At 44.1% G+C, this 70,865-nt stretch overlaps 4 protein-coding genes, 1 long non-coding RNA gene and 1 pseudogene across 6 annotated transcripts; 5 read left to right on the top strand and 1 right to left on the bottom strand.

Annotated features, from left to right (window-relative positions):
* Positions 1–23,824: 23,824 nt before the first annotated feature.
* Positions 23,825–27,074, top strand: LOC136537295 (uncharacterized; annotated as a pseudogene).
* Positions 27,075–32,058: 4,984 nt separating this feature from the next.
* On the top strand, positions 32,059–44,874 carry LOC136534020 (uncharacterized). Its single transcript, XM_066526519.1, has 25 exons — positions 32,059–32,453; positions 32,542–32,601; positions 32,703–32,795; positions 33,094–33,322; positions 33,834–33,940; positions 34,082–34,144; positions 34,422–34,522; positions 34,885–34,979; positions 35,265–35,285; positions 37,788–37,883; positions 37,990–38,110; positions 38,776–38,934; positions 39,037–39,209; positions 39,366–39,637; positions 40,268–40,369; positions 40,581–40,757; positions 40,847–41,035; positions 41,186–41,427; positions 41,522–41,668; positions 42,467–42,692; positions 42,919–43,050; positions 43,142–43,285; positions 43,474–43,653; positions 44,123–44,182; positions 44,270–44,874. Exons 1-25 carry the CDS (start codon positions 32,190–32,192, stop codon positions 44,339–44,341), a joined length of 3,525 nt encoding a protein of 1,174 aa, XP_066382616.1. The 5' UTR covers positions 32,059–32,189; the 3' UTR covers positions 44,342–44,874.
* A 1,276-nt stretch (positions 44,875–46,150) lies between these two features.
* LOC136537294 (uncharacterized) lies at positions 46,151–50,174 on the top strand. Its single transcript, XM_066529319.1, has 3 exons — positions 46,151–46,423; positions 46,945–47,038; positions 49,787–50,174. The coding sequence occupies exons 1-3, from the start codon at positions 46,177–46,179 to the stop codon at positions 49,941–49,943; spliced, it is 498 nt and encodes a 165-aa protein (XP_066385416.1). The 5' UTR covers positions 46,151–46,176; the 3' UTR covers positions 49,944–50,174.
* LOC136540196 (uncharacterized) lies at positions 47,691–49,550 on the top strand. Its single transcript, XR_010779900.1, has 3 exons — positions 47,691–47,759; positions 48,318–48,455; positions 49,439–49,550. It is a non-coding gene; the product is annotated as an uncharacterized lncRNA (long non-coding RNA).
* Positions 50,175–50,245: 71 nt separating the features above from the next.
* On the bottom strand, positions 50,246–51,449 carry LOC136540195 (uncharacterized). 2 transcript variants are annotated; one of them, XM_066532203.1, is made up of 4 exons: positions 51,097–51,449; positions 50,918–51,022; positions 50,644–50,781; positions 50,246–50,513 (listed from the first exon to the last, which is right to left on the bottom strand). In XM_066532203.1, exons 1-4 carry the CDS (start codon positions 51,316–51,318, stop codon positions 50,472–50,474), a joined length of 507 nt encoding a protein of 168 aa, XP_066388300.1. In that variant the 5' UTR covers positions 51,319–51,449; the 3' UTR covers positions 50,246–50,471. The 2 variants fall into 2 exon arrangements, with proteins under 2 accessions (XP_066388300.1, XP_066388301.1); XM_066532204.1 differs by having other exon boundaries at positions 50,918–51,010.
* Positions 51,450–51,637: 188 nt separating this feature from the next.
* LOC136540194 (OVARIAN TUMOR DOMAIN-containing deubiquitinating enzyme 3-like) lies at positions 51,638–55,821 on the top strand. Its single transcript, XM_066532201.1, has 8 exons — positions 51,638–52,497; positions 52,616–52,739; positions 52,848–52,938; positions 53,129–53,192; positions 54,044–54,149; positions 54,230–54,284; positions 54,587–54,640; positions 55,490–55,821. The coding sequence occupies exons 1-8, from the start codon at positions 52,242–52,244 to the stop codon at positions 55,625–55,627; spliced, it is 888 nt and encodes a 295-aa protein (XP_066388298.1). The 5' UTR covers positions 51,638–52,241; the 3' UTR covers positions 55,628–55,821.
* The last annotated feature ends 15,044 nt before the right edge of the window (positions 55,822–70,865 follow it).

The following is a 70,865-nucleotide window of genomic DNA, read 5'->3' as shown; positions in this document are numbered from 1 at the left end:
ACCAATGAACTTAGTCTTCACACCGTTGGCACCCTTATAAAGCATGTAACAAGAATCAAATTTAATTAAGGATACATTAGGTAGCTTGTTCTTGTTAGTCTTGCAATTTTGCTCTATATGCCCAACTTGCTTGCATCTATTGCAAAACCGACCATTGCCCTTCACAAAACTAGCTTTGGGAGTGACAAAGGCCGCCTTGCCTTTCTTGGGGTATAGCCTAATCCTTCTTTATTGAGAGAAAACCTTTGGCTACCCAAGCACTTTAGCAAGCGGGCATCTCCACCATAGGCATTGCCTAAGGCACGAGTGAGCTCATTCACCTCCTTCTTGAGGGTCTCATTTTCCACTTTTAGTGAGTTTTCACAAGTGAGACCATCACTCAAGGGTGAAGTGTAAGTGGTAGTGCTACAAGAAGTGTTAGTGGGAGCAACAAAAATAGATTCATCAATAAGATCACATGTTAGTCCCACATCACATGATATGATCACTTGCTTCTTCTTGGCTTCCTCCACTTTGACTTGCTCAATGAGAGAGGAGTGAGCCTTTTCAAGCTTAGAGTGAGCTTTACCAAGCTTCTCATGGGCTTCCATTAGCCTCTCATGAGTAGCATTGAGCTCATCAAAGGATTGCTCAAGAAATTTTACTTTCTTGCGTAATTCTTTGTACTCCTTTCTCTTCATCTCATTGCAAGCGTGCACTTGCTCACACATGTCCAAGAGCTCCTCCTTGGTGTACTCCTCATCCTTATCATCATCATCATTATCATTCCTACAAGAGTCACTTTCACATTCATCATCATCACTCATCATATTTTACCTTGGTAGGCTTTGCCATGAGATATGTCGATTGAGTGTCGAAGATGGAGAGCTTCTTGTTGATGGCGATGCTTGCTAGTGCTCTCTTGATAGATTTCTTGTCATCATCACTAGAGCTATCACCATCCGAGGAACCATCACTATCCCAAGTGACTACATAGCCTCCACCCTTCTTCTTTTAGAAGGTCATTCTCTTCTCCTTCTTCTCCTTCTTTTCTTTCTTATCCTCCTTATGCTTCTTCTTCTCATCCTCATCAATGTCACTATTATATGGACAATTTGCTACTACATGATCGGGGCTCTTGTAATTGTAGCATCTTCTTACATACTCTTTCTTCTTGGTGTGATCTCTTCTCTTTCTTGCACCATAGCCCTTCTTCTTCATGAATTTGCTCATCTTACGCACAAATAGAGCCATGGCTTCATCATCAATGTCACTAAGATCATCATCATCACTTGATTCTTTCTTTGACTTGCCCTTGTTCTTGTATGATGATGAGCTAGCCTTAAATGCTACACTCTTCTTCTTCGTGTCTTCTTCTTCCTTCTTGTCATCCTTGTCATCCCCCTCTCTTTCCACACGGTATGTCTCTTGGGTCATAACATCACCTAGTACTTGGTTGGGGATAATCTCCTTCAATCCTCCTCTTATGATGAGCAATCTCAATATCTCAAATCTTGGAGGTAGGCACATCAAGAATCGATGAGAGACATCATCATCCTTGATCTTCTCTCTCAATGCCTTCAAATCATTGACAATCACTTGCAATTGATGGAACATCTCCAGAATGCTCTCATCTTTCTTCATCTTGAAGCTTGTCAATTTATCCTTGAGGATATATAACTTGGCACTCTTCATCGCCGGTGTGCCCTCATAAGTTTCTTTCAATCTTTTCCACACTTTATTTGCTCTTTCACAATCCTTGATTTGCTCAAACACCTTGGAATCAATGGCATTGTATATGGTGTTGAGAGCCATTGTATTGCATTGCTTGTTGATCTTATCTTGGTTGGTGGGATCATTGGGACCGATGATAGCATAGTCATTCTCGGTCACTTCCCACACTTGATCATTGATTGAACCAAGATACATCCTCATCTTTATCTTCCAATAATCATAGCATGTGCCATCAAAGAATGGTGGTTTACCCCCCATATGGTTGAACACAACTTGAGCCATAATTTGACACCGAGGTTGTTAAGCCTTCAATCAAACGGTGACCATGGCTCTGATACCACTTGAAAGGTCCTAATATGGCTAGAGGGGGGTGAATAGCCTATTTAAAATTCTACAAAACAACTAGAGCAATTTGATTAGTAAGACAAATAGCGTAATGCAAACTTGCTCTAGCTCTACGAGGGTTGCAAGCCACTTATCCAACAATTCTAGTTGCAATGATTACTAAACACACAACTTGCTAAGTTACTACTCACTAAGAGCTCTACTAGATGAACTTAAAATAACAAAGCAAGCTCTCAATTCTAATTACACTAAAGAGCTTGCCACAACTAGTTTGTAAGAATATAAATAAGTGAGTAGGGTGATTATACCGCCGTGTAGAGGGATGAACCAATCACAAGATGAAGATGAAATCAATCACTGGGAGAATACCAAAGGGCAAGAGACAACCGATTTTCTCCCGAGGTTCACGTGCTTGCCAACACGCTACGTCCCTGTTGTGTCGACCAACACTTGGTGGTTTGGTGGCTAAGAGGTGTTTCACAAACCTCGTCCACACGATTGGACACCGCAAGAACCTACCCACAAGTAAGGTAACTCAATGACATGAGCAATTTACTAGAGTTACCTTTCGGCACTCCGCCGGGGAAGGTACAACTCCCCTCACAATCACCGGAGACGGCCACGAACAATCATCAACTCATGCCGATCCTCCACCGCTGCACCGAGCCATCTAGGTGGTGGCAACCACCAAGAGTAACAAGCGAAATCCGCAGCGCAACACGAACACCAAGTGCCTCTAGATGCAATCACTCAAGCAATGCACTTGGATTCTCTCCCAATCTCACAATGATGGAGATGAGTGGGAGGGCTTTGGCTAAGCTCACAAGGTTGCTATGTCAATGAAAATGTGTAAGAGAGTGAGCTAGAACCGGCCATGGGACTTAAATAGAAGCCCCCACGAAATAGAGTCGTTGTACCCCTTCACTGGGTATTGATCGGGGTGACCGGACGCTCCGGTCCAGTTGACCGGACGCTGGATCTAGCGTCCGGTCGCCCGATGTAAGCCACATGTCATTCTGAGTTAAACCTGAGCCGCCAGATCTCAACGGCTATTAACTGACCGGACGCTCCGGCACAAGTGACCGGACGCTCAGACCCCAGTGTCCGGTCGTTTCCAGTAAGCTCCCAAAACCGTCTTTTACCGACCGGACGCGTCCGGTCATGCTTGACCAGACACAGACCAGCGTCCGATGCTTAACCCTAGTCACTGTGCCATCCGATAACTCGACCGGACGCAGCCCTTCAGCGTCCGGTCGCTGGGTGATCCAGCGTCCGGTCAGTTGACCGACGCCAGCATCTTTGCGACCAACTCCATTTCACTTCAAACTTCTTCACCCTTGCTCATGTGTGCCAAGCACCAAGTGTATCACCTTGTGCACATGTGTTAGTATATTTTCACAAATATTTTCAAGGGTGTTAGCACTCCACTAGATCCTAAATGCATATGCAATGAATTAGAGCATCTAGTGGCACTTTGATAACCGCATTTCGATTCGAGTTTCATTCCTCTTAATAGTACGGCTATCTATCCTAAATGTGATCACACTCACTAAGTGTCTTGATCACTAAAACAAAAAATGGCTCCTACATTTTATACCTTTGCCTTGAGCCTTTTGTTTTTCTCTTTCTTCTTTTCAAAGTTCAAGCATTTGATCATCACCAATGTCATGATCTTCGTCATTGCTTCATCACTTGGAGTAGTGCTACCTATCTCATGATCATCTTGATAAACTAGGTTAGCACTTAGGGTTTCATCAATTAACCAAAATCAAACTAGAGCTTTTAGAGGGGAGGGGAGCATTCCCACACATCTAACATGTATGAGCGGCTGAATGCTTAGGCGCTCAACAGTAGACAGAGAGCTCAACCGGACTCACTATTTTCACCAGAGACTTGAGACCTTCTTCCTCTCTCGCCTGTTTGTAACCCCTACTACAAACCAAGTGTCGGTAACACGAGCAGCAGTAGACTGGACGTAGGGATGTTCTGCCCGAACCAGTATAAATCCTTGTGTCCTCCGAGCACAGCCATCCAGGTCAGACACGCAAACTAGAAATTTACTAGCCGGTGATTCGAAACACCAACACCAGGATTAAGTTGTTGGTTAGTTGACCATGCTGGTGGAGAAGAGGCCAGTGAGGAGCAATAGACCGCGTGAAGCCGTGTTTGTGGTTGCCGCATTGGATGAGCTGCAAAAAAAGTATTAAAAATATTTAGACAAGACTTTTGGAAACTTCGGAATCCCTACATCCAGGCCACAAATCATTGTAAGGACACATTTCTATGCGTTCAAATTTAAATCTCATCCAATTCATGATAATAGTAGAAAGACTAAAGCAAAATATCTAATTCACTGAGTTGCTAGAGCCGGTGTCCTTCAAGCAAAGAGCCAAATCAGGTACCGAAATATCTAATGCAGTAATCCCTATACAACGCCATAATTGTAGGTATATACATTAAGCCCCAAGAGAGTAGCCACACGGTTCTTTCTCGCAGCACAGATATGTTCATGTAATAAGAACAGCCTTCACCATGAATTAGAACGGATTGGAAATGGAAAAATAGCCTAGTGAGATTAGAAAGACGGCGTGTTCGCTGGTTGGTTTCTAGGCTGGTTTGAGCTGGCTGGTGCTGGTTTGTTGTGAGAGGAAAACACTGTTGGCTGGTTGAATAAGCCTGGCTGAAACCAACAAGCGAACATGGTGAGAATAAGTAACTCATGCACCGCTGCCAACAAGACGCAGCCCCAGCGCACTGCTGCAGATGAGATGTAATAACTAAGCTAAACTATGTAGCGTGTAGCGCTGGCCTCCACATAGCTTCGCCCCACATGCATGTATACTTTGCATTGAGGAACTAATAAATATTAGACATACCTGACGTTGCACGGTTAAATGTTCTATTATTGTCACGTGAAAAAAATGACAGTCATAAAAAAAGCAAGGTACTTGTTAAATCTCTCTTAGCCTTTCTTAGCTGTACAACAATTTCATTGATGGTGAAGTATGCAGCACACAACTCTATCTGAAATAATACTCTGAATTTAATTAAAGAAGGCTAACAACTAACTGTGTTAGATCATATCTGAAGGGTATCTACCTTTTGCAGGTTCTGCAAACAGGATTGTGAGCACCACCTCCTATCCAAGCTCAGGCATGGCCAATTGGTAGAAAGGGTAACGATATAGCAGCCATGGCAAAAGCAGGTTCATTTAAAACACTGGGCTATCTCCTCCCAGGGTTTATTCTTCTTGAGCAGCTGCAGCATAATTCAAGCGAAGGTCCAACAATATTAGTTTTGTGTCCAATCAGGGAATTGGCAACATAAATTCAAGATGAATCAATCAAGTTGGGCACATCTTCAAGAATATCTTCTACTGTGTGTTGATATATTTTCTTATATAGGAACAGGCGTCGCTCATGTACATGAAGAACATTAGAATTTGCATTCGCAGCTATTGAAAGGGAATAAAGAACTAAAAATCCAGATTACCTTGGTCCGAAGGGTATCTACCTTCTGCAAGTTCTAGAAGCAGGATTGTCTGCACCAACTCGTATCCAAGCTCAGCCATGGCCAATTAAGGTTACTAGGTGAATTCCCCGTGCGTTGCTCCGGAAATTTCAAGAACGATGAAAGTATTAGCAAATTCTTGTGTAAATTAGGAGAGTCTCAGAGATTAAGGTATGATGGAAAAAGGTAGCACTACCAACTTGATGGACATACGCAGCACTGCAGCAGAATATACAAATATTCAGTCAAAATCTCAAAGAATGAGCTTGAGGCATCAATGAGAGTAAGTAGAGCAAGAGACTATATATTGTTATTTCAAGCATGATGATATGCCATTCATCTTTTTCAGAAACAATATTAGCCTTTATTAACTGAGAACATGGAATAACAAAGAAAACAAAAAGAAGAGCTGAGAGACTGATCAAATGAAACATGCTTTCATATCCAAATCAATTGAGCCTCTATTATCTCTGCAGTTTTATTTCCGCTAGAAAAAGTTACCTAGCATTGCCAAATCAAGGAAAAATATAAGTTTATATGGAACTCATGTATTCATCAGATAGCAAAGGACGGAGGTAGTGATGGGTGAATACCTTCTGATTGTTGGATGCCGGACACGTTTAAGTCAAACATTACAGAAATACTCCCTCCGTTCTAAATTATAAGTCGCTTTGATTTTTTTTATATATCCATTTTGCTATGTATCTAGATATATAATATGTCTAGATACATAGAAAAGTGGATGAACCAAAAAAGCCAAAGTGATTTATAATTTAGAATGGAGGGAGTACAAAGCATACATCAGAAGTACAATGCTACGACCTAACCTAATGACTAATCAGTTAGAATGCTAGGCACGTAATGATAGAAGAAATATGCAGCAGAAAGGGAAAAAAAAGAACAGGAGGCAAGGAGGGATGACAAAGTGAGCAGCGACAGTGCCAACAAATAAAATGGTAAACACATAGAGGACAGTGTGGTAATCGATGCCTGCGTAGTAATGGATTGCCTCCTTGCAGATGAAAGATGAAACAGAGACATCCTTCCTGTAGAAAACACAGAGCAAGCTGATAGCACTAGCAACGGGAGCGAGGGCGGGCGGAGGACGGACGTGTCTTGCAGGTAGCGAGGCCAAAGTGCCAAAATGGTTTCTCCAAACCAGATGGGATCTGAGTCTGTGAACAATCAAACACCACATATGGTGATTTATATGAACAATCAGAATAGGGAACCGTCAGACAATGAATAGAGTAGATTGAGGAGTCGGTTTTTTTTTTTAGAAAACAAAAGCTTATATTAATCAAATGTCACCGTTACAGTCATGCTGGATACTTGGGAGAATACATTCAGGGGTTTCATACAACCAAGTACGCTCTAAACATGAAATTGAGGCATACTTAGCAAGATCATGGGCTACAGAATTTGCCTCTCTTTTGACATGAGATAATTCAAAAACCATGCATCTCCCCATAAGCTCTTGAACTTCATTTAGAACAGGCAGGATAGCCGACATGTTATTATCTTTACTTCTTCATAAGGATTGCAACTCTAAACTATCAGTTTCCAACATCACCTTTGGTCGATCCAGCAAATTCATCAATTTAGCCCCATCACGTGCAGCATAGGCTTCAACAGTGAGAATGTTTGGAATCGAATCATACCATTTGCATTTAGCCGAATTACCACCCCAGTAGCACCTTGTTGACTTTTCGCCTTGAAAGCAGCATCCACATTGATCTTGACAAAGCCAGCAGGAGGTGTCTTCCATTTCATAATTTGTGTATTGTCCTTCTTCGAGCGGTAGAGTCTTACCGCCTGTGACCGGAAGGTCCCGGGTTCGAGTCGCGGTCTTGTTGCATTGCACATGCAAGGGTAAGGCTTGCCACTGACACCCTTCTCCAGACCCCGCACAGAGCAGGAGCTCTCTGCACTAGGTACGCCCTTCTTTCCCGTCAGAGATTCCCCGGAGACAATTAGATCAGAAGATAATTCTCTCGCCCACCTGCAAGCCTGTATCAGGTTCATTTTTGTTTCCCCATGGCGCCTTCCGTTGTACGCTGTCTAAACAGCCCACATTCCACATAAAATGGGGCCACAGTTTGCATCAGGGCAAAATGAATTATCCAGTAAATCAAAGCACCATGTAGTAGGATGCAATCTAGGCAATTTAATATTAAGCATTTCATAGAAAGACCGCCAAAACATGGTAGCAAAAGTACATGTAATTAAAGCATGATAAACAGTTTCATCTTGAGCACCACAATCAGGACATGTACCTTGATTTTCTATATGCCTTTCCATGAGATTTGCTTTGATCGGCACAAAGTTATGCATCACCCGCCACCAAAAAACTTTCACTTTGAGAGGAATTGCTAGTTTCCATATCCTTCTCCAAAAAGGATTATCCTCGCTTACTGAAGAATTTGCAGCATTTGTTTTGTTCTGTTCCAACATACGCATTGAGAGGGATATTAATCGATATGCAGATTTGACAGAGTATATGCCATTTTTTTCTGCACTCCATGCCCACATATCCTCCTTCAATCTTCCAAGTGGAATTTTCCAGATTTCCTTTACATCAACTTCTAGGAAATTTTCTTGTAAAACCTGTTCATTCCAAGCAGAGCCTTCTGGAGTGAGGAGTTCATGAACTCTCTCAACTGTATCTTCTGGTTTCTTGTACAAAGGTTTAAACCCTGGTATTCCTGGAATCCATTGGTCTGTCCATACTTGTGCAGAAGTGCCATCACCAATTAATTTGATTAAGCCCTTCTCCAATACTTGTCTACCCTTAAGGATTGCTTGCCATGTATGAGAACTGTTACGTTTCCTTTTTGCAGACAAGAAAGATGAATTGTGGTAATATTTGCCCTTAAGAGTACGAGCACAGAGAATCGGGTCTGGTTAAAAGTCTCCAGCCTTGCTTTCCTAACATTGCTAAATTAAAAAGGTGCAAGTCTCTAAAACCCATACCACCTCCTTTTTTCATATGGGTTATTTCAGACCATTTCCTCCAGTGCATCCTCCTTCTATCACCATCGCCTCCCCACCAATACCGAGCTACTGATGAAGTAATTCTTTTACATATAGTTTTGGATAATTCAAAGCAGCTAATAGAATATGTAGGCACTGATTGTGCCACAGCCTTGATAAGCATTTCTCTTCCAGCGGAGCTCAACTTTTTCTCGCCCCAACCATTCACCAGATTCTGAATTCTTGTGGTAAGTTTCTCAAAGGCCTCTGTTGTGGATCGACCTATTGCTGTAGGTAGACCCAAATATTTTTCCTCGAGTGCTTCTCTTTGAATATTTAAGATTTGATAACTTCTCTTTTAGCATCTTCTGAGCAGTTCTTACTGAAAAAAATTGCAGACTTCAATCTATTAACTGATTGCCCTGAACCTCTGTTATAGGCTTCAAGGATGTCATTTAGTCTATTTGCCCCCCTTCCTGAAGCCTGGGTAAAAATAATACAATCATCAGCAAAAAAACAGGTGAGAAATCCATGTTGTATGTATTCCAATCCTTACACCTTTTGAAAAAAAGAGGCCCTGAAAATTTTAATAAACATGACAAACCCTCTGCACATAGAAGAAAGAGGAAGGGAGATAAAGGATCTCCCTGCCTGATACCTCTTGAGGGTGTGAAATAATCTGAAAGATGACCATTTACCCGAATCGAGAAGCTTTCCGTTTCGACACATTTCATAACAATTGAAATCCAAGATTCCGCGAAGCCTAACTTCACCATAGTGCTTCTCAGATAAGCCCATTCTACTCTGTCATAGGCCTTTGCCATGTCTAACTTTATAGCACAAAAACCCGTCTTACCCTTTTTCCTTTTTAAACAGTGAATGCATTCGTATGCCATCAATACATTGTCAGTGATCAGCCTTCCAGGAACAAAAGCACTTTGTTCTTCAGATATTATGTCATTCAAAACCTCTCTCAATCTATTCGCTAAAACCTTTGAGCAAATTTTATAAAGCACATTACATAGCGAGATAGGTCTAAACTGTGTCATTTCCTGAGGCTCTTTAACTTTAGGTACTAGCACTAGAATTGTTTTGTTAACCTCTGTTGGTAGGTCACCTCCTCCCAGAAAATTCAGAACTGCATGACAAATGCCATCCTTCAACAGGGACCAGTGATTTTGGTAGAATCCAGCTGTAAAACCATCAGGTCCAGGGGATTTGTTTGGCTTCATCATAAATAACGTCTTTTCTACCTCGTCTACAGAAAAAGGTTTACAAAGCTTTTGATTCATATCATCGGTTACTTTATGCGGCACAAACTGGATCACTTCATTTGGGTTTACGTCCTCCTGTGCAGAGAAAAGTTTGATGTAAAAGTCAATGGCCGCATTTTCTAAATCCTTTTGCTTATGGCAAACAGTTCCGTCTTCCTTTTTCAGAGTTATGATCTTATTTTGTCTAGCCCGATCACGACATCTAGCATGGAAGAAAGATGTATTCCTATCCCCTTCTATTAACCACTGTACCCGGGATCTTTGTCTCATCATTATTTCCTCCCGAGCCAATAATTCTGAAATCTTCTTCAGTAAATCATTTTCTTCTCTTGAAATCCCTCCATGCCAAGATTTCTTACGAACCTCTTCAAGCTCTTTCCTAAGTTTTTTAAGTTTTCCACGGACAGAGCCAAAAACATCATAGCTCCATTGCTGAAGAGACCTTTGCATGTTTAAAAGAGAGGATCTAACCCCCTCTAAACTTTTTGTACCACACCTCCAGCTACTCTTGACTAGGTCGTTATAGCTTGGATCTCTAGTCCACATATTGTCATATCTAAACATGCGACAATTTCTTCTCTGATCGATTTGTACTTGTTTTGCAATCTCAATCATCAAAGCATAATGGTCAGATTCGGAGGTCTGGATATGAGTTACTTCTGTGAAAGGAAAGCGGCCCAGAAATTTGTCATTTGCCAAACCCCTATCTAGTCTGACTTTGACATTTCTATCTCCTTTCTGTTTACTATCCCATGTATATGGCAATCCACGGAAGCCCAAATAAAAAAACCACAATAATCCACCGCTTCCCCGAACCCCATCATTGTCCATTCCCCACGCACTCTTCTACCAAAGTGTTCCTGCTCTGTTAGCACCTCATTAAAATCTCCTGCACATAGCCAAGGGAGGGTGCTAGTGCTAAGGAGAAACCTTAAGAGGTGCCAAGACTCTTCCCTATGTTAGTCGCTGAATTCTCATTTTTGGAAGTAGCAGAATTCTTACTCTCATCGAGAGAGGATGACACTAAGAGTTGGGACAATTTTCTGGTTTTACTTCTCAATGCCATGCCAACCCAAGAGGTTGAGGATACATATTTATAGGCTGCTAGCCAGCCAAGCATATGCCAAGATGCTAGTCTAAGATGTTGTCCTAGATGCTAAGATGCTGTCCTCTAGATGCTAGTCTAAGATGCTGTCCTAGATGCTATTCTCTAGTCTAAGATGTTGTCCTATGCTGTCCTAAAAACACAAAGACCACAACAGTCCCACAAAGACCACAACAGCCCCACAAAGACCATAGCATCCAGACTTATCCATCATTCTCCCCCTAAGTCTTGTGCGTCGTCTTGTGTAAAAGTTGAACCATCCCGGTCCTGGAGCAGAGCTCAAGAAACTTGATCCTCCCAAGGGGCTTGGTGAGCAGGTCCGTAAGCTGGTCCTTGGTGTTGATGTAGTTTGCCTTGATGCTCCCTTCCTCAAGACAGCCTCGGATGAAGTGGTACCTCACCCGGATGTGCTTGCTGCGTTCATGAAAGACGGGGTTCTTTGCCAGGGCCAGAGCGGACTTGCTGTCCACCCTGAGCTCCACCGCTCTAGTGTCTCTGTCAAGAAGATCACCAAGCAGTCGAGTGAGCCAGAGCGCCTGAGTCGAAGCGGTGGAGGCCGCTATGTACTCGGCCTCACAGCTGGACAGGGCCACCACCTGCTGCTTGACCGACTGCCAGCTAACGAGGCACTTGCCGAGGAAGAAGAGGATCCCGCTCGTGCTCTTGCTGATGTCGATGTCGCCGGCGTGGTCACTGTCGCTGTACCCGATGAAGTGTGCCGCCCCAGGGCACCTAGGGTAGTAGAGGCCGTGGTCGAGAGTCCCCGCAACGTAGTGGATGATCCTCTTCACAGCCTACTGGTGCTCCATTGTCGGTCGCTGCATGAACCGACTAACGTAGCCGACGGAGAATGCCAGGTCCGGCCGTATGTGGGCGAGGTAGCGAAGGCTCCCCACAAGACGCTGGTACTGCGTAGCGTCCACTTCCTCCGTCATGCTGTCGCGGCTCAGCTTCAGCCTCTCCTCCATCGGAGTGAGAGCTGGGTTGCAGTCGGTGAGCCCAGCTAGCTCAACGACGCGCTTGACGTAGGCGGTCTGTCGAAGCATGATCCCGGAGTCATCCTGGCGCTCCTCGATTCCCAGGTAGAAAGAGAGAGGCCACAGGTCACTCATCTGGAAGGTGGCCTTCATCTCTTCCTTGAATGCCGTCACCTCCGCATCTTTGGTGCTGGTGATCACCAAGTCGTCGACGTAGACACCCACCAGCAGAGCATTACCTCCACTGCCCCATCGGTAGATGGTCGCCTCATGCGGGCTTTGCTCGAAGCCCATCCCCTTTAGCGTGGAATCCAGCTTGGCATTCCACGCCCTCGATGCCTGCCGCAAGCCATAGAGGGCCTTGCGCAGGCGGAGCACCTTGCCCTCCTTGCCGGGGATCGCAAATCCCGGCGGCTGGTGCACGTAGACCTCCTCCTTCAAGTCGCTGTTAAGGAACATCGACTTGACGTCCATGTGATGAACACGCCAGCCCTCCTGGGCAGCTAGCGCAAGGAGGAGTCGCACGGACTCCATCCGTGCCACGGGAGCAAAGGCGTCGTCGAAGTCGACCCCCTCCTGCTGCACGAAACCTCGTGCCACCAAGCGAGCCTTGTGCTTGACGATGGCACTGGCTTCATCCCTCTTCAGCTTGTACACCCACTTAAGGGTGATCACGCGATGACCACGAGGAAGGTCAGCAAGCTCCCAGGTACGGTTCTTCTCAACCGCATCCATCTCTAACTGCATCGCGGCGCACCATGCCGCGTGTCTCTCGGCCTCTGCAAATGACCGAGGCTCGCCGTCGTCACACGCAAGGTGCAACTGCGCCTCCAGGTCGTGAGGCACCGGTCCCGGCTGGTCGCCGAGAAGGTTCTCCATCGTACGGTACCGCAACGGCTCGCCGTCGTGGTACGCGTCGACGCGCTCCTCGTCATGAGAGAGCGGAGTAGCGAGCTCAATCGGGCCGTGCTCGACACGAGCTAGTGGTGGAGTAGACGTGCTCGGAGTGGTGCCTGTTGGTGCTGGAGTGCGTGGTGTTGCCGGCTGTGGTGGAGCCGATGAAGGACTCATCGCAGTCGAGGTCCTGGCTGGAGAGCGTGGTGCTATCAGAGTAGCATGCGCCGGGGTCGGTGGAGGCTCGGGGGACTGGGGTAGACGCGCTCGACGAAGAAGAGCCGCCTACTCCCCCAGCTCCCTCGAAGTGGACGTACTCAACAGAGAAGTCGCCGTACGTCGGAGCCGAGCCGTCGTCCACCGCCTTGTCCCACGCCCATCCTCGCCCTTCGTCGAACACAACGTCGCGCGCCGTGCGCACACGCTGTGTCTTCGGGTCGAGGATGCGGTAGGCCTTCGAGCCCTCCGCGTAGCCGATGAACACTCCCGGAGTGCTCCTATCGTTGAGCTTGCTGATGTGGCCAAGCTCCTTGGCGAACGCGAGGCAGCCGAAGACCCGCAAGTGGGAGACCGCCGGCTTGCGCCCATGACAAGCCTCGTACGACGTCCTACCGTCGAGCACCTTGGTAGGCGAGCGGTTGAGGATGTAGACGGCCGTCACCACCGCCTCTCCCCAGAAGACAGCCGGCATCCCCCTCTGCTTGAGGAGGGCCCGAGCCATCCCCACAACCGTCTGGTTGCGCCGCTCGACGACGCCGTTCTGCTGCGGGCTGTACAGCGCGGAGTAGTGGCGCTGAATGCCCTCGTCAGCGCAGTATGACGCGAATTCAGCCGCCGTGAATTCGCCGCTATTGTTGGTGCGCAGCACGCGCAGCTTGCGGTCGCACTCCGCCTCCGCGGCAGCCTACGCGCGCCTGATGGCATCCGCAGCCTCTCCCTTGCTGCCGAGGACCATCACCCACATGTAGCGGGAGAGGTTGTCGATGAGCAGCAGAAAGTAGCGTCGTCCTCCTAGTGTGGCCGGTGTCACCGGGCCACACAAGTCCCCGTGCACAAGCTCGAGCCTCTCCTTGGCTCGAAAGCTAGCCCGTTGTGGAAAGGGGAGTCGCCTCTGCTTCATCAACACGCAGACGTCGCAGAGCTGCTCCACATGGTCGAGGCACGGCAGGCCTCACACCATCTCCGTGGCACTGAGCCGCTTTAGGGCCTCGAAGTGAAGGTGCTCGAAGCGCTCGTGCCACTGCCACGCCTCGTCGTCCCAACGAGCAGCGAGATAGAGGGGTTGTGCCACCTGCATGTTAAGGACGTAGAGTTGATTTGCGCTTCTGGATACCTTGGCAAGAAGACGACGACGACGATCCCAAATCTTCATGACTCCGTCCTCAACCACCACGCGCGAACCGTTCTCATCCAGCTGTCCCAAGCTGATGATGGAGTTCCTCAACGCGGGGATGTAGTAGACTCCGGTGAGCAGCCTATGCTCACCAGACACGGCAGTGAAGATGACGGAGCCGACGCCCTTGATCTCCACGCCGGAGGCATCCCCAAACTTGATGGAGCCTCAGACGCTAGAGTCAAGCTCGGTGAAGAACTCCCGTCGACCGGTCATGTGATGGGTGGCACCGGTGTCGAGGCACCACCCGTCAGTCTTGTCGTTACCGGAGCTGTTGCCGAGGAGGGCGTGTGCTTTTGGCTCGTCAAGGTGGAGGAGAGCCGCTGCGGTCGGTGCCCCTACAGGTAGGTCGATGCTTGCATGTGCCATGAACAGAGCCGACTCCTCCTCCGCCTGTGTGACGTGGGCCTGGCCACGTCGTGGCTGTCGTCAGTCCTTGGCCAATGGCCAAGCTGGCCGCAGTTGCGGCAGGCGTCGTCTCGTGCCGGCTTGTGCCTGCCGGCGGTGCCACCCTGGGCGCCTCCATGGGCATCACCCTCGGCACGTCCTCGCACCCTGGCCTAGGCGTCTCTGCGCGCCTTGCGTGGCTTGCCACGCTTGCGACCGCCTATCATGGAAGAAGGCTCCCCCTTCTTCTGGTCACCTTGGTTGGCAAGCCACTGCTCCCGAGTGAGAAGGAGCTTCCCGCCAGTGGTGATGGACCCCGAGAGAGACTGTGGCTCATCGCTGTCGATGACCTTGAGGCGACCTATTGCCTCCTCGATCGACATCGTGGAGAGATCCAACAGGGACTCGATCGAGCGAGCCATCTGCTTGTACTTCTCGGGGACGCAGCGAAAAAGCTTTTCGACAGCTCTCTCCTCGCCGTAGGTGTCATCGCCGAACTGCACCATCTTCTGCAACAGAGTGTTGAGACAGAGAGCAAAGTCATCAACGTCCTCACCTGGCTTGAAGGCTAGGTTCTCCCACTCCTTGCGAAGTGCCTGCAGTGTGGACTTGCGGGCGCGGTCGTTGCCGATGCGTGCCGCAGCGATGGCGTCCCAAGCCTCCTTGGCAGTCCGCTTGTTGGTAAGCAAGAACTGCACTCGGGCAGGACTGCAGCGATGAGGGCATCCAGCGCCCGTCGATCTAGGTCGTAGTCGGCGTCACCGTATCGGACTGCCTCCCACATGTGCCGCACCTAGAGCTTCACCCTCATCACTGTAGCCCACTCGACGTAGTTGGTCTTGGTGAGGGTAGGCCACCCACCACCGGGACCGACATCCCTGACAACAGCCTGGAGCCCATGGTAACCACGGTATCGATCTGGGGAGAGAGAGCCACGCTGCCTATGAAGGTCGCGCTCTCCATCGACCCGTCGGTACCGATCCAGGGAGAGAGAGCCACGCTGCCTGTGAAGGCCGCGCTCTCCATCGACCCATCCGCCACCGTTGCCGTGCGCGCCTCCTCCAGGAGCGCCGCCGGCGCGTCCGCGCCTGTCTAGGCTGCCGCCGCGCTCATGGGCGTGCACGGCTGCCCCAGGAGCGCCACCGCCGTGCGCGCCTCCTCCAGGAGCGCCGCCAGCACGTCCGCGCCTGTCTGGGCTGCCGCCACGCTCGTGGGCGTGCGCGGCTGCCCACTGCGCCGCCCACGCTCGCGCGGCCTCCCTCTCTAGCAGCTTGAGGTCCGCGTCGGCGGTGTCGTCAGCAGAAATGGAGCTGCCGATGTTGCCGCGTAGAGCCTCGACCTTCGCTGCCACCGCACGCGCTGCATTCGCCGCCGCCGCTGCTTCCGCCTCCGCTCTAGCTGTTGCTAGCTCCGCCGCTGCCAGCCTCGACACCCTTGCTGCCGCCGCAGCTATCTCTGCCGCCGCTCGCTCGCGTTCCTCTGCCGCGGCAAGTTCGGCCTCCTGCCGACGCCGTGTGCTCGAGGAGACCGAGCGCTGAGACTGCCCTGCGGACATGACGCGCTACCGAGGGGCTGCTGCGTGGGGAGAGGACTGTAACACCCCGGTGTTATGCCTACATTTAGGCACTGCAAATCACGCATATCATGCATCATCAAGCATCCAAATCATACATGCTTAATCATGTGCATACCAATTGAAACATTGTTTTGAAACATCTGAAACATGCGAGAAACCTGAATGTTGCATACACCTGTTTAAGAATTGTTTTGCCCTGAATTTGTCTTGCTAGGTTAGTAAAACATGTTTGGCTACTATTGTAAATCATCTAGCAATGTTTAGTTCAATTTTTGGAGCAATGTTTATATTCAAATTAATTCAAAATTTGGCTTCAAAAATAAATTCCAAAAATTAGGGTTTTGAGCTAAACGTGGACTTTGATGTTACAATTCAAAATCTAGAAAGAATTTGGCTTTGGTCATAAAAGCAAAGTTGTAGAGAATTAAATTCTAAACAACTTTCATTTTTGGTACATTTTCAAAAGAGGTCATTTTCTTGTTCAAAATAATATTTGAAAGAGGGCATTTAAAAGTTTCTTGAAAATATAATTGGAAAAAGGATTTTTCTCATTAGTGGGCCGCCGCCTCGCTTTCGGCCCAGCCGCACAGGCGGCCCGGCCTGCCTCCGCGCCGCGCCTTTGCTTCCGCAGCCGCTTCGCCGGCCCAGGCCCACGCCGCGCCTCCCGCTCGCCCGCACTCACGCGCCTACTCGCTGTCACGCCGCGCCGCGCGCCTGACCGCGGCAGAACCCGCCCGCCGCGTGGCGGCCATGCGCCGTCGGCGTCGCCGCGCGTCGCAGCCGGCCTGCGCAAGCGCCCACGCGCCCGCCTTCACCTGCTGGTGCCCGTGCGCTCGCTCACTCGCGCCCGTGCTGCCTTCCCTCTCCTCCCGAGCCGTGAGCCCCAAGCTCCGCCCTCGCCGCGCCCGTAGCTCCGCCGGCGTCGAGCTCCCGCACCATCGCTGCCAGTCTCCGATTCCTCGCGCCAGCAACTCCGCCTCGCTCTCCGACACCTGGTGCTCACGGTTGTGCCGTCGTTTGAGCCAAGGTAGCGCTTGTTCCAAGCTTCGCCGCCGTCGGCCATGGCGCCACCTTGCTCGGCCGCCGTGGAACGTCCCCTTCCTCCCCTTCTCAGCCATGCTTAGCTGCCTGCTCGCATTCGTCAATGCCTCGCGAACCTCCTGCGCTCGCTCGCTTGCCCTGGCCCGGCCGATAATGGCCGCCGGCCGCTGGCCGAGCCGCGCCGCCGCGCCCGCGCGCACACCGGCGAGGCCTCTGCCTTCGCCAGCCAGCCAGGCCGGCCAGGCAAAGCGGCCGTGGGCCAAAGCCCTGCCAGGCCGTCGCGCTCCCCTTTCGCTCGGGCCGCGCAGGCCGAAAACAGACGTGGGCCAGCTGATTTCCAGCGGGCTGGCCCAGTAACGTTTAAGTGATTTGTTTTCATTTATTCTTTATTATTTGAAATCTGAAATGGGTTGAAAAATGTTTGGGTGCTCAAACTTGCTCCAAATTTATTGAAACAAATTTTGCTAGGTTCCTTATCATCAGATCTACTTGGGAAAATTATTGCATGTCATTTTTGGGATACTTTTCTATAGGCTTTTATTTAATCATGTATATTGCTGATAAATTGAAAAATGTGTAGAAAAATCTATAGTCTTCAGAAAAATATGATTACAAGTTTATTAATCTTCTTATGTCATGTACTTCCTAGGAAAAATATGTTTCATGCATGTGCTGTGGAAAAATTTTGAGGTGTAGTTCAAGTACCTTTAATGGCTGATTTTGTTATTTTTGCTAGAGAGCAAACTTTGTATAAAACATGCATGTGATAATTTTTGGACAGTCATTATATGCTATGAAGAACCTAGGAAAAATATTAATTCTGTTGTTTGACACTTTTCATAGTACAAAGTAATTTCATGATCATTTTTATGCTATAGCTTGTCATTTTTGTGTAGGATAGTTTACTTATCCAAATGCCATGAAAATCTGATGGTAGTCTACTTAGAGTAGTACCATGCTACTGTAATTTTCTCAGATTTTTATAAGCACCAGAAATATAGATTGCTGTTGTAGCCCTAATTTAAAAGGAAATAAAATAATCATCTTTAATACAAGATTAGTTAATAATAATATCTTTGGTGTATCTTTGAGGCATTTCATAAGATATGTTCACTCAACATATTAGTAGTAGAAGAGAATGCAGTAGATGACATGTGCTTGTAGTATAGTTTCTTGGATGATGTTGACTACCTTGCATTTAAACATATCCATCGCATTCATCTCCTTCGATGCACCGTTTGCATAACCACTTACGCGCATTGCATCATACAGGATCGCAAACCGAGAACCCAGTCGTCATACCCGAGGAGCCCAAGGAGCAGCTCGAGGTGCAGCAGCAGGAAGTGCCAGAAGCCGACGAGGAGGACGTTGAGGAACTTCCGGAGTGCCCCGATCACCGTCCGAGCTCCTTCGAGAGAGGCAAGCCCCAGAGCATTTTTCTCCCGGTTTGCAATTATTTAATTAAATGCTTTACTTTAATTGATGCATTACATTCAGGAGTTGTTTGCAATCGTTGCTGCATTATACCTTGTTTACCTTTGTTATACTATATCCTTGTTACCCTGGTATCCGCAGTCGAGTCAATGCTTAGCTGGCTTAGACCGGTAGAAGTCGGGTGATTTCCTATCACCTGCGAGCTATAGGTGGTTACCTGGATCTGCTTGGATGACTATGAAGTCATGGTATAACTAAGTGTTAAATGAAGTTGAGACCGGACGGAGACTTGTAGAGTTTTGGACTGTAGTGTTTTCCGTCTGTGTCGATTAAGGACCGACCGTTGTTGGGCCTCGAGTCATGTTGAACGCATGCCTTATATTTAGCTGGCCGGATAAAGTACCTTCCGACCGCGAAGCTGGGAGATTTTTCGGGCCGAGTAGATTGCCCGCAGCGCACTGTGCCGGAGCAGGTGTGGTAGGACACGGGGGCGAGATGATAAGACCAAAGTGCAGTCGGTCGGCCCCCGGGTACATGTGGTTCCTGGCAAACTCGAGATTCCTGGAAAGTTGACTCGGTGATCAATATCTCACTTTAGCAGGTGAGTGAGGTTTGTGTAAGGAATAAATCACCAGCTGGTTAGGAATCGATTCGAATCGCCATCGTTCCTGGACAGTGAGCACTTGACTTGAGTGACTTCATCGTAGTAAATGTTTATGAAACACTTGGACAGTTATAATGAATATGACAGTAAGGAAGTTGTTTAATGATCATTGGTTATCATTATCTGCTTCATCACATGTTTACTCTAGTATAGGTGCAAATCTAGTTGACAGGTTAATAATAATTAACTTGGCAATAATGCTTTTAGAAAGGTTCTTGAAATGCTAAAAATGCTTCTTTTTGCAAATAAGTCAGTTACCCTACTATAAAGCCCTTCATAATCCTTGGTGTCATTTATTTTCGGTTATGTCGGGTAAGTCTAGCTGAGTACCTTCTCGTACTCAGGGTTTTATTCCCACTTGTTGCAGATGGGCAGATGTATTACGGCTACTGTATCAACTGTCTGTATCCTGCGATGGGTGATGCTTAGGACCATGGGCATGGTCATTCCTTACGTCTCATCTGATGCTTTGTTGGAGATGATCATTCGCTGGCACTATATTTAAACTCCGCGTGTGTGTGGTTTGAACAAATGACTTCCGCTACTTTCATTCGAACTGGTTTTGTAATAACTATGTTAAAACTCTGATGTATTTGAGATTGCGAACTTTTATGTAATATGTGATGGTGACCGCTAAACTTATTACGATCTTGGCTGGAATGGAAGTTGGTTTGAAATCCTTCGTGATTTCACGGACTACCGGGTTATACGGGCTTAAGTTTACTAAATCATCTGCTCTGGCGGATGATTTTCTTACTTAATTTCGTATAATTGGTCAGTTCTGTTACAAGGACTGCTTCAGACGAGTTGTTGCTCGTCTGAGCGGGGGAGGAGTGAGCAGGAGCGGCCGGAGCTGCTGCTCGCAGCTAGGGCTGTTGTGTGGCTGGGAGAGGAGATGAGCAGGAGATGCTCAGGCTACAGGATAGTACGGCTCTGATACCACTTGTTAGTCGCTGAATTCTCACTCTTAGAAGTAGCAGAATTCTTACTCTCATCGAGAGAGGATGACACTAGGAGTTGGAACAATTTTCTGGTTTAATTTTCAATGCCATGTCAACCCAAGGGGGTTAGGGATACATATTTATAGGCTGCTAGCCAGCCAAGCATATGCCAAGATGCTAGTCTAAGATGTTGTCCTAGATGCTAAGATGCTGTCCTCTAGATGTTAGTCTAAGATGCTGTCCTAGATGCTGTCCTCTAGTCTAAGATGCTGTCCTAAAAACACAAAGACCACAACAGCCCCACAAAGACCATAGCAGCCAGACTTATCCATCACCCTACACTGCCTATTCGGCTGTCCATAAAAACCTGTAAATCTCTATTCCTTCACACCAGTCTCCTCATTACTTATCTAGACATCAATATGAGCAGGGTTTGATGATTTGCGCCTTATTATTGTCCCTTTCCTCCACATTAACACTAACCCTCCGCTTAATCCTTCACATGAGCAGGGTTTGATGATTTGCGCCTTATTATTTTCCCTTTCCTCCACATTAACACTAACCCTCCGCTTAATCCTTCACAACTCACTCCATAAGCATTTTCAAAACCCAAACTAAATCTCAAGTTCTCAGCCTTGTGTGAAACCATTTTCGTCTCCGATAAGAAGACGATCTCCGAGCGATGTTGCTCCACCAGCAAGCGGAGCTCATGAACTGCCATGGGCTGCCCGCACCCCTGGCAGTTCAGGCATAGGATCCTCATTGTGCCTGGCGGGGCTGCACCCCGGCAGCCTCCGCCGATCTTGCAAATTGTGAGAGCTCCATCTTTTGTTTTTTGGCACCCTCTAAATCCCTTTGGTCCAGCTCCACAAGGGCAAGTGTGCTAGACTCTCCTGTCAATTCTCCTTTATCATCAACAGAAACTAAGGCCAAATTTCTTGTCTTATCCAAAAGCCAATCTCTCTCATTAATAGAGTCAAAATGTTGGAGGACAGTGTTATTCCTCTTCCTCGTAGCTGCTGCATTATTTAGGTTCTGGTTGACATCCTAGGCTTCAAAGACAGTAAAATCCTGGACCTCTTCGCACTGGGAAGTGTTCCTTTTTTGAGAAAAACTTGTGTGCGCCACATCAACCATCGCTTTTCCTCTCTCTGACTTTTGACTGGAAAATTCCTCTGACGACCTTGTTTTAGAGCTAGAGTGTGATTGACTGCGATTTGAATCTCCATCCCAAACTGATGCTGTTGCTGCTTGAGCAAAAGACAATACCCTTTTTTTCTCTTCCTCCGGGGCTCTTATCCAATTGTCGTATTCCCATTTTCCATCTGCATCACATTCTGAAGGCTTTGGGCAATCTAATTCAGAGTGACCCATGATGCCACAAGAGAAACAAAAGAAAGGGAGTTTTTCATATTGCAGGTCATAAAATTCAACTCCATCTTTTGTTTCAATGGTTATGAATCTCTTCAAAGGTTTGTCAATCGGGATTTCAACTCTTGCTCTATGGAAGGATCCAGCCGTATTACCAAACTCATCAACATCCAGTTTATTAACTTTACCCACCAAACCTGCTATTTTCCAGCCTTTTTTCTTGTTCATCAGATGCATGAACATTGAGCAATCTATACAATAGTATTAAGAGCGTGCAGTCCAGCGTTCCCGATCTGTCTCACGTTATACAATAGTATTAAGAGCGTGCAGTCCAGCGTTCCCGATCTGTCTCACCTCACGAAATACTGTCCCGGGCACAGTCAACGCGAACCCCTCCGCCCGCCCATCCCTGCCTGCCCTCGCTACCTGCAATTAAAAAAAACGTACCTCGCCCGCCGCTCCACAGCATTCCAGAAACCTCGCCACAGAAGAAACCTCGCCATAGAAAGAAAAAAAAACCTCGGCTCCTCCGCTCCGTCACTCCTCTCCAGAACCACGACCGTCCGCCGCTGCCAACGCACCTGCCTTGCCTGCCTACACGCACCACGCCGTCGCCCGTCGTCTCATCCTCGGCATCCGCGCACCGCTTCCCCCAGATTTACCTGCGACCTCCGCCGAAAGCTGGTCCATCCACGGCCTCCGCCGACGCTCGACCCGCCAACGGCGGACGCCGCCGCCGTTGTCCGCCTCTGCCGTCGTCCGCCCAAAAACGGCCCATCCCCGGCCTCTGCCGTCGCTCCACCCGGCGGGCGGCGCCCGCCGCCGCTGTTGGCATCCGCCGCCAGCCGCCATTGTCCGCCGCCGCCGTCGTCCGCCTTCCCCCCACACTCCAGCTCCTGCCTCGGCTTGCTCCCCGCAGTTCACACAGGTTAGCACCTGCACCCTTCCTCCCTTCTCATGCTCCTGATTCATGCTCCATATACCCAAACTCCCAGATGTTACACTGCCTACAGCATTACTGGCACTACCTAAATTGTTACCTTCTCATCCGTCTCAGCAGTTGCCTTTCATCTATGGACACAGCCCGCAGACGACGACGCATACACGTCAACGACCCTTACCAAGGTACAGTTGTCTCCACCTATCCTGTTCACCCCCAAATCTATTAGTACACAAAAGCTGCCTTTAACCTCTTTGGCCGAACCACCTGAAGGTGGCCACGCTATCGTTCCTGATCACGCCGACGACCACAGCACTCCTAAACGCAGGAGATGTGCATTACCTGCTGCTTCCGAAGACCACAAAGCTGGCCCCTCCGCAGCTACACAGAGTTCGGTGCCTTACCTTCCCGTTCGCCGTTACCGTGATCCATTGCTTGCTGCTTCAGTGGAGGAACAAGCTACCTCCCGACTTCAGTGTACACTTAACCATAAACGCCAGCGTCGTAAGTCCGCAAATCTCATCACTTACAAATACCGAAGCTTATAGATCCAACTTAATAGTATTGACATCAACTTACAAATGGCAAAGCATACAGATCCAAGATTAATATTATTGACATTGAACTAAATTTCATGCTATCATGTATTCATGTTTACATTATTGACATACTTTTCTACACTCCATGTTTACATTCCAACTCTATTTGTTTGGGACCTCATAGGCCTATTGCTAATTTGCCACAGATGCCAAAGCTTATAGATCCAAATTAATATTTTTGACATCAGCTTACAAATAACAAAGCTTATAGATCCAAGGTTAATATTATTGACATGGAACTAAAATTCATGCTGTCATGTCCACAGAAGCCTTCCCACATGTTACTGCCACAAAAAAATGTGGAATCCTCCGGTGTTTAAATTCCCTTACGTGTACCTACACGTCATTTTCAACTCTATCTGTTTGGGACCTCATAGGGCTATTGCTAATTTGGCCCGCTCCCTCTTAATACCTCTACCTGTAGGCACCATTTTTACGCCACTCTATTTGGGAGGACCTACTTGCACATGCCTACACTGCGGTGCTCGCTTCTGGCTTCAGGAGCGCGTGCGTAGCGAAGCCGGCACATCTGCTCCGACATACAACAGATGTTGCAGAGGAGGAAGCATATCCCTACCTGTTTATGTAGCGCCCCCACAGCCTCTGCTGCGCCTTCTAGAGAGAGAATCGCCATCTCTCTCAAGGCACTTCTTTGACAACATAAGACGGTACAACTCCATGTTTGCTATGACCTCCATGGGTGTCAAAGTCATAAATGATATTAACGACGGCCATGGCCCTTATGTCTTCAAAATAAGTGGCCAAATCTGCCACCGTATTGGTTCACTAATCCCAGTACAAGGAAAGAAACCAGAATATTGCCAGCTATACATCTTCGACACTGCAAATGAAATAAGAAATCGTATGGCTGTTGCACAGAACCAGGAAGATCACTTCCAAGCAAATGAAGATATCATTACTTCCTTGGCAGACATGCTTGATGCACATAACCCTATTGTGCAACTATTTCGGACCGCCCGTGACAGGCTCTCTGTGAATAACTCGGTGGACCAGTTGGACGACCATTACTCTCTCAAGCTATTTTCAGCACCTAAACAGCATGGCAACGTCTATAGCGACCCGATTGCATCAGAGGTTGTTGGTTTGGTTGTCGATGATTTAGGTACCCGCGAGGAGGGCAGGGACCTAATAGTACAAGATCACTCATCTCAACTCCAAAGAGTAAGCGAGGCACATTGCAAGTTTATGTCCATGCAGTATCCACTGTTATTTCCATATGGAGAAGATGGATTCCATGATGAACTGTACTACATGTCCAGTCGTCGCTCGAACAATCTCAAACGAAAGAAAGTCACCATGGCAGAATATTATTCGTACCGGCTGCATGATAGAGACAATGATTTCAACACCCCTGTACGCTGCAGTAGACTAACACAAGCATATATCGTTGATGCCTACTGCTGTGTTGAAGATGAGCGACTCAGACATTTTCGAAAAGACTCTTTCCAGAAGAAATACAGATCAAGTTCGTACAAAGCTTTAGTTGATGCTGTTAATAGTGGTACCACACGTGCCTCCGATGTAGGTCAAGCAACCTTCTTACCAGGTTCGTTCACAGGAAGCCCAAGATACTACTACCAGAACTATCAAGATTGTGTGGCAATCTGCCGTAGGTTTGGATGTCCAGATCTATTTATCACGTTCACATGCAATGCTTTGTGGCCAGAAATTGGTGATGCCTTATCATTCGCACCATGCCAGCAGCCTTCTGATAGACCCGATATTGTTAACCGAGTGTTCCACATGAAGCTTAAACTCCTCATGAACGATATACAGAGGAATGATTTCTTTGGACCCACACTTGCAGGTATTTCTCTAATATCTTATCCTTCCATCCTTAACACAACATTATTCACCTTACTGAAAATTAGAACAACTGCCCTTCAAGCTTGAGTGACCCTGATTTTTTGCTACCTGCTCATTTTTACAGCTGTGTACACAATTGAGTTCCAGAAAAGAGGTCTCCCACATGTACACCTCATAATATGGCTCAAAAAGGACAAGCCTCTTGATGCTGATCAGATAGATACTTTCATATCAGCCCAATTTCCAGATCTAGCTACTGACGTCACAGGTTACGAAGCAGTGTCCAGATTCATGATTCATGGACCCTGCGGTCCTCTACAACCTTCCTCTCCTTGCATGAACAATGGAAAGTGCGATAGATTGTACCCAAAAGAATTCTGTGAACACACATTAGTAGTACCCAACAGTTATGTCAAGTATGCTCGCCCAAATAATGGCATCACTGCCCACAAAAAAGGAGTTCAGGTCAATAACACATTTGTGGTTCCACACAATGTAGACTTACTGGTCAAATACCAAGCACACATAAATGTGGAGAGTGTTAGTCATAATGGAATGGAGAGATATCTATTCAAATATACAAACAAAGGACTAGATTGTGCTAAAGCTACGCTTCAGAGAAAAAGAGGTTCTTCTGACAATGCGGCCAAGACATTCAATGAAATCAAAGAATACCTGGACTGTAGATGTGTCACGCCCAATGATGCTGCATGGCGACTACTTCAGTTTGACATACACTACACCGATCCGTCTGTGGAACGGCTTCCTGTCCACCTTCCTTTACAGAATGGTGTGCTGTACACAGAAGATGATTATCTTGATGAAGTAATCAATGATCCATCTAAGCTCATCACAAAACTAACAGCATGGTTAGATGCAAACCAACATTACCCACAAGCTCGACAACACACATATGTAGAATTCCCTGAACATTGGACATGGCATCAGAATGGAAAATTCTGGGCTAGACGTCGCAACAATCGTCCTAAGGTTGGGCGCCTTGCTAATGTTGGTCCCAATCAAGGAGACCGATTCTACCTACGAATGTTGCTCCACATAGTCGAAGGACCACGGAGCTTCTCTGAAATACGAAATGTTGCTGGGCATCAGCACCCAACATTCCGTTCTGCATGTGACGCATTGGGCTTGCTTGGTGATGACCAGGAGTGGTCCCACGCCATGTCTGATGCATCGTGCTGGGCATTTCCAAGCCAATTACGACAACTTTTTGTCACATTGCTGCTTTACTGTGAACTCAAAGACCCCCTCAGATTATTTGATGAATATGTGAAGATCATGGGGGAAGACATTGTACCGTGCAAAACAGCTAGCTCTAGAAATAGTTGATGCAAACATAGAAGCCCATATCAAATCCTATGTCCTACATGAGCTACAAAAGCTACTTAAAGATAAAGGATACACCCTTGAACACTTCAATTTGCCCCAGCCAACTACAGATTGCACTGACATACTTGGAAACAGATTGATAATGGAAGAGTTGTCGTATACTACAGCACATACACCAACTGAAATGGAACAGTGCATCAGCCAGCTTAACACACAACAGAGGCATATCTATGATCTCATACAACATTCAATCTCAAATGATTTAGGCCACACATTTTTTGTCTACGGATATGGTGGCACCGGCAAGACTTTTTTATGGAACACTTTGCTCAACAGTATCAGAACCAAAGGCAAGATAGCACTAGCAGTTGCATCTTCGGGAATAGCGGCACTGTTACTGCCAGGCGGTCGAACACCACACTCACGCTTCAACCTTCCTCTAGAAATCCAGCCTCACTCCATGTGTGCAATAAAAAAAACACACAGTTAGCTGAGTTAATACAGCATACAACGCTCATTATATGGGACGAGGCACCTGTCAACCACAGGCACTGCTTTGAAGCACTTGACCGCACACTCAGAGATATTATGTCATCCAGCAATAACGAAGCATCAGCAAAACAATTTGGAGGTATAACAGTTGTCCTTGGTGGTGATTTCCGACAAACCCTGCCAATTATTCCAAAAGCCAAGAAACCACAGATCTTGGATGCATTAATCACACGATCTAAATTGTGGTGGAATTGCAAAGTGCTCCAGCTAACTGAAAACATGAGACTTAGAAGCCCCAACCTCTCAGAAACTAGAAGAACTGACCTCGATAATTTTGCTACGTGGCTTCTATCCGTTGGTGATGGCACAGCTCAGGGCAGCAGGCCCACGGACCTCAGTAACACATCATGGGTTCTGATTCCGGAGAATCTCTTACTGCCACCCGGACAAAGAACACTTGACAATCTGATTTCTTTTGTGTACGGATCACCTGCAGAGAACTCTCAGTCACCCACCTATCTATGTGAACGAGCAATATTAGCACCAACAAATGAAGTGGCCGCAACTATCAATGCAAAAATAATTAGTCAAATAGCCACTCAAGAGATGTCATACTACAGCTCAGATTCTATTGATGATTCAGCTTCCAACTACTGCACTCTAGAAGCCCTTTATCCTCAGGAGTTCCTCAACACTATTACAATGGGCAGCCTTCCAGACCACCATCTGCAACTCAAAATTGGTGTTCCCATAATGTTACTTAGGAATTTCAATCCCTCAAAAGGTTTGTGCAATGGAACCAGACTTATAGTCACACAACTCACGCATCGTATCATCGAAGCTGAAATAATTACTGGAAAGGCTAAAGGAACAAAGACATATATTCCAAGAATAGTCACTACTTCATCTGATCCCAAGTGGCCCTTCAGAATAAAGCGACGGCAATTCCCAGTCCGTGTTTCATATGCCATGACAATAAATAAAAGCCAAGGACAAACACTCAATATAGTTGGCGTATACCTCCCAAATCCAGTGTTTTCTCACGGCCAACTTTATGTTGCGTTCTCACGTGTTACCACACCTGAAGGCTTAAGAGTACTTATTGAAAATAGCTCCGAAAGATATGAAAACCAAACTCATAATGTTGTCTACACTGAAATTTTAGATGACATATCCACAGATACCCACTCAATTCAGGTACAACAGCCGACATACAGTTTACCATTGTTGTTCTGATTTCTGTATCAGTTACATTACTACATATCTACCTGCACGTACTAACATTTCAAAATTTTGTCATGTCCAACATGGTTTCTTACTCTATCCTCTAAGTGAAATTATTATTTTGCAGGTGCCACCCTTTTAACACTCCCAAATATTTGGAACAACAACAATTACATGTCATTCTGTACAAATATATTTGTGGCCTACACTCTTCAAAATGTAAAAGTGAGTACAAATATATATGGAATCGCTGTAAGGAATCATCTATTCAGCTACTAAACTTTACAACATGCCTTTTATTATTGGCCGCAGTATGCTACAATGCCTACTCACATATTCAGTTTTTCCCTTTTTCTGATGCTCACAATTAGTGTCATGCTGACTCCAGGTTGCTCTATTACTGGGATTCTTCAGCCTTTACTTCAAAAGCCATCTATACAATGTTTGCTTCATTTCGTATAATGATATTTTAGAGCAACTCCAAGGGATAATGGTGCTGCATTCTATGAACTTATATATTCTATTACACAGGCAATCAAATGTGTCCAATATTCCCTGCTCCTTTTGTGACATCCCTTCATGAATATTTTGCTTCAACCAAAACTATATTGTATACAATTACTACTACATATACAAATTTAAAGTGGATCAATTACTCTCTTGACAAGTCCTTTGCTGCAACTAATTATAGTAATCACCTGCTTCCATGCAATAATTTGGAGTTCCTACCCGTGCGAAAGCACGGGGGTACCTGCTAGTTCTTTAGATTGTGGGGGAGGGGACTGGACATGCGTGTGGACCGTGGAATTGAATGCTGCCGGTTTGCCTCCTTGGTAAACGTGGAGGTAGTGCATGTCTGCACTCTGCAGCTTTGCATGGATGAAAAAAATTAATGGGGTCTTGTTTAGATTGCAAATTTTTACAATCTGGACACTGTAGCATGTTTCGTTTGTATTTGACAAACTTTGTCTGATCATGGACTAACTAGGCTCAAAAGATTCGTCTCGTGATTTACAACCAAACTGTGCAATTAGTTATTTTTTTACCTACATTTAATGCTCCATGCATGCGTCCAAAAATTGATGTGATGGAGAGAGAGTGAAAAAACTTAGAATTTTGAGGCAATCTAAACAAGGCCTGGGAAAAAATTATTGCATGGGTGATGAGTTCTAGATGGGCTACACACAATGCTGTGGAGGCAGGTAGGTGACTCTTGGCCTGGGCTCGGCGAGGTGCTGTTGCCAGATACGGACGGCTCAAATAATATTGATGGTGCGGCTCAACGTGGGTGCAGTAATTGTTGTGGTAGAGAAATCGATATAGCAATAATATGATGCAGTGTTGAGAGAAAGCTGCAGAGATGGTAGCCGGAGGTAGATGAAGCAGTTGCCCAAATAGAGGTGACGTGGCAGCACGAGGGTTGAGCTTTAGGAGAATTAATTGTTAGTGGGTATGAACTATATAGAGATATTAGATTAGATTTGCAAGCTGGTAGCATGGGAAAGGTAACCTTTTCATGAACCCTCCACAGTATTAGCAAGCCAAAATTGATATCCAAAGCAAGCTGAATGGTCGAATCTGCAGCACAAATTTGAGGAAAAAATAAACATCCTCCTTAGAATTTCCTACATTTGAGTGGTCTGCTACCTGGTTAAATCGGATCAAACAGCATTGAGGATGCTGCCTGTCTCGTGGCTTGCGACAAGAAAGAAGGACAAAGGGGCAGGAAAATCAAACCTCAGAGAAACTCATCATAGTGGGCTCACCATCGATCCAATAGTCATCTCCATCAGCAAATTGCATATTGGGATACCTGGAGAGTACCAACAGCACAGAATAACAAACGTTAGACAAATATTAACTCCACCAATCCCACATAATCGACACCGTGCCTGACCCCCTGCAACACGCAAAGTTCTGATTGCAGTGCCCCATGAGAGGCATGGAACTTCGCATCGTGGGTAATTCTCTTGGTGAAATAAATCAGTGGTGCTGATACACCTCTCCATACTTGTAAATACACCTCTGCATAATTCCAAATATTGTTCATCTAATTCCTTGCATATTTAATACGAAATTGAGAAGTCAGCAATGTAGAACTGAGACAGTGATCCTCCAGACTTTGTACTGTGTCACAGGTTATGAAAACCACAAAACTAAATGCAAATGGTGCAGAGTGGAAACTTTTTTTTTCAATAGTCTCTTTCTTTCTTCCACCTCCCTTACCTTAGGCTGACACACTTGGATTCATGGACGGGAATGGAGCATGATTTCGCCAAGATCTCATCCAATCCTATAGCTTGCATCAAAATTGGTAGCCCAGATTTGATTCGTGACCTCTCAAGAAAAAGATTGAAACAAAAAATAATGCAAAACAAACATCCTTCTTTCTTCATCCTTTGTTACCTTATATGCTGCCTTGAGTGGATTCAAAGAGGTGGATGGAGCACGGATCTGCAGGTCGTCTGATCCGGGGCCGGGTAGAGAGAGAGAGAGCGGCACATGAGGAGACGGTGAGGGAGAGAGAGAGAGGCGCGCGGCGGAGCGGGGGCTGCGTCGAGGCCCCCGCGCTGGCAGACCGGCGGTTCCGGCGCCGAGCACGGCGGAGGTAGGGCGCGTGGGCGCGTCGTCGTGCTGGATCTAGAGAGAGGGAGAGAGCTCTGGGCAAATCGAGCTAGGGTTTCGTGGAGCGCAGAACACGGGGAGCTTCGGGAGGAGACAGGCATGGCGTCGGCGCTGGAGGGCGTCGAGGTCGGGCTCGTGGGGGAGGAGGAGAGGAGAAGCCGTGTTTTTTTACAAGAGAGAATCCAGAAGCCGAACAGGCTGGCCAAGGAGAAGCAGCGGAGGAGGCGGAAAAGACGAGAAGCACGAGAATCCAATTCTGGGCGAATCCGTTGGGGACAATCACAGCCGTTGGTACAAGAGATCGGACGGCAGATAGGATTCAGGCGACGTGGACGGGACTCCTGCTCGAGGAGCTAGTGCGTGGCGAATCCATTGGGGACAATCACAGCCGTTGGTACAAGAGATCGGACGGCAGATAGGATTCAGGCGACGTGGACGGGACTCCTGCTCGAGGAGCTAGTGCGTTTTGTGGGGTTAAATAAATAAGCACATATATATCACCAGAATTTGTGATTTAATTGTTGTGTAAGTATGTAGTTTTGCGTGTATTTGTGCTAAAGTATTAGTGTAGGGCTATATATTGTAGTTCATCAATTATACACTTGGTAAAAATAAAAATTATTACTTACTTTCGTGTTAAACTTGATTTGTCACATAATTCCAAGATGTATCAACGCGGAGATGAGATCTCCGTGAGGTTTATTCCACGCGTAGGGATGTAGACGGGGACCAAACCTTTCATGGGAGTTTTCACGAGAACGGAATTACTCCTTTCATTTTTTATTATATGTCCTACTAGATTTGTCCTAAGTCAAATATTTATATCTTCGGCCATCCAATTTAAAAATTCTCATAGTTTTACAACATATGAATTATATATTATTTTTTCATAATAAATCTAAAAACATACTCTCTCTCTCTATCTTAAAACAAGTGCACATATCACTTATTGAATTCAATCTTTTTTTTGAATTTAACTAAGTATATAGAGCTTCAAATAAGTTTATTATGAAAGTATATTTCACAACCAATCTAATGATATATTTATTACACATCATAAGTATTAGTAATTTTTATATAAACCTAGTCAAATTTAGGGGGGGAAATGATCCATCGATAAGGTGAGATGCGCATTTATTTTGGGACGAAGAGAGTTAAATATATATAGTTTTTTGGAAATTAATTGTCAAAGATATATAAATGTTTGATTTAGGATATAAACCTAATACGACTTGTAAGTAGAAATGCAGTGAGTAGATTTTTTTTTCCTCCACGAGTAGTCGAGGACAGACTACAGAGATGAGGAGCCATTCCTAGACGGCAATTCCCGTTGTCCATCCCGTCCCACCGGGGTCTCGAGCAAACGCATGCCAAAATCCAGCTTGGCGGTTGGATCCAGCAATCCACACACCATCTCCCTCCGTCCCTCGGCTCACTGCCCCTGCCCCGTGCGACCCGACCCGAAAACTCCCACCAGACAGACAGGCCTCTTGCTCGCCGGAGATCTCCCACTCGCGCGGCCCCTCGCTCCGCGACCATGGCCTCCGGGCAGGACTCGTCGGGCACCACGCTGATGGATCTCATCACCTCGGATCCGTCGGCCACCTCGACTGCCGGGGCGTCGTCGCAGCAGCAGTCCTCCTCGGGCGTCGGCGGCTCCCTGTTGGGGAAGCCCGTGGCGCCGCCGGCGGATCGCAAGTCGAAGAAGGGGACGCTGATGCAGATCCAGAACGAGACCATATCCGCTGCCAAGGCGCTTAACCCCGTCAAGGTCCTGCCCCAGCGCAACAGGAAGAAGAAGGCGCGTCCCCTCCCCCTCTCCCCGCATCATTTTCATCCTCTCTTATTCGCATTCCAGTCTCATGCTGTAGTTTATGCTTCTCGTGCAGCCCGTCTCCTACGCGCAGCTGGCCCGGAGCATCCACGAGCTCGCCGCGACGTGCGACCAGGTTCGTCCGGCTGCTGCTTCGGTTTGGTACTTTGGTTATAATTGCATGATGCTAGCTTGGATCTGTTAACTTTATCTGCTCTTCTGCTATGCCTTTTGTAGAAAAGTTCCCAGAGGCAGCTTGTAAACAGTGTGTTCCCCAAGCTTGCTGTGTACAATTCCGTGGATCCTTCGGTGGCTCCATCTCTTCTCATGGTAAAGCTTTTCCTGTGCCCTTCTCGACTGCTTGTTGCTAAGTTGTGTAGGTAGAACTTAGATCACTCACAGATTCGTGCCAGCTATGATAGCACCGTAACGGCGCGTGTTAAATTATAGTTTTGGTTAACTTGATTCACACCTTTGCATGTCTTGAACAGAAATTAGGTACTTAAATAAATGTGTTGTACAGAAATCATATACTTAGCATAGACCATGGTCATGATAACCTTTGATATTATTGACTACTTGAGGTATTTTTCTCTCTCATTACTTCGACTCTCCTTTGCGTTTGCAGCTCCATCAGCAATGCGAGGACAGAAATGTTCTGCGCTATGTATACTACTATCTGGCCCGTATACTGTCAGATAATGGTTCCCAGGGTTTAAGTGCTGCTGGTGGCATACCCACACCCAATTGGGACGCTCTTGCGGACATTGATGCTGTCGGGGGAGTGACACGAGCAGACGTTGTACCGAGAATAGTTGATCAGCTCTCAGCGGAATCCTCCAGTGACGATGTTGAGTGTATGCCTTTATACTATCTCAGTGTACATCAAAGTTATAGTATGAAAAATGTATTTCTAATCGTACATTTTGCCACTTATTAAAAAACTTGAATATTTCTTATTTCACAGGGACTGCTTCTTAATTGAACCAAAGTTACTTGCCTGCATTTCTTGCTTACTTTTTTCAAACCTAACTCATGATCTATTTTCTTATTCTCTTGTTGGGAATTGGTTTCCTCTTGGATTTTTTTGAAGCATTATCATAAGAACGTATATTCCTGGCAAGTCCTGCATAAGAAAATCAACTATACGATCAAATTTATGAAATGCCTTAGTTGAAATTTGAAATATGAACATCTTTGGTGTGAGCAATAAGAGTTTCACAGTGTCATGATGAAAGGCACAGCAAGACAAAGTTTCTAGGCCAATCTAAAACAATTAATGTTTTAGTCCTTTCCCTCTTAATTCCTTGTTGAATGTCGTCGCTTTGTTCCTCATTGTTCTTTATTATGGATGCTGGTCCTTTGAAGTTCATGCGCGGAGACTTGCTGCTCTGAAGGCCCTTACCTCCTGTTCCACTAGCAGTTCTGAGATGATGGAAAAGCTAAATGAAATTGTGTTTGGCATCTTGGAAAAGGTTGGCCATCCATAATCTCAGTTGTTCTTTGTACAGTTACATTAGTCTTTAAACTACTTTTCTTAGCTCCTTTTCTGTTTCCCTGGTCTGTGGCACTAAAGTTGACAGTGTTCTCTCCATGATATATCTGGATACTTTCAGGTAGTAGATACTAAACAAAAACGGAAGAAGGGTATTTTTACTAAGCAAGGTGGTGATAAGGAGGTGCTGTTTCGTTTCAAGAATGTGCATTTAGTTTTGGTGCTGCTAAGTACTCCTGTTTGTATATAATACGAACTATCTTACGGTGTCTGGATATTACCATTGTTGACCTTGCTAATTATAAGCATTGAAAAAGCACCAATTGCTACAGTGTGCACTTAAACTTGCAGCTCACTATTATCTGGCTAAGATGATGGGCCAACTTAATTTACTTGACCTGAATATTGCGAGTCTTATGTTCTGAACTCAACCTTGTGACACTTTTATTTTATTTGCACAGTCTATCATACGTGGTAATTTGCAATATGCTTCTCTGAGTGCACTGAGAAGGCTTCCACTTGATCCCGGTAATCAACCATTCCTCCACCGAGCTGTGCAAGGGTGAGTCTGGACTTAATGTGTTTGTAAAACTAATTTTACCACCTTGTATTCTGGACCTTGTTTATTTTACAAGTTCTCAACTATTCAATACAAGGGATAGAAGCATTTATGGTTTCTTGTCTTTGGTTGTCTTTATAAATGTGAGAAAAACCAATATTGATGTGACTTCTGAACCAGTTACTGATTTTAATTCATTTCTTCTTATGTCATATTTCTGTACTCAACTATCTATCAGGATGAAAAGTATGATCAAACATCTACCTGTTCTATAAAAAATCGATCCATGTATGCAAAATTTTACTTATGTATGAACATACTGTTTCATATTCATTTTCTTGTCATTTTACTTGATACAACTGCAGGATTGAATTTTCTGACCCAGTTGCAGTCAGACATGCATTGTCAATAATATCTGAAATTGCTGCGAAAGATCCACACTCTGCTGCAATGGCATTGGGTCAGTTTCCTCACATACTGCTAACAATTGCTCACATTGTCTATTTTATTTTGACATGCAGAAATTACGTTAAAAAAATTGACATGCAGAGAGAACATATACCATTATGGTTTAGAATACTGTTGATCTTTCGTGCACTGAAAACAGTAAATACTATCAATCCAAATGTAACAGTAGAGTTCAGTTGTGATCCTGATATTTTTTATGTTTAGTCAATTTGTGATGAGTCTTGTTTCATTCCATTTATGTGGTTTATAATCTCTTGTATGGCTTCATTTTATGCAGGCAAAAGTGCACAACCCGGTGGTATGCTTCCTTTTCCTTAAGCATCTTTTTGTTAGTCTTTAATCATTTGAACACAAACATATTCTAAAGTGATTTCAGCTAATAATTTATATCTTTCTCCTGTCCATGATAAATGTTTCAAACAATACACTTTTCAGGAGAAAGCAAGCAAAGCAAGGTTCTAACTTCTAAATAGCTAGCTTTAGATTAGCTATAGGTAGCTATATTTTGACGCTTTGACACTATGTCACTAGTTTGCTACAGACTCTATTTAAAATGCTGAGCAAAGCAATTCTAGTTTTCATTTGATTTGAGTTACAAGAATCAAGATTTTTGTGCAAAATACATATATACCAATGACTTTGGTATTGTGAAGTGAATATCCTAACTGCTCTTCATAAAGAAAAGCTGGACCAACGTAGGAGAAACTAGGTGGCTTCATATAAGAAGAAAACAAGCACCCAAATGAGGACTCGGACTTACGTGGTTTAGGCATACATCTACACCCTCAATCAACGGAGCTAGGCTCAGTTCCTACTGCTCTTCACAACTATGCCTTTAAATATGTTTACTCATTGTCCTACCCGATTATAAGTAACATGCAGAGGGCAATATATCTTCTTGGCCGTGTCTCAAGTATTACATGCTCTAAATAATATCAGGAAAAATATCGTATATAACTTTGTGTAATATCTGGTTACAACAACAACAACAAAGCCTTTAAGTCCCAAACAAGTTGGGGTAGGCTAGAGTTGAAACCCAGCAGAAGCAATCAAGGTTCAGGCACGTGAATAGCTGTTTTCCAAGCACTCCTATCTAAGGCTAAGTCTTTGGGTATATTTCATCCGTTCAAGTCTCCTTTTATTGCCTCTACCCAAGTCAACTTCGGTCTTCCTCTGCCTCTCTTCACGTTACTATCCTGGCTTAGAATTCCACTACGCACCGGTGCCTCTGGAGGTCTCCGTTGGACATGTCCAAACCATCTCAACCGATGTTGGACAAGCTTTTCTTCAATTGGTGCTACCCCTAATCTATCACGTATATCATCGTTCCGAACTCGATCCCTTCTTGTATGATCGCAAATCCAATGCAACATATGTATTTCCGCGACACTTATCTGTTGAACATGTCGTCTTTTCGTAGGCCACCATTCTGCACCATACAACATAGCAGGTCTAATCGCTGTCCTATAAAATTTGCCTTTTAGCTTCTGTGGTACCCTTTTGTCACATAGGACACCAGATGCTTCGCCACTTCATCCACCCTGCTTTGATTCTATGGCTAACATCTTCATCAATATCCCCGTCTCTCTGTAGCATTGATCCTAAATATCGAAAGGTATCATTCCTAGGCACTACTTGACCTTCCAAACTAATATCTTTCTCCTCCCGAGTAGTAGTGCTGAAGTCACATCTCATATACTCAGTTTTAGTTCTACTGAGTCTAAAACCTTTGGACTCCAAAGTCTTCCGCCATAACTCCAGTTTCTGATTCACTCTTGTCCGACTTTCATCAACTAGCACTACATCGTCCGCGAAAAGCAATACACCAAGGGATGTCCCCTTGTATGTCCCTTGTGACCTCATCCATAACTAAGGCAAATAGATAAGAGCTCAAAGCTGACCCTTGATGTAGTCCTATCCTAATCGGGAAGTCATCCGTGTCTCCATCACTTGTTCGAACACTAGTCACAACATTGTTGTACATGTCCTTAATGAGCCCGACGTACTTCGTTGGGACTTTATGTTTGTTCAAAGCCCACCACGTAACATTCCTTGGTATTTTATCATAAGCCTAAGTCAATAAAAACCATGTGTAGGTCCTTCTTCTTCTCCCTATACCGCTCCATAACTTGTCTTATTAAGAAAATGACTTCTATGGTTGACCTTCCGGGCATGAAACCAAATTGGTTCATAGAGACCCGCGTTATTGCTCTCAAGCGATGCTCGATAACTCTCTCCCATAGCTTCATAGTATGGCTTATCAACTTAATTCCCCGGTAATTAGTACAACTTTGAATATCCCCTTTATTCTTGTAGATCGGTACCAATATACTTCTCCACTCGTCAGGCATCTTGTTCGATCGAAAAATATGGTTAAACAGGTTGGTTAGCCATACTATAGCTATGTCCCCAAAGCATCTCAACACCTCAATTGGGATACCATCCGGTCCCATCGCCTTACCTCTTTTCATCCTTTTCAACGCCTCTCTGACCTCAAATTCTTGGATTCTCCGCACAAAGCGCCTATTGGTGTCATCAAAAGAGTCATCCAACTGAAAGGTTGTGTCCGTATTCTCACCATTGAACAAAATTCAACTGAAAGGTTGTGTAATATCTGGTTACAGTGACCAATTCTACTGTCGATTTCTCCCAGTTCTATCTAAAAGGCATTACCTCTTAGATTGTATATAATTGAGTCCTTCCTCTTTTGTTAAATCCAGTTATGTTGGAGTTTCTTCTTTTCACTTTGATGTACTTATTTGTGTACAATATCATATATCATTGTTCCAAACTGAAACAGGAGCTCTTCAGGACATTCTTCATTTGCATGATGTCCTTGCCAGGGTTTACCTTGCAAAGATGTGTCATTCAATATCCAGAGCACGCGTGTTGGATCGTAAGTGAATTGTTTTGTGCCTGACCTGAATTTATACGTGTGATTTGTGATCCAAATCAGGGTGCATGCATCAAATTGCGGTTCTGATCATATACAATTTATGCAGAGAGGCCTGACATAAAGTCACAGTACAGTTCCCTCCTTTATCAACTTCTTCTGGATCCCAGTGACAGGGTCTGTTTTGAGGCCATAAATTGTGTGTTGGGAAAAGGTGACAACACAGAAAGGTACAATGATGCAGAGGCATAGCATATTGTTCTGTTGTTCAACAGCTTATGTCCATATTTGGAATGTAGTTTTGAGAAGCTTTAGTTTTAGAACAAGAGATGTACAAAACCACGGTGTAGAAAAAAAGAGGTCTAGAGTGGAGTTTCTAAAACTCCTCCAAAAAAAACTCGACCTGCGGGGGGTTATGACGGCCCTCGGGTTTTCCCTTTAAGAAGAAGATCTTCTCACACAGATCGAGAAAACCCCCGAACCCCTGCCCCCATCCTGACGCAGCGGTATCCATTGCCCTGTGAGAACCGGGCCGGGCCATAACTGCGCTTTGGCACATGGGGACGGGCAAGGGGATTTTTTTAACCTCAGCCTGAAATTCGCTCCCATGGGGAGTCGAACTCAGGACCTGAGGAGTGCCGCCGGATCACCTAACCGTTTGAGCTAGACGCCCTTTGGCTAAAACTCCTCCAAAAAGACTAGTTTTAGCAATATGTCAATACCATGGTTTTCAAAACTACACAGATTGTTACATCCAAACACCTTATGGTTTTCAAAACCCAAGTATTTCAGAAAACCATGGTATTTTTCTAAAACAACAAAAATATTTTGAATCTAAACAGGGCCTAAGTCACTAATGATGCAAAGTATATTATATTATCATCATATCTTGCAGCACGGAGGACAGAGCTGGTGGATGGATTCGGTTAACTAGAGAAATTCTCAAATTGCCAGAGGCCCCCTCTGTAGCATCAAAGGGTGTTCTGTCAAAATCTAGTGAAAAATCTTCAAAAGCAAGGCGCCCTCAGCCTCTCATCAAACTTGTAATGAGAAGGTGTGTTGCACCTTTTTAAGTCTGCACAAGTGATTGATCTCTCCTGATTCCTTTACGCAGCCCCTGGTCATGGATGCTTTATTATTTGTTTCTTATTCTCAGATTGGAGAGCTCATTCCGTAGCTTCTCTCGTCCGGTTCTTCATGCTGCTGCAAGAGTAGTTCAGGAAATGGGCAAAAGTAGAGCAGCTGCATTTGCTTTAGGTGCATATGATGAGGGGGCCAGTCTTAATGTTGAATCTCTTGATTCTGATCTTGAGAATCCAATGGCTGAAGGTATGCTGATGTTATCATAGATTTTAAATATATGTTTACACATTCAAGTACTCTTAGTGTTAACTAAAATCCTACATCTTTCATTTAATTTCGCACTGAGTTGACTTTGCAATGCTTTTTAATGCAACTATGTGACTTTTCATGTTTATGCTGTAGCTACCCGAAAGCCTAATCCGCTATCCAATGGTCATGGTGGAATGGACACAATAGCAGGATTATTAGCATCACTAATGGAAGTTGTGCGGACAACAGTAGCATGCGAGTGTGTATATGTTCGAGCAATGGTCATCAAAGCTTTGATATGGATGCAAAATCCACATGAATCTTTTGAAGAACTAAAATCTATCATTGCATGTGAGCTGTCTGACCCAGCCTGGCATTCCTCTCTCCTGAATGATGTCCTACTAACCTTACATGCTAGGTTCAAGGTATTGGATCCCTTTCAGTGTTTATACTATATATGTAGTTCTAAATTTGTTGACATTATTCTCAGTACATTGTTCATTTTTGCCATTTTAATTCGTTTATTATCTGCTTGTGCCTGAAGGGCGGGCCTGGTGCAAGCGGTAGAGTCTTACCGCCTGTGACCGGAAGGTCCCGGGTTCGAGTCGCGGTCTCCTCGCATTGCACAGGCGAGGGTAAGGCTTGCCACTAACACCCTTCCCCAGACCCCGCATAGAGCGGGAGCTCTCTGCACTGGGTACGCCCTTTTTTTTTATTATCTGCTTGTGCCTCAAATAGTCAAATCACATTTAAGATTGCAAGCATATTTTCTTGAACACGATTAGAAGCAGATTCAATTGTTCTGTAGTGGCATTGAGTATTTAATGATTAAAAGTAACATTGTTTTTAAAAATGATGGTGCGTTTTTATGTTGTTTTTTTATCGGGACATAGGATATATTTCTTTTCAGAAATTTGTTTGTAATTTTTCTATCTCCTTTTCATGCTCCCATTGTTTTTTATGGTTCTTGCACTTATCCTTCTGATTTTTATTAGTATGTTCCCCTTTACCTGATTGCATGATTGACGTATTCTTCTGTTTGTCTTACATGATAGGCAACCCCTGATATGGCTGTGACTCTGCTTGAGATTGCAAGAATTTTTGCCACTAAAGTTCCTGGAAAGATTGATGCTGATGTTCTACAGTTGTTATGGAAGGTAGAGCGATAGACCTTTTTTCGTGAAGCAGTTTCAATAGCATTGAACCATCTACAATTCTATTATGCAAAGCTTTCATGTACTTGTGTATATGCATATAACCATTAGTTTCTTACACATTTGATGTTATGTTGGTTTGGCAGTGGTTTTACTTTTTTTTTTTCTAGAATGAACATGCAAATAATAAAAAAAAACAAAATTTGCCTACCAGACATGCCTTGTAGGAGCAGGACCAGATGGGAAACATACAGCCTTGGAAGCTGTGACTATAGTTCTTGATCTGCCACCACCTCAGCCTGGTTCAATGTCTGGACTCACTTCTGTTGATATGGTATCTGCCTCTGATCCAAAATCTGCAATGGCACTCCAAAGATTAGTTCAAGCTGCTGTAAGAACAAAATTTCCACTTGGTTAATTTTAAATTGAGCTTTGACTTTGAAACAACAACAGACTGATGTTTGGCCCGTCAACTATCAGGTTTGGTTTCTAGGAGAAAACGCTAATTATGCTGCATCTGAGTATGCCTGGGAGTCCGCAACGCCACCCGGTACTGCACTAATGATGCTAGATGCTGATAAAATGGTTGCTGCTGCAAGCTCCCGTAATCCTACACTTGCTAGCGCTCTGACGAGGCTTCAAAGGTGTGCATTTAGTGGAAGCTGGGAGGTAGGGCCGTTTGCAAAGGACTATTCCTTTTCTTTATTGTTTACAAATACTTGGCGTTGTTTACAAATACTTGGCGATATGGGGTGAGATAGTATGACATCTTATTTGATGCCTTTCTGTTTTTTCTCGATTGTACTGTTAAACTTGTAGATCCGTATTGCTGCTGTCCAAGCCCTAACTACCATTGCAATAAGGTCTGGTGAACCTTATAGACTGCAGATATATGAATTTCTTCATGCTTTGGCTCTTGGGGGTGTGCAGTCAAACTTTTCAGAATTGCAGTTAAGTAATGGGGAAAATCAAGGTGCCAGTGGTACTGGTCTTGGATCTTTAATAAGCCCAATGCTTAAGGTCCTAGATGAAATGTATAGAGCTCAAGATGATCTTGCCAGGTATATTTGACATTAAAACTCCTCATGGTTGCTCTATAAAATGTCTTGAGGTGGCCTCATTTTTTTATTCTTTTTTTCTGTCTTATTTTTGCAGAGATACTCGCCATCATGATAATAGCAAACAGGAATGGAGTGATGAGGAACTTAAGAAACTTTATGAAACCCATGAGAGGCTTCTTGATTTTGTTTCCTTATTCTGTTTTGTTCCAAGGGCTAAATACTTGCCCCTTGGTCCTACCAGGTATGTACTATTGTAATTATTAAAGGGCAGTCATCTTCTACTCCCCCTGTTCCAAATTATAAGTCGCCTTGACTTTTTTGGTACATTCATTTTGGTATGCATCTAGATATAATAATATGTCTAGGTACATAGCAAAATGGATGAACCAAAAAAGTCAAAGCGACTTATAATTTGGAACATAGGGAGTAGATAAAATTATTGTTGACTTGAAATCTTACTTCGTTGCTGAAATTGCCTAAGGAAAAACTTGACCAACCTAGTAGGAACTAGGTGGCATTGTAAATAATAAGAAAAAGGACTTGAACCTGGTTGGTGGGGGTGTACATTCGCACCGCCCACCAACTGAGCTAGGATCAGTTTCTTGCTAAAAATTGTCTAAGAACTAAATATTCGGTTCACCAGTCACAAATGAAGTCTAGAGCCTTGTGTCATCATACAATAAATGAAAGGTACATTAACCTGATCAGTCTGGATCACTTTCAGTTAGGTGTGCTTCGCTGTCCAGAGGCTCTGGTCCATGTTGTTGGAAGTATGCCAAAAAATAGGCCCTATTGATATAATATAACTAGATACATTTGAATCAAACTAAGCAGGTATTAATTTACCTACTTAGTTTGATCTAAATGTATCTAGTTGACCGTGCATGTTAAAGCAATCCATCACAAGAATCAACATTTTTCTAATAGTTCCTGTGCGCTTGTGCATAAATGGATGCCTCCTGTTATTTCTTTTGCTGGGATACATTATTTTGTTAGTATCCTATCTCTTGATATTAAGTATGTTCAACTGTATGGACAGTGCCAAACTAATTGAGATCTACCGCAACCGTCATAACATAAGTGCATCTGGTGGTCTAAGTGATCCTGCTGTTGCCACTGGAATATCTGATCTTATGTATGAGTCCAAAGAAGTACAAAAAGAGACCAATACTGTCCAGTCTGGGATCGATCCCGATCTGGCAATGGCCTGGGCAGCAGGTTTGGAAGACGATGGTTGGGCAAACAATGCTCCAGCTGTGGATAAAGTAAGATTCTTTGTTGTGTTTTGTAAATCACTACTGTTATGTATCGGCTTTCTACCTGTTTGAGGCCTATTTTTTTAGGAAAATGGCTTTTTTCTATGAAAAAGGAAGATGACTTCATTTCTTAGTCATTTCTGGATAATTACCCTTTTCTTCATTGAATGAGCTTAATTTGGGAGCGACAATTTTTTTTAGCCATTGTCATTGGGACTGTTTGATTGAATTGTAGGTAAAGGACTTCCTTGCTGGTGCTGGAACTGATGCTCCTGATGTGGATGATGAGGAATACATGAACTCGAGGCCATCAGTCGGCTATGATGATATGTGGGCTAAGACAATTCTTGAAACATACGATGCAGAGGTAAGTATTGCTACACATGCTCAATGTAGTTTGCTCCACATGCTTCCTAAATGTGTACAGATAGTTAAGCTTAGCTAATCATTCATTGCAGGAAGATGATGGTAGGTACTCTGGTGGATCCTCTCCCGAATCAACTGGTTCTGTTGAAACCTCCATATCGTCCCATTTTGGAGGCATGAACTATCCATCACTGTTTAGTTCAAAACCGTCAAGCCATGGGGCCACACAACAAACGGTATATTCTGCTGCATCTATGCTATGTTTATTTCTTTGGTGTTGTGGAGGGGAGGGGGTGCTAGAAAACATGTCTACTTAACATTGTTGTTGTCTGAGTTTATACAAAGCAGACATTGTACTGTACAATTTAAAACCATTTTACGGAATGGATGGATATGGTTCCTGATAGGTTTGCCTTTGTTTCAGATACGTGAAGAACCACCTTCATATTCGACGTCAGTACTACAGAGGAAGGAGTCATTTGAAAACCCCCTTGCAGGGCGTGGAGGACGAAGTTTCGGATCCCATGAGGATGAAGATAAGAGTTCTGGTAACCCTCAGTCTGGAAAAGCTTTGTATGACTTCACAGCAGGTGGTGATGATGAGGTACGAGGGTAGCAATCCTTTTTGTTGTTTGTCTTATAAATTCCTGAAGTGATCCTTCCATGTTCAGAGCTTGATGGAATGTTGGTTCTGAAGTCTTTCTTTGTCCCAGGGTAAAAGATGTTTATAAGTGATTGAGTGTCTTTACTATTGGGAAATAATTGTTATTAATGTATTATTTTAACTATCCAGTTCAGTGTCAAATATCTCCAAAAAAGACAAAGAAGCCTCTTTTATTTTGAATGAAAACAAGAGAACACTTGGTTAGGTTCAGTCCCAAGTTGGAAATTGTTTTTTTGGGGGGACCCTCACCCATCAAGCTAGTCTTTAGGGTTTAGGCTCAATGCCATGGTTAATTGTGGGTTCCGGTGGCCTGGTGTGGCACCAACTTCTATAGATGGTGATCTGGGTTGAATCTGCTTGCACTCTAACACGCTTATTCATTATTCATGTACATTGTTTTGTTTTTCAGCTGAGTTTAATCACTGGAGAAGAAGTGGAAATTGAATATGAGGTCGATGGTTGGTATTATGTAAGTTCCCATCTCACCATAGATTTTACTAGTCTTTGATTTCAAACGAACAGATTTTAAAGTTGGCGATTATTTTTGTGTGCTCAGGTGAAGAAAAGGAGGCCTGGAAGGGATGGAAAGATGGCAGGTCTGGTTCCTGTTCTGTATGTGAGTTCATGATAACAGCCGTGTGTATCGTTTCCCACACTTGTGGAAGCTATTCGGAGTTCATGAGCTTAAGAATGGCACGTGGGAATGCTCCAGAGAGATCTTTGCATAAACTTGTGTCCCTAACGTCTTATAGGCACATGGCCTTGTGGAATGTCATATCCAATCATCTTGGGGTTCGTATGATGCTGCAACGCTGTTCCTGGGTGTTGATTTGTCTGTACCCACACCACGAGTTCATTCATTTTTTTTTATTTATTTATTTATTTTTTTTGCTAAGGTGGACACTTACTTTAGAGGTTAACCGTTCATCTGTGCCATTTTGCTGCTGTGTTCACGAAGGCAACTTAGTCGTCTCCGGTTCATGTTGTGCAATATATATTTTAGTCAAATTGTAGAGGCATCATTTCCCCGCTCTTGACCATTATTATTTTGGTCTTGTGTATGGCGTGATTCTGTAAAGTAGTGTTGTTAATCTTGTGTATATTTGTTTCCGGATGGCTTATGGAGTATACAATACAATAGTGAATTCACATGCAACATTGTTTGTTTACTCTACTACTTTTCCTATCATTGATCTAAAGCCGCAGTTTTGTTCAAGATCAGCAGGCTAAAACTTGGTACCGAAGTCTGGGACGGCACCAACATAATTGGCCTGCTCGTTGGTTGGTTTCTGGACTGATAAGCCTGACTGGTGTTGATTTGTTGTAAGAGAAAAATAATGTTGACTGATTGATAAGTCCTAACTAAAAACAAACAGACTGAATGCTAAAATCTTGACTTGACGGGGGCCTGTTCGCGGCTGCCGCTTTTCCAGTCGCGCTACAATGTTTTGCAGCAGTTAAAATCATTTAAAAACCTGCTGCAGCGAACTGGACCATCGGTAGATGAGGGAGAAAGAACGTGATTGGACCAAAAGTTATTTTGAAAATATGGTTTCTAGTGTCTACCTTAGCAAGCATGAGTTGGAATTGGAGCTGCGCTAACGTTGCCATGCTCCTGGCCATTTTACCCATTTGCCTTTGGAAATGTCGCCCTGTCGGGTCCGTGTCGCCCTGCACGAGGCGGAGCATTTCTTTGCTCGCCTGTCCCTTGCTGCCGAACTCCTTGATCGCGACTTGCATCAAAATAGCCGGGTCAGGATAACGAAGAGGGCCCTCCGAATGAAAACTATGGAAGTTTCTGCCAGGGAGGCAATTCGCTGATGTGGCAAATGAGGAAAGAGAAGAAATCCAAGAAATTAATGAGCTATTTGGCTGATGGTTTCTACGGCTGATAAGCCGGTTAAAGCTGCTCTGTTCACTGTACCATAATTGATAAGTCAGGCTGAGAAGTTGAAGCGAACAGAGCTTAAGTCTAACTAAAAAACTTGGTTTTCACAGTTATCGATGGACAAAAAACTACTCTAATAGCGTTGGAAGAGTAAATATGATTTCTACCACTATTTATGTCATATGCTATAGAAAACATTGCATTGGAAATGATAGTTTGTTGGTATGCTATAAAAACTACTGGTAGTAGAGTGTCTGACTGGGCAGTGGGTAGCAAGTAGGTTGGTAGGTATACGTGCACGTCTTAAGTCCTCTTTGGCATGCCTCATTTAAAACGGTTTTACCGGTGAAGCTAAAGCCGGTGAAGCCAGAAAAACTAGCTTTTCTCGACTTCTAGTTTATTTTAACCCCGAGTTACAAAAACAATTTCACGTTACAGTGCCTCGATTTACGTAAAATAGTTGAAGCCGAATCCCGCGTAAGCCGTGCGAGGCCCTTACCAAGGCAACCCACCGCGGCCTGTGAAGCAGCGCAGCGGAGAGCGGAAGGGACAGGGACAGCAACCGCGACGTACGGATGGGGAGGAGCGGCGGCGAGGCGGCGGGGAAGAGGCAGCAGTTCGGGAGCATGGAGGAGTTCTGGGGCTTCTACCTGAGCCAGCACTCCAAGCCGGGCACGCGGCGGTGGCACTTCCTCGGCACGCTGGCCTCGCTCGCCTGCGCGGTGCTCGCGGCCGCCACTGGCCGCGCCGCGATCCTCCTCGCGGGGCCCGTTCTCGGGTACGGCATGGCGTGGTACAGCCACTTCTTCGTGGAGGGCAACTGTAACACCCTCGGTGTTACGCCTTAATCAAAATATTAAACCATGTCATGAGCATCATGTTTATGTATTATTGCATGTGGTAAATGAGAAATTAAATTTTATTGCACTAATTCTCAAATTGAGCTCTAATTTATTCCTTGTCTAAGTTGTCCTTCCAGCACGTCATCTCTCTTCACGTGAGAGCTCCATAGCCACAAAGTCAAATGATAAATTATTGTCATTCACTAATTATTAGCATACCACTTGGTAAGATTTATATCTCCATCAATCTCGCGACGCGCCACTGTCATCTATCGTTGTTCTAATTATCCCGCCTTTACTTCGCTTGCTAATCGCCTTGCAAAATTATCGGTGCACGCACCCTTTCCTCACGTTAGCTGTAGCAGCGAAGATTTTCCTCACGTCAGAACTGGAGCAGCGAAGATTTTCCATACGCCGGCACTGTAGCAGTGCAGGAAACACTATTCGCAGTAGAAAACACGGTTCCTGATGCTTGATTCTTTCCTCACGACAGCACTGTAGCATTGAAGATTTTCCGCATGGCAGGACCGAAGCCGCCCAGGAAACACTGTTCATCCAAACGGAACACTGTTCACGCGTGGAAATCACTGTTCACGTGCAGAAATTACTGTTCACCTCGAGGAAAAATCGCCGTAGCCAGTGGAACACGCTGTTTATCCATGCAGCACGTCGTTCCCGCGGCATTTTATTACCTTTAAGCAAGCTAGTTTAGCCACTAATCTTATGACGCGTCGCTGTCGCGTCTTTGCTTCTCCATTCCTGCGTCTCCTGTCTTTAAAAGGATATGCCGAGCTATTTCGCTCTGCTGCTCACTTGCTTCTCTCGAATCAAGTTTCTCTATTCTTACCCATGAAAGCTGCGTCTATCGATTTCTCCTGAGCTGCAATAATCAGCTAAGGTAGCTAGTCTATAATTGATCTTTTCATTCTCTAATGTTTTCTTGACCTGTGATCTCCTCAATTAATTCCTTGACCTGCATGAATGAACCAGCACCCCACCGCTGAGCACGTTCAGCCCAAAGCTCACTCCAGTCCTGATGTGCTCGTAAGTCCAAGATCACTCAAAGTCCATCATTGAATTAATTCTCTCATGACCAAGACCTCACCACCGCACACGGCACGGAGCTAGAGGACAACCCTGCCAACTCGTTCATGCTTCCTGACTACTTGGCTTATTATGACCACCCACAACCAGTGCTATAAATGGTTCTGCTCCACTCCACGCAGGGCAAGCATTTGCTAAGCTCCCTGGTGTCTCTCCTCTTGCATTGCCTCCGCACATCGATCACCGTAGGTGGCACTTCATTCAATTCTGAGGTAGCTAGCCTGTAAGAATTCCTTCATTCTTCTTCTTATTTTCTTGACTCGCGATCTCATCCAGTAATTCTAGACCCACAGTCATGTGCAAGTCAACAAGTTCAATTGCGTGATTAGCCTCCTCCAATAATATCGTTTTCTTCATCTCTAGAGCTCATTTGAATTTATTTATTGATTGTGAAATAAATTTTGTTAGATTCTTAAATTCATGATCTATCTGTTAGTGTAATTAGTTCGTATAGTTCAGTGATACCTTTAGGATTACTTTATTATTTTGAAATGCTCGTTATGGTTATTTAGAGAATAAATTTTTATGATGCATGGTAGCCAGTGCACCTTGTTTTATTATATATATAGTAAATTGATATTAACAATAAGGATGCCTTTAGTTGCTAAGATAATACATGAAATGTTTCATACTTATTTAGTAGGAATAATAGGTAACTTTGCGTATTAGTCATTAGAGTTAGCTTAGTAGCTTGGTAGATGTATTCTTATTTTAAGAGTTGCGGTTGCCTATATATTAATTATTGCATCATCATCACTGCATGCATATAGAGGACGAGCCACTGGAGATCGTGACCTTCGGCGAGCAAGAGTACGATGAAGTCGTCGAAGAGTACGAGGAGATCCTCGTGCAGGAGGATATTCCGGAGCCACACGTCACTGACTTTGCTGACACCGCGCCTGCCCAAGGCAAGCCCCGGTGCATAACCCCTATTTTTAAATGATTTGAATATATTTATATGATATGCATTTACGTTACAGGTATTTTATGAAAGCTACATACATAAATACATCCACCATGAGTCCTACTAGTATAGGTCGAGTAGCTGCTATGCTCAGGATATCGGTAGCGTGAGTAACCTGTCGTTACTCGCAAATAGGTATTTAAATTGTGATATCATGATGAAATAATGGAAAGGAAAATGGTGATCGAACAGGGATGTGGATTTGGTACTGGTGGGTGTGAGGGGTTGTGTCCTGCGGCCAACAGGGCATAGCCCGGTTACACTTTTTCCCTGTCTGTGTCGATTAAGGACCGGTCGTTGCATATGACTCTAGGCAAGTCACAGATTATTGTCCCGAGCACATACTTAGGTATGGGCGCAGGGAAGACTTGCTGCTCTCTTATCGCGGATCCGGCTCTTTCCGGACCGATTGATGGGAAGAGGAGGTGGTAGAGGTCCTTGCACCGCACTGAGTCCGGGACTCAGGATGTGGGGGCTTGGAGTCCAAGTTTGGACGGGGACCTGGACACCCGGGACAAGAGAGTGGTGGGTTAGTCCTGCTTGTGCCTGGGGTACAAGCGGGGCGTGTGTCTTCGGGGCACCCAGCTGGGCACATTGATTCGCGAATCGCCGGGTTATCCGGTACGGCTTGTCTGCGGTTTAGCACCGTAGTAAGAACTGAAAGTTGAAAGGAGAAGAAATGGAACTGATTGCTCAACTCTTGCTTGAAAGTAGAACATGCTTATATAGATTGACTAGATGAAAACTTAATACGGCTGATGATAATAATGTATCAATAATGACTCACTATTAGTATTGCTTTTTGCTAAAAGAGAACCAGCAAACCATAAAGCCTAGCACATTCCTTGGAGTCGGGAAAGTATTCCCACTATCGGATAAGTCTTGCGAGTACATTGTGTACTCAGGGTTTATTTACCCCTGTTGCAGGTGACGCGTGAGGAGTTCCTTGTGTGGAGGATCCATCTGGTGGGCTCAGACGGAATCCTCGTTATCTTATCGCTAGCTGTTATCTTTTAATATTCCGCTGTTTATTATTTCGCACTCTGTATTTGGTATTGTAATAATGTACTTTTCAAGAAACTCTAATGTATGAGATAGACTTGTGTTGTAACTCGTTTTCATTATTGGATCCTTGGGAAAAATGTGGATCTTTCGGGTTCTCCCTTGGGGTGTGCCCAACGGACACCGCTCGCTGTAGTTACTTTCGGGATGCTTAGTGTCTGATAAAAGACGAGCGCCTTCGTAAGTACGCTAGTTCGGGTGATTCTGCCACAGCAACCGCCCTGTCACGTTCGGCCACCCCGTGTGGTCTTTCATCTGCGACCACCGCATGTTCGTGCTCATCCTCACCGGCCGTATCGACGCTGAGCTCGCCCGCTTCCGCGTCCGGCCGACGCCCGACGCCGCGGCGGCCTCTGCGCACCAGGACTGATCCGTATCCTCGATGGCTCGATGCTCGTCTGTTACGCGTATCGTGTTTGAAGCTAAGGCCTAAATCAATCGATTACCAGCAGGCAGTTCCTACCTTCTTCGTGGTAATATCTGTATCAATAACCATTTCAACCTGTTCTACAATAAATACCATGTTCTTGCTTTCTGTGATTGGTCTAATCTTATCAACTTTTTCTGTTCGGTGTGGTTGAAGGCAATTTCAAAACGATATAGAATTCTCACCTTGTTTATTTTGAAGGTTTGATTGTTTCTAGAGCCTTAGAATTGGAACACAGAAATTGATTTGACTGCTGAACCATGATTAAAACTTTATTCCTTGCCATTCACAGCCAGAACACAGAAATCTAACTCGTAGCACGCTTTTTTCCAAGTAGTAAAAGTTATAAGAATTTCGACGCAGAATAGTGAAGATACGGGCATCCTTGATCCGTGGACAACCAGTGTGGTTCCTTATTCTGATGGTGGAAGGCACTCGTCTGAATTCTCATGGCTGGAGATATACAGTCGCTCAGCTGTCGCTTCTGCTTGGCTTGTCTGACGCCGGGTACACCTGAAAGGAAGCAACAGCGATGCGTTCATGAGTTAGAAACCATATCACTCGTTGACGAAAAGTGGAGTGGAGGAACGCCCACTGAAGCCGACCCTGCATAGGATAAACTGGAACTGTGCGCCAATCTTACCGTGTCAGGTGACGGGATCCACTCATTGGTAGCAGGGTTTCCCTTGCAAGAAGCATGGCGCTCCTCTGCATTTGGGTCTTCAGACAATTTGAACGAGGCGCCCTTAGCTTTGTCTATCTTGATGAAGCCCGTTCCGGTCTGCTCGCACGCGCGGTATTTGCACAGATTCGCAGGTTATGTTAGTCAAAATAGCAGTAAGCAGTTCATGGCCAAAACCATGCATGGAAGTATGCAACTGGAAGCAGCAGGAGGTAGAAAAGAAGGCCGTGGCAACCGTGTGATGCTGCTTGCCGATGCCACCGAGGTCCTTGTAGTACTCCGTCTCCACGAACTCCTCTCCGACATTGCCGCCCTCGTACACCAACCTCTGAAAGAAACACTGATCGCGTCAATTTGAGGTGCCTGTTGCAGTTCAGACTTGGAGTTTCGGCGCGGAGGAAGAGGGAGAGAGACTTCAGTGTGGGCTTCGAGCTCCTGGAACTTGTCGAGCTCCGGATGGGTGTTGCCGCCGGCGTCCGGGACGAGCGCGTCGGTGTACACGGCGGAGTGCTCGCTGCGAGAAGGCTTGGTGTGGCGCTTGGGCTCCGCCTCGTCGTAGTACCCCCGCACCTCAGCCTCCAGCGTCGCCTCGTCCTCGGCGAAGAGGTGCGCGTCGCTCCTGTTGGGCTTCGACATTGATCCCCTTCCTTTCTTCCTCTTTGCTGTCACGTCGCTAGCTAGCCAGACGTCCTCTGGGCAGTGAGTGGGAGGGCGAAGGCGTGCCGTGCGCCATGCTATAATGGCGCGCCGCGCGCGCGAGAGGGGACGCCGCGATGGCGCGGGGGCCAACGAGATATTTGTGAAGGCGTTGCAAAATATCTCGAGGGGGTAGGCGCAGGTCGCTCGCGCTGGCTTTGCCGGGAGCTGACTGGTGAGAATTGAGATTATAGATGTCAACGGGCCCGATCTCCGAATCCTCGCGGGGAATTCACTCATCAGGGAATGAGAATAGTATGAATTCTATTCCCATGGGAGATTAAACGGGGCTGAAGTTACCCTGTCGGAGATCACGGGGGTGGGGATGGTATGCAGGCCCCTGTCCCCACTCCCCGCGGGGACCCGATTCCAAAGGCTCATATACTGCAATGTTCAATACCTGTGATATATAAGGAATGTTGCAATCCTAGCTTCTGTCGAAACGATTAATGGAAACGCGAAACGAAAGTTACATTTTATAGTCCCGTTATATCACTTAAGGTTTTAAATCAATTTTTATTAAACGAAAATGCTATAGAACATATATGTGCTACTTAAATAAAGTTTAAAGTGCAGACTTTGTAGATAACAATAAAATACCTGTGGCCTATGGGGATCCTCACGGGAACTAATTCCCCGCGAGGATGGGGATGAAGAGAAAGTTTCCACCGTGACATTTGACGGAGATGGGGATGGGAAATTTTCTTCCCCACGGGAATGGGGATGGGGAGGCACTCTCCGACGGCGAATTCCCTGGAATTGAGATCGTGCCAGGAATGCTCGCTGATCGGGACCTCTGAGGCTCTGACGCTGGTGTTTGGTAGTACTCCGCCGTCTCAACTCAAAATTAAAAAAAAAGGGCCATGGCCCGTTTCTTTCCTGGCCTGGAAGATAGATGGCCGCCACCGTCTAGGCCGATAGCCCAGCATCCGAAAGACGGGCCATGGCCTGTTTCTTTCCTCACCCCAGCGGCGGCGGCGGCGCCGGCGGCCATCTATCTATTATCCGAAAAGGCCGCACCTTGTTCGCTTTGCTCCTTCAACCTTCCGCTGCTGGTTCCGGAGGAAGGAGTGCGAGCAGACTGCAGCCGAATGGCGGCAGCGCCGCGGCCATCCAATGGTTGGTGCCTCTACTCTCCCCTTCAAGGCTTTACTCCCCTCTCCTCATCTCGGCGCTATCTATCCATATGGTTTTCCGATTCCCGCGCGTAACTTCGACTCGGTGCTGGTCGTGGTAGCCACTCTTCTCGCGCGCCTCCGGGACGGGACGGCCAAGTTCGAGCTCCTGGACGACTCTGCGCTTGCGCACGCTCCCCCAGCCTGGCCCCGACTTCACTGCTTCGCCAGGGTTGCCTCCTCGCTGTACGTCTCCGTCATCTCTTCCTCGACTCTCTCTGCATACCTGAATCGATTAGAGGGGAAGCAGAGTGAAGTTGCAAAAACTTGTTTGTTCTGATCTTCTCGGTGCAGGAGGGGTGGGTGGTCGGCGGCGCTAAACAAGGTGGAGCATTACGGGGTTCAGAGGGTCACCGGCGACGGCCGTTGCATGTTTCGAGCGTTGGTAATTTGCAGCATAGTCTCCTTCTGTGCGTTCTGATGGATTGTGCACCTTTAGTATTCTACTAGAACAATGCACATTTAGTACTCTATTCGTTATCTTTCGAGTTTTAGTTAGAACAACGCCTCTTGAAGTGCGTTTTTGGCATATCTGCACATTCATATCAAAGGGAAACCTGGTGTGTTGCTTGTAGGCTAAAGGAATGGCAAAAAACAAGGGGATTCCTTTGGCCCCAAGGGAGGAGGTACAAGATGCAGGTAGCCTGAAACAAAGCCTCGTACATAGATCAATTTCCACATTATTGTTTTTTGTTTCTGTTTACTTTTGGCCTCATGTCTTGTTAAATTTTTTGCACTTTGATAAGTTGATATTGAAACAGCTTGACATGTAATAACACTTACTTTCTGAAAAAAAAAATGTAAATGGAGATTGTTGGACTTTTTGTTTGAATTAAAGAAACCTGCGTTTACAATCATGTTATAAGATAGCACGCCCACTTTAACAACCACATAACTTGTTCACAAGACAGAAATAGATAATAGAACATGAGAAAATTAGGATCCTTGTCGATTAAAAAGAAACATGAATGAGAGTGTCATTTGTTCTTATGAGATTTGAGCATCATATATCCATCTATGATTCCAACCGAGAGCTTTAATTTCAGTTCTTATCTTTGACTTGAAGGACTGATTCTTATAGCAAGTTTTTTTCCTCGAACACGCAGGAGAACCGTTTGTCACTGTATTAAGAAGGAAAGAGTTATGTGTTTTCATTGTAACTTTGTTTGCTATATTTTGTAACTATTCTCTATCAAACTCCTGCCGGTCTTTTCAAAAAAAAAAAGAAGGAAAGAGTTTTTTACAAACTATGTGGTGTAGCAGTATATAGCATTTACAACTTACAACCATGACTTTTCATTGGAAAAACTTCTGGAAATCAATGTCGATTTAGACATATTTACCAGACCAACAGACTAACAGTAAGCCCCACCACATTCCAGATATCTGGCATATCCACTTGTCACATGTTTACTGCATCTTCGTTGTATGAGATTTGTTGTTGATAAGATATTCTTCTAATTAATTAAAATTAATCTCCATTTTCCTAGATGATTTACGGATGGCAGTGAAAGAAATTATATGTGACAGTGAGACCGAGCGGCAGGAGTACGAAGAAGCAGTTATAGCAATTACTGTGGAGCAATCATTGAAACGGTTAGGCTCCTATAACTTCCTAGTTTGCTTTGACACGATGAACTAAGCTAAAGATGCTAACCAATTCATATTTTTTGTAGCTACTGCCAAAGGATAAGGCGGCCTGATTTCTGGGGTGGAGAGTCAGAATTCCTGGTATAGATTTTTATTGTTCTAAAAACTTGAAATTCTTAGTTTGTGCAGTCATCATTTATTTACCAGATTAGATCCATGTTGAATCGTGTTCGAGAAAAAAAAAGATCCATGTTGAATCTGATTGACATGATAGACAAGTTCATGCGTCATTCGTATTCTACTTTTGTTGAACTTCTGGAGGTTCTAGCCAAAATAGATGGAGCAGAATGCTAGTGCCTTAGCCTTACTGCCCGTCAAGTTGGATTGTATGTCTGTCTTTTAGATATTGTTTGCATAATTGCATGACATTTTTCTCCTTTCAGGTTTTGTCTAGACTGTGTCGGCAGCCAATAATTATTTATATTCCAGAGCGTGAGGTAATTCTACCAGCTTCTGGGATAGCATTCGTAGAGAGTTACTGGATCTTTTTGGTCCAGATCTGTAAATATTGTTGTGACAATTGAAATTGAAATGACCATTTCTGGTTGTCCTGCCTTTATTGTGAAAGTGAAGAAGTAATAATCAAATGTACAAATAATGGTGAATTTGAGTACCATCATTACCATGGGAATGAATTGTGGGGTGATAACTTTAAATAATTCTAATAAAATAAAATAACACCAGGAATTTGCAGCAGAGCCAAGAAAAGGTTAAAGCGGGCGTAGGACTAAATGATCTATATAAATTCATAGCAATTTTTTTTGAAACAAATATAAATTCATAGCAATGTAGCGTCGCATTCCTACTTCGGTCCTAGGACCGTCGTGTTTTGCGCCAGGGGGCGCCATTTGTACATAAAACTCTAAACTCTTTATCTTACTTAATTGAGTGGCAGAGCTCCTGCCTTTTATTTCAAAAAAAAAAATGCAGCGTCGCATTTCAGATATCTGCTTTTTCCATAATCTAATGCTCAGAATTCACAGTGTTCTTGGATCTTGATATTTGTCAAGATCTTTAAGCAAAAATATGGTAAAATATGGAAGTATTTTTTGCTAACAGTTAAATTAATGAAAATTTTACTTTAATGATCTTTGAAATTTTCCCTGTGTAAACTCAATCCACCATCGAATTTGAAATTCCTATTTGGATTAAAGCACTACTTTTTGTTTACTCGGAAACTACATGTTATTGACATATTTCCATAGGCCATACTTGAAACTGAACTTGGCACTATGTTCTGTAATTTAGCTTGGCTCACATCTGTGATCTACCCTTCATGTTTGCAGTACCATGGTCGGGGTAATGGCTTCATTCCTATAGCTGAATATGGTTTGGAATTCACCAAAAATACAAAGCAGTGGAAGAAAAAGACACCAGTAAGACTATTATACAGCGGGAGGAACCATTATGATTTGCTAGTGTGACATAGTTGCAGAACTATCTACTTTTTAGTGCCCGTCATCATACCATGGTTGTATTATTTTTTGTTTTTATACCTGTGTTTTTTTTTAGAATGTTTTTATACCTGTGCTTGTGTCCCTTTTTTTAGCCACCAATGGAATTGGTTCAGTTATCAAAATATCAATTTCGAATTCGAAATATATATGTCGTTTGCATGCTTTGATCGTGCATATTTCTCTATCGTTTTCTTGGCAAAAATTGAGGTGCTGTGACAGCAGTTTCACGGTTGAGTTTAGAGTCATATAGACATTCATAGCAGATTTTGAGCTAAGAAGACGCATGGCATGTACTTGTACTGTACCCCTGCCCTAGTGAGGCCAATGCTATTTGCCAGCGATTTGTTCGGTGACTGGTTGGTGGCCGGCAGGATAATACATCGTTTGTCGGAGTTGTTGAGGGGTAATGCTTGATATCGAATTATTAGCACTCATCGTGTTATTTTTTAGAGCTTAGCACTCATAGTGTTGAAAGCATGGCTGACCGGAGTCATATTATGTCCTTGCATGAGGCTGGGAATGTGGAATGCATCTATTCCCTTCCCCCTCCTATGTTTCAGATTATTACAAGTGCGCTTCAGCATTTTTTATTCTTGCTTATCATTTTCTTTTACCGCAGTAGCATTGCTGCATGCTGCTACAACCTACAAGTTAGGATATATTTGGGTTATAATCATAACTTACCATGCCTAGGTTAATTATATCATAGTTTTTTAGGTAGTTGTTTGGTTAGATTTATTTCTTATCAAACTTTGCTGTAAGTGTGGCTTTAATTTTGTTTGCACACTTTTTATGGTAGTCACAGTTTATTTAAGGTTAGGCGTAACATACTATGACAGCAACCAAACAGGTTCTTAATCACTACTCTCTACATTTTTAAATATAGTCTGCATCAAAATTTTAAAAGGGAAAGGTCAAACATTGTAAACCCCGCCATCAAATCAAAATATGTGTATTTTTTTATACACATGAGAGCGAAGATACATTCATAATTTCGCATTTGATAAGTAGAGACGTAGCCCACTGGCATCTACATTGACATGTTTTCTAGTAAGACTAGCAAACATGTGCGATCATCTGAATTCTGCCCATACCAACTGTAATGAGCTAACTATATTTTTATTAGATTTTATAGGGTTTATTCTAACCTTATTTCGATTAAATCAAGACGTCCATCAACTATCGTCCACGGCTCACAATCGTCCTTGAACTTTCAAAATGTCCATTCTAATCTTTAAATTTTTCTTTTGTTTCACCTTAGAATCATGAAACTGACTGTTTCTAGCCCTTAAACTTTGTATCTTGGGCTCAATTTCATCCATGAACTACTAAAATGTATTTTAGTCATTAGATTTTTTTCTTTTTGTCTCAATTTTATCCCTTGTCCTACATGAAATGCCACAATGTCACACCTAGTTACCTCCAAGACCACCTGTGATTCGACATGGACGGTCATCATTAGGTACTAGTGTCCTTACCATGGTCCCTGGTTACCGAATCGGACAACACACTTTTGACATTTCCATATTTCGAAATAAATATAAATACAGATCCAAATATGCTTGAATATGAATAATCAAATCATTTGATTATAATTTTACTTTTTCATTTGAATAACTAAATATTTTATCGTACGGACAAAAACATATTATTTTATCCGCAATTGGTTATTAGTTTAAATAATGTTACAAATAGCTAAGGAAAAAATAGATCCGATGTTGTTCCAATGTACAATGTATTCTCAAGGTACTAAGTAGTGTTCATAGAAGCTATTATTACTCCCACAAAAGTATTGTAGTAAAAAGATTAAAAGGTACCATTACAAGGTAATATTTAAAATAACACATTACAATTATTAATGACCGCTAAAGAGTTTTTAGACTATCCACTAATAATGTTTTTGTCTTCAATTGTGGGCTGTGTGGGAGCTGACCAGGCACGATGGTGCGGTGTTCCATGTAAGATGAGCGGCGAAGTTGAGATGGAAAGAAAAGGTTGAGTAGTAAAACACACTTTGATATTTCATGGATGACATTGAACCAAAAATGCAAAGTTGAGATCTAAAATGGTCAATTTGCTAGTCCTAGGATGAAATTGAGCATAAAGGTAAACTTGGTGGACCAAAATGGTCGTTTTAAAAGTTTAGAGATGAAACTGAGCCTTAGAATATAGCCGAGGGACTAAAATGACTATTTCTGTTTAAATCAAATAAATGCCAAGGCCCATAATAAGTGCTAGGTGCAGTAAAGGATTAAGCAGATATCAATTCTCTTTAAGTAGGTGATTATTGTTTTCATTTGTTATGAAGTTTATAAAGGTGGAAGGCAAGCCATATGCCCAAATACACACAGTTGTGACATGCACAAGTTTAGGCAGCTAGGCCACAACATGAGTTGTGCTAGCGAACGTTTTGTAGCTCCAAATTGTAACCGACGGACTTGGACACACAGACCACATCAACGGTGATATCAGCGGAAGATTTGTAGCTCCAATTGTAAATGGCACCGTATTGAAGGAGGATGCAGTCTACCTTTGCTAGGCCTTGGAGGAGTGAGAGTAAGGGACGGATGGAGAGGGGTATGAGTGAGGGATGGACAGAGAGAAAAGGAAAAAGTCTACGTAATCCTCTAATTATTTATGGTGGACTTCTTCACCCTCAAACTATAAAACTAGATTTTCTATCCCCTGAACTTTTCAAAACTGGTCAAATAACCCCCCAAGCGGTTTTGGATGGTGGTTTTGCTATAGTGATGGTGGTTTTGTCTTTTTCTTTTTTATTTATTTTCGCTGAATCTTTGAAAAATCATAGTAAATCACAGAAAAATCATAAAATAAAAATCTAATTTTGTTGGACTCCACATGAGTAGATCTACACAGTGAATATATAATATGGTATACTTTAGTACAAAGTTTTTGTTGTAGCTTTAGATCTATGCTTTTTGTAATTAAATGAAATAATTCATAGTTGTAACTTCTATGGTCCAATTGTAGTGAAATTTTATGGTGGGCTAACTATTGTATGCTTGAATGATAATAAAAAATTTCATACTCATTGGATCATGCATAACTTAGTTATAGAGAAAGCATAGATTTAACAAGCATAAACCTAAATAATTCTATAACTAAGTTATGCATGATCCAATGAGTATGAAATTTTTACTATAGTTTAAGCATACAATAATTAGCATACCATAAAAAATTCACTACAATTGGACCATAGAAGCTACAACTATAAATTATTTCAATTAATTACAGAAAAGCTACAACAAAAACTTTGTACTAAAGCATACTATATTATATGTTCACTGTGTAGATCCACATATGTGGAGTCCAACAAAATTGGATTTTTTATTTTATGATTTTTTTGTGATTTACTATGATTTTCAAAGATTCAGCGGAAATAAAAAAAGAAAATGACAAAACCACCGTAGCAAAACCACCGTCCAAAACTGCTTGGTTAGGGGGGTTATTTGACCAGTTTTGGAAAGTTCAGGGGTAGAAAATCTGGTTTTATAGTTTAGGGGTGAAGTAGTCAACTCTGAATATTTGGAGGGTTATGTAGACTTTTTTCGAGGAGAAAATGACACATCAAGTTACGAGAGGGATAACTTTTTATTACTTTAATATTAGATATGATATTGATATAGATGTAAGTTTGTAGGAATTGATAATATATACACTGTCGGGTTCATAAACTCGGGGTCCCTCATGGACCAGCTTCCCAACAAAGACTTGGCCCAGCAGACAACGTTACAAACGGCGCGCAAACTCCTGGGCCGGCCCAAAAGCATAAACGACGGGCCGGAAGGACAATCCAATCTTCGACCGGAAGGCCCGATCGAGGAGGAACGACGTCCGCTTCTAACTCCGGCGTGCCTCTCCGACCGGAGAGCCTCACAAAGGAAGAACAGCACTCACTTCCGACACCAGCCCACCTCTGGACGGCCTCTCCGACCGAGAGGCCTAGCCAAACACCACTTTCTGACTCCGACCTGTGTCTCCGACCGGGGATGCGCTAAACCTCTGCTTACAGCTCCTCTTCGACTGGCGCTATCAGAGCTGGCTGGAACCAACCGATCGGGGACATCCGCTCGGTAAGGACCAGGAAACGGACGAAGAAAGTAAGGCGGGGCACTCAAGTCAACCACAATACCAAGGACCATACCCTGTACACCTACAGGATAGTACCCTGTGATCTCCCTGGCATAACAGAACCCATACAGTGTTGTAGGCGTCGACATTTTCCCTACAGTATTGTGGGCGCCATCAACTCCCATACCAGACAAACATAGTAAGGCTTCCCCCACGTGCCTCTGAGGCATCAACAGTGTTGTGGGTGCCCGCATTTACCGTACCAGACGAACATGGTAAAACCCCTTACATACCTCTGGGTATCAATAGTGTGGCAGGCACCGACATCTGTCATGCCTGAAGAAGACGACGCGACCCCCCACATGCATCTGACATTAAACAGTATTGTGGACGCCTACCATCATCTTGTACCCGTCGGCGTGGGCAACAAAACTTAAACAGTATTGTGGGCGCCTACCATCATCTTGTACCCGTCGGCGTGGGCAACAAAACTTAGCAGTATATGTACTCTCTCCCTCTCACTTGTAAGGTCATCCCCTTCATCTATAAGAGGGGATGCGCTCTCTTCCAACAGGGAGATCGATCAATTCACTTACATAGATTCACCCTCTGTAACTTTAGACACTCTAAAGTTATACTGAGCACACGCTCGAACACCTAGCACATAGCGGGGCTCCCGTTGCTCTCGGCCCTTCAGACCAGAGTCCAACCGAACCTCTTGTACCCCCCATTTTTCTTCCTTCCGTTTGTAACCCCACAGCAAACTTCGACCACCTGGGCTCAAGAATAAAGTCACCGACCGACTCAAACTGGACGTAGGGCACGTTGCCTGAACCAGTATAAACCCTGTGCCATTGAGTGTTGTGCCACCTCCGATTAAAACGTACAGCAAAACTATAAATATTTACTTGTTAGTCACTTTCTGCACCGACATACACTAAGATATGTTTTCAAATCCTAATGTAGGTAAAAAAATGGAAAGACTACCTTGCAAATTGGTGTTATATAGCCTAAACTACCTTGCAATTTATAAATACCCATATATACTTTTTTCTAAAATTGGTGTTATATAGGGAATAATTTGTAAATTGGTGTTATTAAAATTAGAGAAATTTAATTTAATAAAGCTAAAATGAACTATAATTGGGATGAGGAAGTAGTTACTAACAATCAAGATTAGCAAATGTGGATGACCCCATCTTCCAAATAAATTTACTAGATCAGTTATCCAACATCTGCAGGAGGAGAACCCCATTAACTAATTTTTGTACGATCTCACGAAGCCACGTCACTGTATAGGGCCCGCTTCTCCCCACCTTGGTCGATACATCAATGAGACAATGACTACTTTGCCTCTTCTCCTTCCCAGTGCGGTAAACGTGGGCAACTATTCTTCTCTAGCATCTCAACGGACGAACTGCTCCAACTCACGATAAACAACCACTCACAGCTTTCTCCGTTTGTGTGGAAATGATTGCTTCATAAAACCACCGTGAGAAACTGAGTGGTCGGTTAGATTTATATAAGCTAGCAAGGTTCCTTGGACTCCATTCACCCTTTTGTTCATCTAGCTCGTGGATCAGGTGCTGGCCTTCTCGATTGTGAGAGCCATGCCCCCTTGGCGCCAGCTTTGTCGTGGTGGAGGGGCGGGGACCATCAGCACGTCGCAGCGGCGTGCCACCAGTAGCAGCAGTGGGAAGAGGTGAGGGCAAGGAGAAGCGTTGCTCGCGCTCAACAAGAGACGGCAGTGGCGGCAAGCGACAGGGGAAGAGCGGGGGTCAGAGGCCCGCACGGCACGAGCCAGCCTCGCGCTCCTTCCGCCCAATTTTTTTCAAGCCCTTTTTTTTAAAAAAATTAACAAATATTTTCATAGAGATATGCTTTTAAAATCTGGATCCTCAGCTCGGCGTCATCGTTGGTGGTGTCGAGCTTACACGTCTCGGCGCCATAGATTTTGGTGTCTAGGTCTTGGGCTCGCGTAAACATGACGGTGACTTAGTAAACACCTTGTCATCGAGCTTGGCGCCATAGATTTTGGCGCCGAGCTTGGCGCCGTGGTTATTGGCGCTAAGCTTTGTGTCGTGGTTATTGACGTCGAGAACGGCGCCAAGATTTATAGCGCCGAAGTAGTGTTTTAACCCGACGCTCAACCTTCCTGTCTGAGTCTTCTTTCTCTTCTTTCTCCTCTCTCTCTAGTTTTTTCTCTCACCACTTCGCCCTACCTTACGAATCGGTATATTGGACCTTGGAAACTTTAATTTGATTCGTAGATCTTTGAGAGCAAGGTATCCTCGCTCCCTCATAGTTTTTTTCAAGTCGATTCGGTATATATTAGTCAGATTTTTCAACTTAAGAATCGTCATTACTTAGAGTTTTATGTAATTTTAATATTTATATTATACAACCGTACGATGCCAAGGCGTGGAAAAGCTACCAAACCAAGATAACCTCAGCGCACGTTGTTATAATATGGGTTCATTGTTGTGGATCAAATGGGAAACCTTAGGTGTAGGGTTTAATGTTAATTGCTTTTGGTTTTTAGAACGAAAATGGCTAAATTGTAGTTATAGTCGGATGACCGAAAATGCCTTCGACCCATTGCTTTTGCCTAGTGGTGTTCCAGTGCCCATGTACTTTTGCGACGATCCTTGCAAGATAGTCAAGTCCGATGAAGAGGACACGTATAGGCAGAGATATTGTATGTGTTCCAATTTTACGTTTGAGCCAATACTTCGTCAGTGCCGCATTAAAAAAATGGTGATGAATTGATGTTTGTGTCATATGACATCTTGCATGATTTTTTTGTTTTATAACAATTAAATTTTTTGTAAACCCCTCCACCGCTCTGTGATTTGGAGCAGTGGATCGACAATGAGATCAAACCTGAACACAAGGAATAGATGTAGAAACTGCTGCGGTGGGAGGCAGAGGACAAGGAGATGATGGAGAAGAGACGTGGAGAGGAGGCTACAAAAAAGGAGCACAAGAAAGAGGAGAAAATGAGGCGTGTTGCTACGTACAGGAAGGAGAGGGAGAAGAAGCTTGAGCGTGCACGCCGAGCGAAAACAACGATGGAGGAGAATCCTGATGCCCTGAGGAAGGGAAAGTGGTCTCGTTGCACTCAGTAGTCTCCATTACTTGCTAGATTTATGGTTTATTCATGAACAATATTGTCTGTTGTTGGACTTTTTATTGTGTTTTTATGTAATGCACTTTAAGTATGCGCATGCTTAGATCATGTACCGTGTTATTTAGTTTGTCGGCACGTACTTCTAGTATTATTGTATTGTTTAATGTGTCATAGTATTGGACTTTTCATTATGTAGTTGTTTTCATTATTTACGGTCATAATATTCAGTTTAATATTGCGAACGTAGTGAAATGTGATCACGTGCTGCAAACAAAACCTAAAGAAATAGGACATTATATAATTCAACACACAAAACATATGAAATGGCATGTGAGAACATGTACCGAACTAGGGTACAGAGGTCCTAAACTAAACCTAACATGCCTTAGGTAATTAAAGCGAACAATAAGCACAAGAAATGGCATGTGAGAACATGTACTAAATAAGGGTACATAGTTCCTTCGACTAAACCTAGCATGCCTTAGGTAATTAAACCAAACAACAAACACATGGATGTGCCATGTAAATAAGATAGGGTCGTTATAGTAGTGTGGCCACATAGTAAATTGTGTTGCACCTTCTCCATAGTAGCCTCCCATTGTTGGTGGTGTTGGTGATGAGGGTGATGGCAGAGGCCCCTTGTTCTTATGATTAGGGCAGCTGCAATATGGATTATTGCAGAGTACCTCCTATGAACTTGCTTTATTGTTGTTGTCGTCGTCTTCGTCTTCCTTGTATCCGCTGTTAACTTCCCTTTATAGATCGAAGATTTGGTCCTACAGGTAGTAATGGATACGGGGATCCCGATCTTTCGTCAGGTAGGGGTAACTATCGTTGTGGCGGAGAATAACACATCGATCCGGCTTTAGATTGAAAGATTGAACCCTGCAATCTTAGCACCACAGTTCCTCTGGTTATCAACCAAGTCACGAACTAGGTTGACCTCACCAAGAAGGCTAATCCCTGCCTGCGCAACGAAGAACACAAGCAAGAACAAGAAAGAAACACAACAAAATTGCAGATGAATGATTAATCTCACGAAGTTGGGGTCTCACAAACCGATGAACGGCGAAACTATTCTTGACAGAATAATCTAAGCAAAACCCCAAACCCTAATGGAGGGGCGTCGGCTGTTTATGAAGACTCTAGGGCCGTGCAAGACCCCTGAATGCGCCCCTAATGGGCCCAAACACGATACATGGTCCAACGGACCAAAAGACAGTGTTGCAGCACCCTGGCAAATTCTGGATGCTAACTTGTGACCATGATTCCTATTGATTCCGAATAGCTTTTGACACGAAACCACTTGGATTGGCTTCCTTATCAAATTATCTTTCCATCCATACGTGGATCATCGAAAACGGAGTCCGGATGCGTCCTGGGTGACCAGTTTAAGGCAGACTGGTCCTAGAGGCCAAGGCAGACTCAAAATCATGTTGGACCGGGCCTCTGGTTCCTGTTGGACGTCCTTGCTGGTCATCTTCGCCTCCACCACGTCCTCTAAGTCTTTCATGACCCTCTCCAATGTTCCTAAGCAAGATAACATCATTAAATAGTAGTTTATTCTTAAAAGTATAAAAAGAATCGCTTAAGAACGAGCTCACCTCTAAATTAAGTTGACATATTCGAGCCCGGGTCATTGGACCTTGCATGACGGTTGGAGGATCAGCGGGTACATCCAAAGAAGTGATGTCCTCATCATCCCCCCTCTTGAAATGGAGTCATCCTCGACTCAAGCTCATCTTCTTCTCCCAAATAAGGTTTCAAATCTGCAATGTTAATGGTGGGACTAACCCCAAACTCGGGTGGCAACTCAAGTTTGTAGGCATTATCATTTATTTTCTCAATTATCTTATAAGGACCAGCTACTCTTAGCATTAATTTAGACTTACGCAGCTCAGGAAATCTATCTTTTCTCAAATATAACCAAACCAAATCACCCGATTCAAGTTTAATCTCTTTTCTACATTTACTACCAGCAATTCTATACTTTTCATTCATTCTTTCAATATTTGCTTTAGTTGTTTCGTGAAACTTACAAATAAAATCAGCATGCTCTCTAGCATTACTATGTATTCTCTCAGTGATAGGTAAAGGAAAAAGATCAATAGGAGCACGGGGATTAAAACCATACACTACCTAAAAAGGACTACCTTGGTGGTGGAATGTTCCGCCCTGTTATATGCAAACTCCACATGCGGTAAACACTCTTCCCATATCTTTAAATTACGCTTTAAAATTGCTCTCAACATGGTGGACAATGTTCGATTCACAACCTTAGTTTGCCCATCAGTTTGGGGATGACATGTTGTAGAAAATAGCAGCTTGGTCCCCAATTTATTCCACAACGTGCGCCAAAAATGACTCAAGAATTTTGCATCACGATCTAAAACAATAGTAGAAGGCATACCATGCAAGCGAATGATTTCTTGAAAGAAAAGGTCAGCAATATGAACAGCATCGTCGCTCTTATGACAAGGAATAAAATATGCCATCTTAGAAAAACAATCAACCACCACAAAAATACTATCCCTCCCCCTCTTAGTTCTTGGTAAACCCAACACAAAATCCATAGATATATCAGCCCAAGGAGTAGAAGAAACAGAAAGAGGCATATACAAACTATGTGGGTTCAACCATGACTTAGCTTTTTGACATGTGGCACATCGAGCTACGTACCGCTCTACATCTCGCCTTATCCTTGGCCAAAAGAAGTGTGTGGACAGCACCTCCTCTATCTTCTTGGCACCAAAATGTCCTATCAATCCGCCTCTATGTGCCTTCTGTAACAACAAAAGACGAATGAAACCAACTGGAATGCATAGGCGGTTAGGTCTAAACAAAAACCCATCATTGATCATAAACTTATTCCATGCACGTCCCTCTTTACAATTAAGCAACATGTCCTTAAAATTAGGATCAAGCACATATTGTTCTTTTATTGATTGAAGACCAAAAATCCGACAATCAAGTTGGGACAGCAATGTATATCTTCTAGACAAAGCATCGACAATCACATTATCCTTCCCTTTCTTGTGTTTGATAATATAAGGAAAAGATTCAATAAATTCAACCCATTTAGCATGTCTACGATTCAGATTATTTTGAGAACGAAGATACTTAAGCGATTCATGATCAGAATGAATAACAAATTCTTTAGGCCACAAATAATGATGCCACGTCTCTAAAGAACGAACAAGTGCATACAATTCCTTATCATACGTGGAATAATTAAGAATAGGGCCATGCAATTTTTCACTAAAGTAAGTAATGGGTTTACCATCTTGCATCAAAACACCTCCAATGCCAACTCCACTAGCATCACATTCTAGCTCAAAAGTCTTACCAAAGTTTGGAAGTTGCAGCAATGGTGAGTGTGTATGCTTGTCCTTCAAAGTGTCAAAGGACTCCTCATGTGCCTTTCCCCAAAGAAACACCACCCCTTTCTTCATCAACTCATGCAATGGGGCAGCAATGGTGCTGAAATCTTTGACGAAGCGGCGGTAGAATCCTACAAGACCAAGAAAACTCCTCACCTGTGTGACGGTTTGGGGAACCGGCCAACTCTTTATGGCTTCAATTTTCATCTCGTCCACCTCAATTCCCCGTGGAGTTATAACATAGCCAAGAAAAGAAACTCAATCCGTGCAAAAGATGCACTTCTCAAGGTTACCAAATAAACGTGCATCACGTAAAGCATTAAAAACAGCACGTAAGTAAATCAATATATCATCAAAGTAAACTACCACAAAATGACCAATAAAAGCTCTTAAAACCTCATTCATTAAGCTCATGAAAGTGCTAGGTGCATTTGTCAAACCAAAAGGCATAACTAACCACTCATACAACCCGAATTTGGTTTTAAACGTAGTTTTCCATTCATCTCCAAGTTTCATTCTAATCTAGTGGTAGCCACTTCGCAAGTCAATCTTAGTGAAAATTATAGAACCACACAACTCATCAAGCATGTCGTCTAGCCTAGGAATAGGATGACGATACTAAATAGTAATATTATTGATGGCTCTACAATCAACACGCATACACCAAGTTCCATCTTTCTTAGGAACCAAAAGTACAGGAACAGCACAAGGACTAAGGCTTTCACGTACATACCCACGGTCCAAAAGGTCTTGGACTTGCCGCTGAATTTCCTTAGTCTCCTCGGGATTGGTTCGATAGGCAGCACGGTTGGACAAGGTTGCTCCCGGAATCAAATCAATTTGATGCTCTATTCCTCTCATAGGTGGCAGCCCTAGGGGTATCTCAGCTGGAAAAATGTCCTCATAGTCCTATAAAAGGTTAGTGACAACAGGAGGCACCGAGCTAACAATATCATCAAGCGAAAACGTAGCTCGTTTGCATACCAAAGTATAGCAAATATCATCATCAGAAATTTCAGCAAAGTCATATTTTGTTGCAAGCATAACACCACCTTTCAATTTAATTCCCTCAGCCCTAGAAATAGATGTAGAGTTATCCTTTTTAGGTGGGAAAATATAATTAGCAACTTACTGATTTTTAGATTGAACATCATTCAAACTAGCAGTGCGTTCTCTACCAGCTTGTATAATTTGAGCAGGTGTCAAAGGTACCAAAGTAATTTTCTTTCCTTTATGCACAAAAGTGTATTTATTACTTCTACCATGGTGTGTAGCATTATTATCATGTTCCCAAGGATGACCCAATAAAAGTGAATAAGCTTGCATAGGTACCACATCACAATCAACAGAATCAACATAAGAACCAATGGAAAATGAAACTCTGCAAATTTGTGTTACCTTTGCTTTATCAAAATCATTTAGCCACTGAATATGGTATGGACGTGGGTGTGGGCGTGTGGTCAAGCCAAGCTTCTTGACCAAATCAGAACTCACCAAATTGTTGCAGCTACCTCCATCAATAATGACACATGCTCGACGGTTGCTGATGATGAAGAAAATCTGGAACAAGTTATGGCGTTGTAGCTTCTCAGGTTGCTAGACTTATGAGCTGAGCACCCGTTGTATAATGATGCTCCTATAGGACATCGTGGCCTCGTCACCAAGGACTTCGCCATCCTCCTCATCTGCATCTTGGTCTTCTTCATCCTCAATGTCAGAGGTGTTGATGTAACCATCTTCTGTAGCAATATATGCCTGCTGACTTGGGCAGTCCTTCTGCACATGGCCAATGCCATGGCAGCGGTGGCACTGAATGCCCGAAGTGCGTCCTGTCGATGCAATGGATGAGGCACTCTTGGTAGGCACCTGCAAAAATTTTTTACCTGAATCTGAAGGTCGTGTGGGAGGTGCCTTAGGTGTAGCAAAAACTCCAGAGGCTGTTGGTCGCTTGCTCACTGGTGGAGGCACCCGAAAAGTGGTTGGCTTGGTCAGCCCCAAAGATGGTGCCGAGCGTGGCGTGTATGTGGTACTGACCTTGCTCTTGCTCTGCTGTTCACGCCCCTGCAATTCCTTTTCTGTAAGCATAGCAAACTAAAACAACTGATTGACAGTGTTAAATTCTTTATAATCAACAATGTCCTAAATCTCATGCCTCAAACCTGAATAAAAACGACAGATGGCATCTTTGTTCCCCTTCACAACACTACAGTGCATTAATCCCTTTTGGAGCTCACCATAGTAATCCTGTATAGATTTATCTCCTTGTTCTAAACGTATCAATTTCTTACGCAAGTCTCTATGATAAGAAGGGGGAACAAAATGATCACGCATAGCTACCTTAAGTCTTCCCACGTACCAGGTAAAGCATTCTATGTAGCTAGCCCATTCCACCAAATAATGGCAAAATTCTTAAACTCACTAGTAGCTTGTCGTACTCTATGATGCTCAGGCACAAGGTGGGCACTAAACTTTTGTTCTACTATCATCTCCCAATCAAGATATCCCTCAGCATCATAATTACCCAAAAAAGATGGTATTGTGAACTTAATCTTAGCATAAGGATCATCGGGTACACAGTGATTATTACCTTGATGGTGGTGGACACCACCCATACCTATCGTGTTGCGGCGAAGACGTCATCGTAATCTTGCTTGTCAGAAGGCTGCTCGATCTATGTTCCCAACGGCATCATGCACCGTGTCTTCTGGCAAGAGACCATCTGTGTTGCTATTGAAGACGTCATTGTTGTTGACCGCCACCAATGTTTCTAACTTAGTAACCTTGTCGGTTAGCGTGGAAATTCGTTTGTCCAATCTCTCCATGTTGTTGCCAATGTTGAGTTCAATGAGTGCGTTAATGACGGCCTTCCTGACAGCCTTATTCATCCTTTTTTGGGCTTCCTCTACAACAGCTTGTATTTGCTCTTGGCTGACACACTCGTTGAAATTGTTAGGATTGTTATCTCCAGTCTGATCACCTCCTACCATTGTAAACACAAAAATAGGAACAAACGGTGAAAGTTATCCCTACCAAATGACTACGTGGTTGTAGTGGTGTCACTTTTCACAGCCAGTAGAAGCATCTTACTAAGCTTTTACAAAATTCTTACCAACGCAAGTGGTGGGCGGTACTACCGGTGGCTAGTTCGTGATACCTGTGAGGCAGTGGTACCGAGATTGCAAAGCCCTTTTTCTGTACTGATCTGAAGAATTTGTGGAGCTTGGAAGGCAAACAAAGAGTAATATGTATATCTGGCACACAAGTCAGTAATAGAAAGTAATGTTGAATTATAGTCCAAAGTACTTGTTCTCGTTGTTGGTCTAAAATGCTCCAAGTACCAAGTGTGTAACAAACAAACAAGTATGGTGGATAGCAAGGAGACAGGTGTGTGAAAAACAAGTATGGTGGATAGAAACAGCAACACAAATAAGGAACCAGACAACACACGCTAACACAGCTCACTTTGGTCTTCTCTATGTGCTCCTCTAGATATTGTTCCTCTTTTACCCCCCTCTTTTTTCTATTTTTTGGGCTGTCGTTGTTTTTTGGGAAATTTCGACTTTTTATTTTATTTTTTTGATATTTTTTCTTCACTTAGGAGCACAAAAGAAGTAACCACAAAAAATATGAGCTTAAACAAGTGAAAGACGTGGCCTGTGGAATTTTGAGAAAACTTGCTCAAAATCGACAAAAACCTTGTGACCACGAAAAGAGGATCTTGTGACCACTTTTTGACCAATTTAAAATTTTCCAACCCCGATAATGCAGGGGATGGACGGATCCAAAAAAATTTTTTGATCGATTTTGATATATGGAACGTTGAAATCGGAGTTCGTATGTGAAAACTAGACCAGTTTTAAGAATTGGCTCCGAATTAGAGGACAAAACAGGAACAATGTGCGCAAAATTGGTCACAACAACAAAGATTTGATAGAAACGATGGGGGAAAACATACGAACTGGACTCTAACATGACCTAACCAGCAATAAGACCTTGACCAGGACAAAAACTCAACACGATGGACTCTGAAACCGAAATATGCAAAGGCTATGGTGCGGAAGGTTCTAGGACAGGAAAAAAATATATGGCACTGGACTATGGGACAAAAGCGAAACACTCAAAACTAGGGGATAAATGTGAATCTGATGGTATACCTTAGCTCTGATACCACTTAATGGATACGGGGATCCCGATCTTTCGTCAGGTAGAGGTAACTATCATTGTGGCGGAGAATAACACACCGATCTGGCTTCAGATCGAAAGATCGAACCCTATAATCTTAGCACCACAGCTCCTCTGGTTATCGACCAAGTCACGGACCAGGTTGACCTTGCCAAGAAGGCTAATCCCTGCCTGTGCAATGAAGAACACAAGCAAGAACAAGAAAGAAGCACAACCAAATTATAGATGAATGATTAATCTCACGAAGTTGGGGTCACACAAACCGATGAATGGCGAAACTGTTCTTGACAGAATAATCTTATCGACACAGAATTTCATCCCGTGCCGAGGACACACGCAGCAAGCCAAAAGGGTCCGCTCGATGGAGCAGATCCGCCAAGCTTCAGCACAGGGGTGGTCGATCCTGTGTAATCCTCCCGAG

The sequence above is a fragment of the Miscanthus floridulus genome, chromosome 2 (assembly GCF_019320115.1).
Source record: "Miscanthus floridulus cultivar M001 chromosome 2, ASM1932011v1, whole genome shotgun sequence".
NCBI lineage: Eukaryota > Viridiplantae > Streptophyta > Magnoliopsida > Poales > Poaceae > Miscanthus > Miscanthus floridulus.
This window is presented reverse-complemented; position numbering and strand designations above follow the sequence as displayed.

Coding starts and splice junctions, on each gene's coding strand:
- LOC136534020 (XM_066526519.1), top strand. CDS start 32,190: ATGGCCTCCGGGCAGGACTCGTCGGGCACCACGCTGATGGATCTCATC. Junction 33,323..33,833: donor CTCCAGTGACGATGTTGAGT/GTATGCCTTTAT, acceptor GGTCCTTTGAAG/TTCATGCGCGGAGACTTGCT. Junction 40,758..40,846: donor AAAGATTAGTTCAAGCTGCT/GTAAGAACAAAA, acceptor GTCAACTATCAG/GTTTGGTTTCTAGGAGAAAA.
- LOC136537294 (XM_066529319.1), top strand. CDS start 46,177: ATGGGGAGGAGCGGCGGCGAGGCGGCGGGGAAGAGGCAGCAGTTCGGG. Junction 46,424..46,944: donor CTTCTTCGTGGAGGGCAACT/GTAACACCCTCG, acceptor ACAGCACTGTAG/CATTGAAGATTTTCCGCATG. Junction 47,039..49,786: donor GCGTGGAAATCACTGTTCAC/GTGCAGAAATTA, acceptor ATTCTGCCACAG/CAACCGCCCTGTCACGTTCG.
- LOC136540194 (XM_066532201.1), top strand. CDS start 52,242: ATGGCCCGTTTCTTTCCTGGCCTGGAAGATAGATGGCCGCCACCGTCT. Junction 52,740..52,847: donor GCCAGGGTTGCCTCCTCGCT/GTACGTCTCCGT, acceptor TTCTCGGTGCAG/GAGGGGTGGGTGGTCGGCGG. Junction 54,150..54,229: donor GTGGAGCAATCATTGAAACG/GTTAGGCTCCTA, acceptor TATTTTTTGTAG/CTACTGCCAAAGGATAAGGC.
- LOC136540195 (XM_066532203.1), bottom strand. CDS start 51,318: ATGTCGAAGCCCAACAGGAGCGACGCGCACCTCTTCGCCGAGGACGAG. Junction 51,023..51,096: donor AGCTCGAAGCCCACACTGAA/GTCTCTCTCCCT, acceptor TGACGCGATCAG/TGTTTCTTTCAGAGGTTGGT. Junction 50,782..50,917: donor TCGGCAAGCAGCATCACACG/GTTGCCACGGCC, acceptor GCGTGCGAGCAG/ACCGGAACGGGCTTCATCAA.